Here is a 62,523-nt window from a genome sequence, read left to right on the forward strand (position 1 = left end):
TAAATTGAATAATTAATTCAAATAAACTTTTCCAGTGCACTTGATGACACCAGCGATATCAAATTTGTAAATAACTTTACTTATTATACACAAAACGTCGCAATTTCTCTCAACATTATTTACCGGATTCTTCTCCTCCCTTTTCACAACAATCCCGTGAAAAGAGTGTTGTTTATCAAACTTGAACTTATTTTATATCAATCCAACATTTACAAATAACTCTAAATTAACTTAGAACTAATTTACAAACTATAAATCAATGAAAAAGCCTTTTCTACACAAAGCATCGTTTTTTTATCGCTTGTGCTTCGATTTTTTTTTTTTTTTTGTTCTCTTTCTTATCATTATACTGGTATAATTAGTCGTAGCAAAGTCCGAGTCGACTACCGACAAAAAAAAATTCTGTAGCAGTAACATTGTGAAATCGGACAAATCTATTTGATGTTTAACGATTTTAAACCGATTTTAAATGAAGCATCGATACCCCAGACTTTTATTTATCATTCGAATATTTTCTATTTGTGTATTTATAACGAGATATTTGTACTTGACCAATATAATAATTAACAAATTATACTCGACTTACGACTATCTCGTAATAAAATTATTAAAAAGCATGAATTTTTGTTCGTCCAAGCCGTAAACTTTATACGATTGTTACAATGATGTATTAAATATTATGTGACCCGATTTCCCGTGAATATTTTTAGACTCTACAGCTGGGTAAACAAATAAATCGCATTTAAACTTATTTGGGAAAGAATCGAGTCGGTGTGTACAGCGATAAGTGTGAGTGGACAGTCTCCATTCCTATCCCGACGAACTCGGCAGCCATATACTGAATTGCACACTTCATTTCAAGTGAATATTTATACGCTCGCTTAACGGTCGGTTGTAAACTCGTCCGAAAGTTTATGCATCGTATCCCTCCGCAGTAGTATTACTGCAATTTTATTGCGTTACTTAAAGTGATCTAGCTTTCTACTAGATCAGATCGTTGATGCAGCTTCCGTGTTTCGCTGGGAATTACGACAAAGATAGATGCGATGCACAGACGCAGTTTGGCTTATGGAAGGAAATCACTTCTCACTGAATTAAATCAAACACAGTTTGCCTTTTATCAATCTCATCTGATTTTGTACAATTATTTGAAACACGGATGGGCATATTTTTACTTTTCAAGTCCAACGTACAGAAGTAAAAAATTACTTAGTACTGATCAGATTATCAATTTCCAAGTACAGATGGATTTTGTATTGAGAAATGCAACAAGTATCAAATACCGGTGTATTTTTTATTTATAATTCTAGTCGTTTCTAAGTACTACGGTATTGAGGTGATTGGAACTTGTCAATGCTGTAGTTGCAAAATACATAAATCGAAAAGTAGGCCGAGTTGCCAAATGCATTTATCTCTTTTGAACATCGTTATACGTGATCTCGTAATTTTAAATTTACGCGGTTGTATCGGTCATGTCAAAAATTGTTTTATCGATGTATATAAAATTTGAAATTATATTTCCAACATTTACCATGTTTGCCGAAGAAACTTTAAACTTTTTCATCGTTATTGTTACAATTTTTTTCCTCATTCTTGCTTTTACTGCTATATATTTCAGAAGATGAACAAATTGTTCCTCAAAAATTTAGGTTGCAACTATTCTTGCACTATTTTGAATTCACACGTGATAATTTTCTCATTCAAAATATTCTGGAGATATTTAAGAACGTCATAAAATCCTGAATTAGTAAGTAAGTCTTTACATTAACAGTACAATTTTAATTATTATTTCCTATTTCACAAAGTACAAATACATTCGTGCTTGGTATTTCAACTTGTAATTAGTATCTCCTATCTCAAAAAATATGAAATACATTCGTGCTTGGTATTTCAACTTGTAATTAGTATCTCCTATCTCAAAAAATACGAAATACATTCGTACTTGGTATTTCCTATTTCACAAAGTAAAAATCAAAATTGCACTTGGTATTTTCTGTTTAAAAAAATACGAAACAAATTTTTACTTAGTATTTTTTATTTCACAAAGTGCGAAGTACATCAGGACTCGATATTTAGTCAATATCAAATACAGAAGTATCATGTACTTGGTAATTACCGGGGCTATTTTAAGTACAAATTTACTCAAGGGCTGTGCACTCCTCATATGAAATCTAGAATATAGTTTAAGATAAAGAAAAAGAAAAGAAAAATTCAAAATAATCAGATTTTTCAGACGGATTAAGTAACGAGAAATTCATCTTAAATAACGATTTTGAGTGGTCATCTTTGCGGTATAAATGCCTGAAAGAAATTTCAACACCGTTGAACGAGGAAAGTTCGAAACACATAACTCGGCATTAAGAGCAAAAGCTCCTCGAAAGGAATAAAATTCATTTTGAAATGGTATATAATGCAACGAGGAGAAGGATCAGCGAAGTTTTTCTTTGAAACGAAACTCGGTCAACGATACCGCGAATTGTACTTAGCAACGGTGTTCCGGATCTAAATGCGGATATCATCATCTATCAGTTACCGCGGAACGAAGGGTAAAATCTCGAGGGAGGCCGGGGTCGAGGCATTTCTAAAAACGCAGATTGCAATATCGCAGGGACGACGGCGGAATCCCCGTAATGGATTCAGGAAACATCTATCATCTACCCGCCATCAGCGTCAAAATCCCGCAGACCGGCAACTACAGCGGGCAGCGAGCTTTTCCCCACACATATGTACGTGCCAGTGCAAGCATGGATGTAACAGGGACGCCGAATACCGAAGAGTAAATATAAGAGCTGGTGAATAGCTGATCACAGTGACTGGCATCTCCGTCGGCGAATTTTCACAGCCCCATCCCGATTTCTCCAAGACCAGACTCGCTGGTTATTTGCGATGAGATTTCACGGAAGTGTTTTTTAAGCCCTGATTTGAACCCCCCGCGATCCGCGGGGAGAAAGAAGAAAAGAAGCCGAGGGTTTTTCATGAATTTTAGAGATTCCCAAGATTATTACCGAACAACAATCAACCTCACCGAAAGTTTTCCAATCGTCCCGTCTAGTATATAAGACGTTATTGTACACGTTGATACAAAATTATGTTTTTTTACTAATTTCTTCTACTTTATGTACGTGTTTCAATTTGTATACGAACACCGTCATGTAATTTATTCTCGAGGCAATAAATTCACCTCGTGTAGTTCCGTTGAATTTAAAACTCCTTGACGTCTCGGAAATTGAAATATTTCCACTCTTGGGAATTAAATTTTTGTTACCCCGTTATAAGGTTAAAGAAGTTCTTATAATGGAAATAAAAAATTCATTCGCAAAACAAATCGTGAATTCGTCGTCAGCAATCACCGGGACATAAGCAAACTTTTATATCTACTCAGAGCAAAACCTTCGATTTGGTTCTCCTAATCGGAAAATCGATTGAAAAAACGTTTGAAAAGTCTACAATGGAAACCGTGCTGCAAACTCATGAGAATAATTAGCATACCGTAATCTTTTTCAGAGCTTGATGCAAATATTCGGGAGATGTTGACGAGATTTAGGAAAATTGTTTTTTTTTTTTTGCTCGTATTTTACGATGTCACATGCTTCCATAAAAGAAAAAAAGTTTTCACACACACACACGAAATTCATTTTCAGCTTACTCATAATTGTTTATTCAGAAATAAATTTTTGTCAACCTATCGAAATGTAATTTTCAAATACCTGCGTCAGTCGAACAAATCAGAGTTCTAAAAAAAAAAATGTATTTCGAGGGGTGTACACAGATTACTGTAATCTCTTGTATTCATTGTAATAATGTATATTCTCTGTTATCTTTATGCAATCCATGTGTAACCTTTTCTAATAAGTTGCAATGCTGCTGTAATATTTACAATATTTCTGCAATCTTTGCAATCCTTCTATAATCCCTGCAATCATTGTAATAAATTTGTGATATTTTTAATTGCAATCGGTATATGCCGTGTTCGCATAGTGTGTTATTTCGCTTTTCTAAATATTACGTTAAAATACAGAAATGCAACAATCAACAAGAAAGATCCAGGAAAGTTTGCGTCAGCTTGGCCAATGAAAGAATTCCCGTGCATCTAACAGTTAAAACTTTGTCAAGAAGTTAAGGTGGTGTGAGCAGCTGGTCTTTGTAGCGCGATAGCTTTATCCGTCGAGAAAGTTAATTTCAGGTTGTACCACTGCCGAGCCCTCAAGTGTTTATAATCTAAGAAACCGTATCTTATAAAGCTGAACAGCTTAATTTGCAATCGCCGGCCAGGTTGAAGATAATAAGAATAATGCCTTGTGATTATGGGCTGGGTAGTCTTATCAGGGTATTGTTGTGCTCTCCCCGCCTGCACCCTCGAACATGAAAACGCTTCAAGGTTTTTTAACCTCTCAAGTTTTCGCCTTATCCCAAAGCTTAAGCCAAAGCTGTTCAAATTCGAGAGATTCTCATTGTACGACGACCTTTATTGTCATACCATTGTTTACGGAATCCCGTGACGCGAAACTGCTCAAATCACACCGCGAGAAGGTAATGAAATAAGAGTAACGGTAACGATCGTGTTAATCTACAGATGTTGAAACGGTACCTTTTGAATGGAAATTCGCGTCGCGAAATCTCGCTGCTACTTTCACTTTAAGGGTGGGCGGGGTTTTATATACGACGTCAATTCAAGAGAGCATGCAATATCGATGCCAATCCACGCTTATCAGCACACCGGGGGTAAGTGAAGTAACCCAAAGTCGATGGGATCCCGGCTCTCCTCGAAGGAAGCCAGGGAGACACTTTTGGGTTCCTTTTTCGCAGGGGAAAAGGCAATTCTTTTAATGGGTTGCGTGATGGCCCGATCAGTACGTATCCGGAACACGCAAGCCGAGGGAAAACCCAACTCGCCATCCCGTGCTCGGAACTCCGGCGTCTCTATGGCGGCAGGTTCGGCTGACCGTTGGCCGACGTCGACGTCGAGGGTGGGTATCGTCGGATAACGCGGACGGCGACGATGAGATAACCGAATCAGTCGAACGTGCCCATAACACGTTAAATTGGAAAATTATCTACGATTTGTTTGCGCTGTCTTAGCGACGACGAAGAATTCGTCCCGCGTCGAACCCAAGCGATCTGGTGATGAGATACGAGGCTGACTGGTTTAAAAAAAGTTGGTACAAGCTAAAGGAACCGTTTAAAGAACCTCTTGTTTTTATTTTCCTAGCATTTGATTTAGGGGGCCGGATCCGTTCATTCGTAAAAAGGAATAAGATTTTCCCTGTGCATGGAAATAGTGTTTTTGTTCAGAAAAACATCGTGCCGTGAAAATATGGTGTTTACAGTTTTTCGTTGTATGGATTATGTAGTGCCTGGGGGGTGGGGGTAGGAAATCAGTAGAACCGAAAATCAGAACGGACAGAATTCCGAATTTAGTAAACTCTAATGACAAACGTAAGAGAAGAGATACTGTCAGAAATTTTAAGTCCCTGATGGTGCCCAATAAAAAGCTGCAGTTTACCTAAAATGTATTTGGTAGAGGGCTCTATTATCCGAACCCATTTACTTCAGAAAACGTTAATCCAAGAATTCAGAGATGCAGAATTTAATAATGTATAGAGTCAATATTCCAGTGAACGAATTCGTAGAAAGTTTCATATTCTCAAATGTCCAAATATTATAAAAATAAAAGTTAGAACTTGACCGTCTAGAAATATATTTACGTTCGGAATTCTGACCATTCTGATTTGTTACCCGCACCAGTGCCTGGGTACAGACCTTGAATTTGTATTCCCAAAGCAAAGTTTGGAATGAAACACCGAAGAAAGAATAGTACATTTTCGATGAAGGCAACAATATTATACTGTAATAAATAGCTAAATCATTGACCGATGGTCAAATTTCCCACTGGAATAATTTTCTTCGCTTACAGAACAACATTCAACCTCCGAGTAACGTAAACTATCTTCTGTAATCTACAACAGTCGTATATTATTCATACCAAGTACTTGGAGCAGACCGACCGCAACCGTACGAAACTACAGAACCGTCATTCGACTCAGCTAATTGCAAGACCATACTATCCACCGATGATCAGAGGTTGAAGTTTAGATTAAAACCATCCGAAGAAAGTTGCGAGGGCTTTGCGTCGAATCTGTGTTGACCTTTAGGAAGTTTCACAAACTGACCACAGAAGCAGAAACAGAGCTTCACTGCCAGTTTCTCGATACTACAGGCTGTCTGTCCTATCCTGAAACTAAAGGTTACTTAAACACGAATTGCAATCAGTCTCCAAAGTACGTATCGAGGTATGAAATCGACCAGATGTCAACGAATTTAGATTAAGATGCGTAGGAAAAATGCGACCAATTCTCATCTCCAAAGACTCCGAGTGCTCGCAATAATGGCAACTCTTGATTTTCTTTTCAGTGTGCCGGCACTCTGCTCTTGCAGAATTCCAATTGAATTCCGCCTCGGGATGAGAAATATCGAATAAGACATTTTACCACACAGCTAAATACGTAGCGAACCCTTGATTCGACCACTTTGTCTTTTTTGTTCGTTCTCTAGGCTTGAATCCGACCAAGCAATCAATATCTATCCACCATTATTCGAACTAAAATGCAGAGTAAGTTCACTTATTACTGATCGACTGTTTCAAAGCCCACGTAACTTTATCACTGGCCTGTTTAACCGTATTCCAGATGAACGTCTTAGATGTTCGCCATTCTTTATTTTCCTTCGCCAAAATTCACCTATTAAAGCAATCACGAAACAAGATTTCAGTGATTTATAACGATATGCTGAATATAATTAACTAGAATCATGAATATTGTGTCAGTTTCTTCAAATCAGTTCCAAAAGATTTTCGTAGTTTCAATATTCATTAATTTCAGGTGAAATGGAAATATTTCGTTAGTATGGGTATATCTGTTTAAAATGAAGCCACTTGTTATGTTTCTAAAATGAGAAACGAAGTAGACAATACTTTTTGAAAACATTATCAAATAAGCAGCACAGTCTTGTCAGAGCCAATTGTAACGGATCGAAACTTTTCAAGTATGACATACAATGGGAACGTTATAAAAATGCGAGCATTCCGTTACCCGTGAAACTGTTGGATCGAGGGTGAAGCGCCTCGGGTATGGAACACAATCATGTTGATGATTTGCTCAAATGAACTAACGAATAAGCTGGTACAGCATTGTTAAAACTTTATCGTCAAACTTCTCACTTTGGCACTACGAACTGCAAGATGCAGCGGCTCGAAAGTTACCAGCAGCAGTTAAAATTCATACCATCCGAGGAATATCTAGAACAGAACCAAATAAAATGATTCACCATTCTCATTGAAGACCCTTAAAAGTTTAATACAGAAATTACAGAACGGAATGAGGAGTTGTTACCGCTTGAGAATTATCTACAGACAGTATCTAGGACGGGTTAAAACATCGCAGTAACATCGCGGATGCGTGAAATAATTTAAGTACACAGTGTGCGGTGGGAACTGGGTTACTAATTAACCCTAATCGATCACGTTTCTTTCATAGTTTTTTTGCTCAAAATCGATTCTGTAAAAATAAAAATAATTTACAATATTAAAACAATCAATTTTCGTTAGGAAAACTGTTAGAGTTTTTTCTGCGATCCTTAACCAATTACCAGATATTTGTCTAAGATTTTTAGAACTCATTATTGAAGCAAGGTATAATTTTTTTGGAGCTGGGGTCAATTTCACCCCGTGTGGCCGTTATGCGATTCTACTGACAATGAGGTATGAACTATTAGGGTCAATATCTCAGCTAATCGAATTCCAACAACTTCTGATAACATCACCTTCACTATACTGCCATTGTTTTTCATTTCTTGTCCCATTATCATACAACGACATCAGTTTGTTAAACTGATGGGTACTTACGATCACCGACGAACAGAATTATACTAATCCTTCGCCAGTTGTAAAGTAGGTAATTTCCATTCGGCAAAATGAGATGAAATAAGTATTGAGGCATAACAATGTCCATGATCGAGGTAGAACATGCCCTGTTTCCGCCTCACTGACCACCGCCCATTTCTAATTGTGACCCCCATTTGTCATGGGCTACAAGCTGCTTTCGTGTTGATCCTATCCCGTTGCCCGTTATTACCCAGTTTATACACACCTATTCAAATATCATCTACGGCTGTACTACGAGATCAATATTTGCTAATTAATACCCGTCAACCAAAAATAGGAACACTAGCAACAGTATCGGGTTACTTGTACCGTTGGTTATGAAAGCCGGATAACACCGTGCAGTATAATTATTTACTGGTATTATTACATGACTATAACAACGTTGTTACACTCTCGCTCATTAGTAGGTCTAATTATTCAATTTGAACCTTGCTGACCATCTTGAATTAGAGTATTTACTGATCCTTTGTTTGGTTTTCAAGTGTTGATATCTACACTTTCGAAACAAGCTGTTACATGAACTAGGATAACGAGTAACATAACCTCCAAAACCGATGCATATGCGACGGCCTCTGATAAGAGTTTTTATCGCTACCCAGCTGAAAAAAAAACATCTTTTTTCACTTCGTGCGAGTCGTTGTACCTTCATCAAGAGCACAAAAAATAATTAATTAAGCGACTTCAGCGGCATTCTCACTTTAGCTGAAACATAAAAAGATTGCAATGTCGGATATGCTTTTCGTCTTAAGCCGTCATGTGTACATTAGAGTGGTCCTTACTTAGGGTGTTGACGAATTTCTGGAGTAAAGAAATAAAGTATAAAGTGATCACAAAATCCAATTTTATTCGTATGTCGAAGCAAAAACCTCTTGGAACCAGCGTAAGAAGTTGGCGTTAAACAATAATCAGTGGATAATAAAGCGTGTCCATTGAATTGTATTTGAGGTACGTGGTGGCGCTGCCGTATACTTGTATCTATTTAGTCAAGTTAGCCTTCTTGAGACGGCTGTTAATTATGTTACAGTGACGATAAAGAACTTCCAAATGATGTGTGATATTAATTAGAATCCCACCAGATCTGTTCAGTTGGGATAAAGATTTGAACTCAATTTAGGTTGCACGGCGCGAGAAAAATTCAACACCCCAAATAAAGAATTATTCGGGAGGTTATGTTGCCCGCTTCACTGGTTCATAGAGTGTGTTGGGAGCGTAGATGTTGACAGTAGACAATCAAAAGAGGATCGGTATTAAAGCTGTGTTCTAATTAAACAAGTTATTCAAAGTCGGAGGAGAAAGCATGAAATTAGATTTCTCGCGCACTAAGTATTCGGCTTTGAAAGGAGAAGGGATTCGGTCGGACTCGAAGTCTGTATAGTTTTCAATTGTTCTTTTCTCACGAGACGTATATAATGCTGTCTGTTCATTGTATACGAAATGATTTCGACTCCAAGCGTGGATCGTTCCGTAGTAGGTGACAGACCAGAGTAGAAATTGAGACGTTTTTTCATATCTCAAAAACGCGGAACGTTTAGGCAGCTGGTTTTGGGTAGGCGAAAAGGTCGGTGTGTACAAGGTATAAAAAATAATAGTAACCCCTGCAGATGCTATAAATTTCTTTGGACGACGGGAGATGAAACCGACTGTAAGCTCGGCGGGATACGAAAGAGCGGATATAAGGTAGTACGAAAATGATAAATTTCTTGTGAAGGATGGTAAATTGATGTTTGCAAAAGACAAGCGAGAGGAAGTCTACGGGTGACGATGTAGGGGGGGGTGAAAAAGTTGAGGAATCCCGGGGTTTCGATGCCGCTGTGTCACTCGGGCATTTTTGAAGGATTCGATTAAGGCTCTACCTCCGACCGAGATGGACCAGAAGTTCCGGGAGGGGATGGGAAATAACCAGCGAACGCCCTTCGGCGGCATATCGCTTCTGGGGAATTGAATACCGCGGGCTTTTCCCCATCCTCTATTTTTATCCTTTATCTTTCTGTCCCGCCTCGCCCCTCCGCGAAAATTACATTCCGCAAGTACGAAACGAAGATTTCGATCTTTGATATTTGTTTATGCTTCACGCCTCGCCCCTCATCTCATAACTTAAAAACGCCTCGGTGCCGCTGCCGCATAGGAAATCATATTTTCCACGGAACGAACGATGATATAACGTAAAAGTTATCGATACGTTAGTATACTGGACTACTCAAGCGTTCGGCACCGGTTTATATTTCGGAAGAAATTATATCGGATGCAGGTGAAAATTCAGATTTATATGAACTATAATCATGCCTGTACAAGCTTGTCATTCCAGTGGGTCAAAACTTGAAAATATTCACATAAATTACGATTAATTATCGCAAAATTCTAATCAATAGAAATTTAAATTCTTAGACTAATGAGATTCGACACCTTGTGGCCAATCTCAATTTTTGTCCACCTGGATTTTGACCCGTGTTAAAAATATGAAAATATGGTAACGATATACTTTTTGCAAACAAAATAATTTTGGTATCATATTTTCAATCTCCCATTAGTCATATTGACTAGTTCTAGTGACTAATGCAGGCTTGAGACAACACTATTAATAAATGACGGTGATGTTATCGGAAATATTATCCCATTTGGTTAATAAGTATAAATAATATCCCGGTTCAAGTCAGTTGAACAAAATCGTAGACAAAAGTTGGCTGTTTCCAGACGAACACGAAATAACAGAATCGATTTGAAAATAAAAAATACCTCAGCCTAATGGAAATCAACTTACCTGTTTTTTAATAATTGTATTCCAAAATCGAAGAATGGCCATTATTAAAAACATTTTCGTAGAATTATGTTATCGCGGTCGCATTTTATATATTGCTAGGCGTAGTGCGACACGAAATACTGAATCATATGAAAGCCCTTGGGCAATTAACGAGCTTATCTGACGAATTTTTAGTGACACGGCAGACTTAAATTCTTTGAAAGCGTAAGTCAACAAACTATGGTGATGAATTCTTTATTTCAGTACGATTTAACGTCACGATTGTTGATAGTGTGAAATTATTCCGCAAATTTTTACAAACTTTCCAAACGTTACCCTTACAATTAGTACTTTAAGATAAAAAGATAATTTTTTGTTTGAACAAATAGTTTATAAATCAAAAATACTTTAATATTAAGAAGGTATTTTTTACCCAAAACCTTGAAATCGAGTTTTATGTCAAACTGTAATATTAGTGTGTGTAAAGATAGTTTATACAATCTATGTATAGTTTCATTATTCCTATATGTGCAGAAAATCGCAATGTGTGTTAAAACAATGTTGAGGGGCCGTTCAAGTATTAGCTAACGCTAAAACGTGTGGGCCATTTAGAGAAACGTTATCAAATGTTACCCTACAGTAATAGGCATTCCAAGCAAGTGTTAGCTAGCGTAGGAAATTCAAAGTGCGTGCTGAAAGCCGGCACGCTGCCTGCTCGAGAATGATAAAAAAACTTCTCTAAAAGGATGTGTTAATAATCCATGAATTGCTCAATAATAGTATCTTAGCAAATATATTGTTTATTGTATGCATTTAAGAAGAAAGACAATATATAATCAAATGTCAAATTTCGAAGTCCACGCATCTCAAACGCGAAAAAGAGCTCTGCAGTCTCGTTATATACGCAACTCTAAACAAAAACACTCTAATACGTTTTCATTTAACGCAAAAATAAAAAGATGACACGGATTCTACGAAATTGCAATGGCAAGTTAGTAGATCTCGTGCCATTTCTCTATTTCTATGTCCAATCCGGCAATGTCGAAATCGACTAGGACACCCTTTTAATACTCAATGAATAATAAATTGACGTTTTATCAAACATGTCAATGTATATTATTAAGTATTAATAATTAATATTTAATAAAGTAGGAATAAATTGATCAGGATGTGACCGTAACTGGCATTTCTGCCATTCCCAGGTAATAAATCGATTTTCAAATAAACTTTTCAAAACGTGTTAGCTAACGTTAAAAAACAGTTCTGGGCAAAATAAGGACACGTTGCCAATCGTTATCACTAGGAATGGGATGCAAAAATTTGCAAAACATGCGTTAGGTCATACACCGAGAAAAATTTTTAGTTCCGGTTACCGTTCAGTCCTTAACTATTTTCATTTTTTACCTCAATCGAAAAATATACTTCTAGGTAGAAAATGAAAATTAGTCTTTTAGCTGTTACCGGAAAGTCTAGTATCCGTTACTATTATTTCTCATCACGATCACTATTTGCTATACTTTCTTGTAAGTGTTGCGAAAATTTAATGCTTGAGCAACAATAAATTGACGTTAATGCCTTGTTTAGCTAAAAAAATAGACTAAACATCACAAACTGATTTTGCGTTGCAACTACCAAAAAAAGGATCGGGAATAGCGCAAAATGGTTAGGCGTACCTCGTTTTTCGTAATTTCAACGATATTCAAACAGTTTTTCTAACGATACCTGTTTTATTGAATTTTTCTCAGTGTACTTCAATGGCTCTTGAATAAAATTTCCCTCGTAAATAACACGATGAAAACCGATCGATTTGAAAAACTGTTTCGTAGAAAGAATCCAGCGTTTCGAAACTTGTAAGCGCGTGTAAGATTTAAACAAACGCGTCTGAGCTCCGCCTGACTAGTCGTTATTTCTACGTGGGATAAACCATGTAAATATTTGCGTCAACGTACAAGCGGAAGAAGTTGTGCACTCGTACATAATGTACACGTGTACATGTACCTCTATGTTTGCCATTGAGGAGCGGGAAGAAGATGAGGAGAATACACCGCAATGCAACATCCTTGGCAATTTGGTTTTACCGCACCGCCGAGGCTTATCTTCCGCTGCTCCTCGCGTCCTCTTTTCCTCACACTCTGGCCCGCATCGGCATCCGCATTCGCAATTCAGGCTGAATTCAGATATGCGGGTGGCAACGGGGTAGCGAAGTGACGAGTGCCAGGCTGTGATTTCCCGTCTATATAAGAAGCAACGTTATTTGCACCTGTAGTTCGAAGGTAAGATATGCTGAAATTGAAGGTAGCGGAATATCCATTGGCGTGTAAATCAGATCTCGAAAAATACTGGTATAAGACTGACATCGCTTGACGCCGCGACTCGTCGTGATATAAAGGAATAAAGATAAGAAGGGACGAGAAAAGACCGAAATCGGCAATCGGTGGAGAGCAACGGAAAAAGAAATTTAGTTTCCGCACTTGAGCCGGTAGCCTTTGATTACAAAGTTAAATTCAGTTTATGGTAATTCGACGACTAGATATACCTGCAATCGCCGACTGAAAGCAGTGTCGTCACTTTGCGAAGAGTCTTTGTGTTATATACAGGCCGGATCTTTCAATAAATAAAGAAAACGCTCAGAGTAAGCTCGGATGGGAATAGATACTTCAAACGTTGTCGTTTCAAATGAATTATTCCCAGTAGAGTCGAAATTGAAGGTGGCATAGTATTTGAAAAAGGGATTATTTAACCTTCACCGGATTCTGCTCGGTGACCAAATAGGTCGATATTTATTAAACATTTACGATCGATTCAAAGCAACGAAATTCAAGTATTGTAAAACTTACTTGAGTCTATAATCAGTGTCAGCTGAACATCGAATTCGCTTTATCGTCATTAATGAATAATATTCTGCATGGTTTATTTCTATACGGTTAAAAAATACCGATTGAATTGAAGAAGAAGTGAAAACAGAAAATTATGAAATAACGGCCAAAGGTTTAACTAATTGTGAAATTGATTGTGCTCAATTCAATTAAACAGCGTATCCTCTGATTACAAAAGAAAGAAATCGTTAAATCGTGTACTGCAAATAATATGGCAATGGAATGAAACTAATTGTGAACCAGGATTAATTTCCACAATTTTGGAGACTTCCAGCTTTCATCCTCAATCTGCCAGAACGCCCCCAGATGCCAACGGAAGTCGCCTTCTTGACTCTGCTGCAAGCCTACTGAGCGTCAAAATTGATCTCTTAGAAATAGCGACCCAACGGATTACATCCACGGATGCAACTGACGATAAAACTTATAAAGGAATAGCTGAAAACCTACCGGTTATTGCATTTCTAAGAACACTACCACAAGCATTAATGAAAATTAATAAAACACATCAGTCGTATCAGGATTTTTCACATCTCAGGTATGTTACCTGAAGATTGTGAATCCGTCGACTCATGTATCGAAATTTGGCGGTCTACATAGAACTCATCAGTTTTCAGTGAAAATTTACAGGTCAGAGTTATTTAGAATTTAGATGAAATAGAATTTTGAAAAGTTGACGTATTTGCATGGATATATTTCTAAAAGTACGCCTTCCATACAGTTTAACAGAAATTGGAGCAAAACAATAATTGCCACGATCATTTTGGAATTCTCCGTGATATAACGGTTTATCAAGTTTTAGATCTGCTTAATTTCGACTGTATTATGTACTACGTATTCCGATCGGTATCCTTAGCGTCTCTTCATTTAGGTGATCGGGAAATAAAAAAAAGATCAATCATCACTGTCGGTACGCCGCTTGACTCTGTCGGTATGTCACTGGATTTTGCCGGTACTGCAGATACCAATCAATCACGAATTCTACCAACTATCGGTGCGTTACCATCAAATTTCAACACAACAAGTTGAGCATCTGCTTTACCAACTGATAGTTATCAGCTGTTAAGAAGTAGTAACAGTATTAGTAGGTCTTTTAAAACTAGCTCACGAGTAGTTACTAACCAATTAGAAAAAATAGTTGGAGTAAAAAAACACTGTTCAAACATCAAAATTTGTTCCATCATTCACCCGACGTGCAAATGAATAAAAGTATATCATGGCTGAACGAGCCATGAACACCGGTAAACGTTTAATTAGCCCATTTATTTCAACTATCCACTGTCTTAACCTCAATGAGTTTATTTTGTTGAGAGATCGTTGTAAAAACTTGAGACCAGGCGACTCTAAGCATATTAGAGACGCAGCTTAAGAACATCCTCGAACATAATAGTATCTTCATGTTGCTTCCAGGAAATTTCTCTCACATGTTTGGGCCACTCAATTTTCCCACCTGCAATTCTTCAAAATGTAAATCGCAGTTTATTGAATTGGACGATAGACCTCAAGATACTAGATGCCTGCTGTGCGAAGAGACGTATTTGCTTCCTAACAATCAACAAGAAATGTTGACGCATATTTTCACACAGCATCGGCTTGTCATCGGGGATGTTGAGAAAATTGCGTCCCTCAAAAGGTGGCTAGAAAGATGGAAAATTGTTTACCAATCATCTGTTATTTTGCTCTCCTATTTATTTCATGCGCGTGTATCTTTATTGGATTATATTGAGCGATTCTAGAAATTTATATGTAATAAATAAGCCGTTGTCGTTCCTAATTGCAATTTCACTTTCTTAAAATGGGTAGCTACATTCATTACTGGAGGGTGAAACTAAGCGAAGCTCCATTGACACAATTCTGCACTTCCTTACTGATGGATTGCACCCCCGATGGAAAGCCAAGTAAAAACGAACCGTACTTCTTGCTATCTGACTGCGTTGCAGAGGACAAAACTGTACGATTCGAGATACAACAGGCCAAACTGGTAAAAACAATCAGTCTAAAGAATCTTGTGCTCGTAACAAGAAAATAATACCATATGTGCACAATTTGTAGTGTACGTTTTTACAGTAATAACTGAATTCCATTAATGAATGATTTTAGTTCTTACCTTGTCCTTTTTTTATCTCACGTCTCAGAAAATTGGGTTTGTTTTCAGTCATGCCCATTCTGCAAACATGTGAAAGATTCTATTTTTATGAATAGGAATGGGTCCTGGCGCAGCAAGATAAGGAGAGAGCCGACACAAGCTTCAAGCGTGGCTGTATGTTCTGTCGAACCGAGTTCTCAGGCTCGCGTAACTCTTACTTACAGCATCTCTCCCGAAAGCATAATCTACAACTCGGAAGACCTGAGAATTTAGTTTTCGTCGACGAGTTATTGGACATGCTGCAAAATAACGTTGAGAAGTATGCTAGTATGGTGAAAAACTTGGGATTCAAAAACTCCTAGCTACGATTCAATGTATTCTTTCCACCTTTCAGACTGATATGTTTTTACTGCGAAGGTGTGTTCAAGGATCGTAATACACTGAAAGAACACATGCGGAAGAAACTTCATAAAACACTTAATCCAGCGGACAAAAAGTATGACAAATTTTATGTCATCAATTATCTGGAACCCGACAGAAATTCACAACAGAAGCAGGTTTGTATTTCATAGTTCTACATCTTAACTGGATTAACAGAAGTTAATGTTGTAGATAATGTTTGATGAATTCTAATATTGCAATGCTGGATTATAAAATCCCATTTCAAATTGTATTTGCCAGTTGTTTTGACAAAAAAAAATCTGTCAAATCTATTTCAGTGTCAATTAAACTGTTCTATAAAATCACAGTAAAGATTGCAGAGTGTTGAAAAATTTGTAGAATATCTTTGAAATGTAGGTAAAATCTGCAAAATTTGGTATTCTTATGTTACTGTTGTGATAAAGGGCAAGATCATTTTATTTCCGTTTTAGAATTGTGTTGACGATTCTGAGGATCCAACTGGCTTCACCAGCGGCAGTGAAGATGGTGAAAATGCATGGTCTGATTGGGATGAAGAAAGCGTCGATGTAGTCTGTCTATTTTGTCCTTACAACAATCGCGACTTCGCTAACATCCTCAGTCACATGATCAGCAAGCATCAATTCAATTTTGAGGAAGTAACCAAAGACTGCGATTTTTATCAGAGGGTACGAAAAATAATATAAAAATTTGAATATTCTTCGAAAACATAACGAATTAATTTCTATTACTTTCCTAGAGTGTATAATAATAACTTTTTTTTTAAATTGATTTTATTCAATATCTTCTCGAAATGTTGGTGGGGTATGAAAAAAAAATCTGACTCTTTGAGAAAGTCACTCTACTTTTTTTTGCTATTCTCATTCATTTCATTCAACAGGTGAAGATAGTAAATTTTGTACGAAGACAAATTCACATACAAAAAAAGTGCGTATTTTGCGATGAGGCCGCAAATGATCTTGGTGAACACATGAGTCAATTACGCCATTGTAAACTACCTGCTCGTCGTGTTTGGGATCAGCCAGAGTAAGTATTTTAACGCAACATCGCCCAATCCGGGTCAACACAAATCTGAAAATTCCACTCATTTATTCAGGACAGTAAAAATTGCTTTATCGTTTTCTCATGATTTGGAATCAGTTTCACTCACAATCAAAGAAGCAATATTGATTTTAGTATTTCAATAAATCGATTTTGTCAAAAACATAGTTAGTCGGTAAATTTCTGTACGCTAAACATTTTCAACAATTCTTTAATTACTCCGTACTTTTTTCATGTGATAAATCAGAGATTAAGTATATCATTTTTTGAAACACCAGTAGAGAATTTGCTGTCTTTTAAAATTTTTTATTTTTTGATATTCCAGATACTATTTTCCAACGTATGAAAACGATTCCTTTCTGTATAATCTCGAAGTAAGTGGTGGCGACAACCAAGATTCTGATACGGATAACCTTTCTGCAGAAATGTAAGGGTAGAAAACTGATAATCATAATTATTGACAATGAGCTTTTCAACTACTTACCTCGCAATTAGCTTTGACTAACTGAATTAAAAAAATTCTTTTTTTCCAGGAGCAACCTGTGAATAAAACTGTGACTCAACCGACTAAAAATCGAACTGTAAAATGTATATACATATAATTGAGTGTGAGGTTATTTGTAAAAAAAAAGTAAGAAATGATTATTTGTACAAAAGTATGTTTAGTTAAATTATGATTGCCCGTAATAATTTATTAAAATGTTAAAAGTTTGTGTAAAAAAAGAAAAAAAAAATATATATATTTCGCGTTACTATAATTATGTTGTTGGTAAGTATATCAAGTATTTCATTGTGAGTCAGCAATTACGATATTTCAAAAAATAAACGGGACTATCAAGAATTTGATTTCTTTACCTCAACATGTTAGAAATGAAACATAATTCCATATCCTGTTATTGGTGTGTAGAAGGTTTATACAAATGTAATATTGGTTTCTTTTTCTTTTTTTTTTTTTATGACAAGAAATCAGGTTCGTTATATTTTTGCGACGAAAATAAAGCGCATTTACACATGTCTGTGATCGATTATACCATAATTTAAGTAATATACAAACTCACGTTTCAGAGCATTCAATAACAAGCCTTCGCTTTTATTCATCAGTATACAGTTATTCTCAAAATATAAATAGATATATTAAAATAAGCTATTCGTACAACAAACCCGTTGCTGTACTGATTATATCACTGAACAAACGCGATATATCTCTATTAATAATCTCTATTGCAAGGCCACTGCAATTCACAAATATATTTTCTCTTACAACAATTTTTTTAATTTATAGCTAAAATCGAAAAAACGAGGTATTATTTTTGTAATTTGATTACCCAACAGTGAAACAGGCACATTTAAGTGAAAAATTGTTCTTGGTCTTTTTCCAGGCTAATTTCATCAAGATTTTACACTCCAGTCATGTCTCAGGAACGTTAATTTACTTTTATTCGTCAATCGCAATTACGGTTACCCTAAAATAGTGAAAATCTATCCTAACTATGGAAAATCGTAAAAGCATTCATTTCAGATATACATACAATCCTTGTGCGAGATTCAATAGTAAAGTAAATTGAGTCGAGTTATATGTATGTACATCTGCTTATACGACTATCAATACTCGTCATGTAGGAATGAGATAATCAGAAAGGTTCTGCAATAACAATCGGAATCTTCTGAACACTCCAGTCAAACCGGATCCATTGAATGTCCAATTTTTCTTGAGTGATATAACACTGTAGTAAATTTTCGACGTGTTCGAGACTAGTTAAAAGCTATGAACTTGTCTGCGAAAGCGCAATAAACTCAATCTTTGGCCATGCTCAGTGCAACGACTCTTTAAACCCCTTTTTTGCAAATATTAAATCATTTGCAAGATTGTTCTTGTGCGTTACCAAGCCGATAACATCGTACCCTCGTTTTGCCATCATTGACGACATAAGCTCAAGACTATTGTCGCCGTGAATGTATTCGACGGAAAGAGTCTGAAGAGAGAAACAAACATTTATTGATTGCGGTTCTTGCACGAGTTGCAAAGTCAGTGATAATTATAACTGTAAGAGCTCGGCCCTGAAAATCAATTTGTCTCATTATGCGGTTGTTTTGTTCTCACCTTTATATCTATCTTGTCAAAAGGAATCGTTTCCAGAACTTCTAACTCTTGTCCCTCGATATCCAAACTGAAGTAATCTACTCGTTTGAAGTCGAGCGCTGCGACGTAAGATGCCAATGGTAAGCACTGTATTTTGATATGCTCGCCGTGATGGGCCACGTCTGGAGTGTTTTCCAAGCCTTCTTCATCAGTACCGTGTTCCGTATGTAACCGACCGATGTTATCAGCCATCAGAAAAGTTCCCTGAAGGAAAATTTATTGTTGGCCATAAATAATTGCAAGATATAATGATAAGATAAGTGAAATGGTAAGATCACTTCCTACGGTATCGATGTTAATTTGAGAGTATGCTGTATTAAGTCTTTACTGGTGGTGTTGAATGTGACTTAATGTCAAAGCATGTAGATATCACAGTCAGCGTAATTCTACATGCAACGTGGAATATAATTACCCCAAAAAAGTTTTGTTTTACGCAATAATGCCGAGAAATATATGCCTGCGATTAAGTTACCACTTGTTTCAGGAATACAGTTCCTGCCATTATTTTCTCATTAAATGTAACATTTTTTTGGACAGATTTGTTTGAAATTTCATGCAGAATTGTACTGACTACAGCATTTTCACAATAATTCTGTATAGAGTTCAATAATAGTCAAAATGAGCGACATTTTACTTGATTGGTAAAGACTGACCAGAGCATCTCCGTGAAAGTTAAAATGTTGTTAAAAACTTTATGAGGAAAAAAGCAACTTACCAGCATAGGATATTTTTTAGTACTAAGACAAGTGTTGGATAAGTATGCCTTTCTATTTTTCTGCTGCAGTTTATGGTAGTTGATGGGATCAGCCTCGATGAGAATACCAGTCCAGTTCAAGTATCTTTCGAAGAACAAAGTGTTGCTTCTGGTCTCACCGTCGTAAGCACCGCATTCTATAAAAAACCCATTTGTCTGAAAATAGATAAGAAACAAGACTTGGATTACCAGCTAGAGGAAAGTCTGAGAGTAAAGAAAATCGAAAGGTACGTTACATTGATATTGTGTAAATCATAAAAATCGACTTGCCATGTTTTTGAAAACTTCATTGATTTTCGCTGCTTGTCCCATCGATGGGTCGATCACTTCTGGGTTATCGAGATTGTAAGGCAACGATGCGTTGTATCTATTTACTATCCACTTTTTCCGCATCTCCTCTAAAAGTCCAGGATCAAACATGGAAATGCTCTTGTTGTTGTAGTTGCTTTTTTCGACTGAACAGAAAATTAATATTCATATAAGATCCGTGCTGATTTTATTTCAATCTAATACAATATCTTCATAATAAAAATTATTTCAGAGATTTTCAGAAACTTTAAGAATATCCCATACTATTTGCTCAAAAAAATGTTGCAATAACTTTCCCAGAATTTAAGCTGGTAAGTTTTTACCGACTGAGTAAAATTTTGTTCATGCGCGCGGTTATGTTATATTAGTGCTAGACGTTGATGCCAAAAACTTGCAGCCAAACAAGAATATCAAAAAAAAAAATGCTCATACTAAGCAACAATAATGACATCAAAAGTACTTCGTCTAATTTAAAATCACGACTAAATTGCAAGGATACATATTTGGATTATCTGATATTATTCTCACAATGTGTAGAAAAATATTTGAACAATTGTATTTTCGACATAGCCGGTAGAATTACGCTATTTGATGATAGTCAAACCAAGTGACATTTTACTCAGTCGGTAAAACATAACTACGGCATCCTCTTAAGATTTTCATAACAGTTGATGCTGCTCATCGCCATGAACATTAATTCAGAGGTTTTCAGAAAGTCTCTGAATTACCCAAACTATTCACTTGATTAGTTGAATAATTTGATAAAAAATTTCGCTAAATCAGAGTTTTTGAGCCTAAAGTAAGGTTAGCTTTCACGGTCAAATTAACCAAATCAATTAAAAAAGTTTTAACGCAATACAGTGACACTTAATCAACAATACAGGCATTCTTCAATCTCTCACGAATAAAACGACTTTTTGTGTCGATTCTAGATTATTCTAAGCTAGATGCGTGACCGCGTTATGCAAAAAAAAAAGTGTAACTTCATCCTATAATAAAAATAGAAATTCTACTCATGTTGCACATCAATATAAGTAGTGAAGGCCAGCTAATTGTCATACTTTTCAGTTTTCACGCGTAAGGATGGAGATTCAATAAATCTTGGCTGTTTATTACGAATTTTCATTTCGTCAAACAGTCGCGAACAGAAATAATTTAGGCTGATTTGTATCCTTTGTTCACGTCTAACATTTATTCGATTCCCCTGAAAATAACCATTTCTACTATCAAATTTCTGCGCTAACAACAAAATACTTCAATGATTCTTGTGCGCAAAATAATTCCAATGATTGTTTCCTGAAATTCTTTGACGTTCTCCATCAGCGTATTTTTGTGTATTCATAAAAAGAACAAAAGAATTTCCATTCCACTTTAAGAGACAATTGAAAGATTCACTTAAAATGTATATCGTAGGTTCTAATACTGCTATACGCAACAGAGCATATAATGCTTCGCCATAATCTAAATTCATCCCACGTTAATACCGGCCTATTAACTATACAATACACCAACTATTCTATTGTATAGAATTCTGCAATATATTATTTATTCGCTGGTAAAATGTCTCTGCACTACTTAAAATGTGCAGAATGGCGTCGCAATTTTACTACATTAAATTTCCACTTTAGAATATATATCATGCACTAATGTAGCGCCTGATGCAGATGGTATTACGTCACCAAACTTGCTGCTAGTATATATATATATATATATTAGAGAGCTAGGTATAACATGGTAGCAAAGAATCGATACGTTTTAGTAATTATAATTACGAAGATAATCAGAATAATCTTACATCAGTTTCGCCAGTACAATCATTAATCATTCGTTCAACATGTTGAGTGATTAACTTACGTACACAAAATCCGGTAGAATTTTCCGTGGATTATGTGTGTCAACGAAGCTATGAAACTTGACGAATCAATTTGAGATAACCCTGTCACAGATAATTTACGCATCTGTCATCAGGCTTCATAAAAGTTTATAGAGAGAAAAACTTATATTTCTGGTGCTCAACCATTCGAACGGAAGTTATACAAGTAAGCGAAAAAATGTGTAAGAATGAAAATACGCGTCTCGGCAAAACTTAAAATTTTGACGAACGTCTGTTTCGTCAGAAAACTTATATTTTTGCAGGTATTCGGGAAAAACAACTTTTGTGTTTTGAAAAAATGTTTCAGAAGTCGTAAACATTGATTTAAAAATTTGACATTTTTTCGGAGCTTTTGGTAATGTTTTACCAAAGATTGAAAAATACAATTACAATCACGATTATGCCTCGAGTCAGTGTCCATATAAATTCTAAATAAATTCTGTTATTTATTCCTGAATAAATGTACTCGTCCAACAAATTGATTTATTTAAAATCTTTGAAAATTAACTGTATTTTTGCTAAAGACTCGTACTAACGAGAACTAGCCAAAAACATGTCCGCCGAATAGAAAGAATTCTTTGAGCTATGGCGATTTTCAGCGGATAGCGGTCTTAAAAAGAGACAGTGATTGGCACTGACCACCAAAAAAAGTCGACCAGTTTCCAGACCTGTGTGCTGAATTTGCAATTGTCACACTTTCATGCAGGTTACATACATCGTAACGAACTGTCGTTTGAATTTATGACGGTTGGTCGCCCTGGCAAACAGTCGCCCTCGGATTTCGATGCGTGCGCATTAAATTTTAGCAGACGACGAACCATGCAATCGTAAGAAGTCGTTCTGTATATGTACGTATAACGGAACAATCTCTTGAAACTTGAAAATCAACCGCGCATGCGCCAAGTAATTCAGTCTCATTGGTCGGCGAAATTTTCGCGCAGCGATATTTTTGTCCGCGATGCAGGCGTGCCAACGTACGCAAAATGTGTACGTTTTAATTTTCAAAGAGCATAAGCATTAAATTCCGACCGTTCTTTGAAGAATCAACTTTCCGATCCGATAACAAATGCTTCCCAAACCTTTTCGAGTCGCTAGCACAATTATTTGAGATTCTAACCTCGAAAATTCGTATCAACTACATCGCCGCCAGAAACAGTTTTACGGCTGAAAACTCGGGATGGCCAGCCTGCACAAACAGCCGATAAAACTGGCGCATGCGCAGTTCAGTTTCAAGTTTCAAGAGATTGTCCCGGTATATTTACCAATCATTTCGTTTCTCGTGTAATTTTTGAACTTTGTTACTGATCTCTGTGAGAAGAGTTTCAGCGAACACGAGTTCCTGAACTTTTTCTTGTATACCTTCTAGTTTTCGAGATATTTTCCTGGGGCGGATAAAAAATACTAATCTGTATACATATATATCGACGTACATTTGAACCTGAAAACTTGAATTTTGAATGCTGAGCTAATACGACGTTTATTTGTAGCTCTTGACTTACGTGAGAAAAAAAATTATTTATTCTCATACCGGAGTTATTTATTTTTTATACAGACGTTTGAAAAATGCATGCATGCCAATAAATTGTTGCATTTATTTTCGACAAAAAAATATATCGTCAGTATAATATATTTTAGCATTTCTCACTATGTGAAGAAAATTTATAGATCAGCAGTGTAGATAATACGAGCAAAAAGTGATATCTATTCCTTTCGATTTTCAGATTCTTGGGTATTGATGATATGGAATTGAGTTAGTAACGTTGATGTAACGAAACATTGAAGCAAAAATGACCATTCTGAACTTTCAAAATGACTTTAAAGAAGTCAGGTTTCCAAAATATCATTGTCTTCTGTTTTATGACGGCTTTTACTAAATTTCAAATATTCGACAGTCTCCGAAACAAGGATTTTTCCTAAAAATACATCGTTACATCGACGTTACGAATTTCAAGCCGTTATAATGGTAAGTATACTTATTTTTCTTTTTTTTTTTTTTTCATCTCCTAGCAACTACAACGAATGCTAATTTTTCTCAGTCTGAGTACTTTTTTTGCCACAGATACTACGGTATTTGGATATAGCTCAAGACTAGCGCTAAGTGTTTAAAATATGCAAAATGCCATATGGAAAGTCGTAACTCTGACAATATCTCTATCAGACAAAGCCTGCACGATACTTAACTCAGTTATTGGTCCGAATAATAATTGTAATTAATAAGCGGTGACCTATTCGCATGCACAGGTGTGTGTATAATTATATAAGTACCTACAGCTCGCTGGGCAAACATTGGAAAAGCGTCGGTAATTGAGAATGAAGGTTAGAAGTAAAGAGGAAAAATTCGAATTACAGGTTCATGACAATGTTGATTCTTAGAAATTCAAATATATTCAGCAGTTTGTCTGATTTTATATAATAGCTCGGACATTTTGGTTTTATATAACCGTATAAAAATGGTATACTTAAAGGCTGATGAAAAAGAAACGCTTCTAGGCTGTTTATTCAGAAGATATTAGGAACTAGAATCGAACCATTTGTTCCAAATAGTGATTGACATTTTAAATTCTACGGGTGGAGAAAATTGATACTCTCAAAACAGCGTTTATTACAATCAGAATTTGAAAAGTAAAAACTTTTCTGGTCAAATTGTAGATTGTTGTGAAATTGAAGTATTTGAAATTTAGATATCCGGGTGTTCTTCCTCCAAGTATTACATTTGTTACGCTTAGTAGTTTTTTATCCGAAAATCAAATTGTGATTTTCCATTTTCAAAAATCGAATCTTTGTGATTTTTTTTAACTCGGTATTTGTTTTTCACCCGATTTGTTGTTCCTCTCGAATTCTGGTAATATCGACAAACGGTCCAACTTCCTCCAGTTGCAATGTTTCAAACAGAATTTTGAATAGCGTATTGATTAAAAAATAGATTCTTATCCGCAACTTTTCGTTCTTGACAGAATCACGCTGAAAATTGTTAAAGCCAAAATGTAACCTCAAAATTAGTATGACTTCGAAGTCTATCCACAATCACGTCTTAAAATTGCTTGAAATTGTTTTTCTGTACATTCTTTTTGGTGTATAATAACAATCCTGACGTTTGTTTATCAAAAAGCATAAAATTTGGCGTTGCGAAATTTGATCAGCGTCTTTGTTCGATTACTTTTCATCATCCTAGACTGGAATTAACGAACAAGTTTCAATGTATTGAAGCTAGTTGTATTAGTTGATTAGGAGTTAGAGAATCTTAGCTGTTTAAACTGGTAATACATCATTTATTCCACGCTTTAACCGCAAAAATAGCATTAAAGTGGCTGTACTACATGTGAACTAGAATTGAAAAGCTAACTTTTGCCGGCATGAGGAAAAAACTGCCCGCGATGTATTTTTCCTTACGATTAGTCCAAACAATTCCTGAATTTGATTCTCCCTTACGAGACTAATTCACCAATCAGCAACCTCAATAATTTCAGATTAGACACTAAATTTGTTTCGATATTTACCGAGTTATCAGAGCTACGAAAATTGTATACAAGAATCTAAACACTTAAGTATCGAAGTAATTTTTCTTTTTAAATGGTGGTTCAGACACATATTACATGATCTACCGAGCTTCGAATTAAAGTACTAATTTTTCTGAAATATTCTACGGCTCGAATATCGTTCGCGAAGGCCAACTCATCCTTCATAAATCAATATGGAACGTTACGAGAGCGAAACAGATTCTATTTCCTTCCCAAGCTATAGAACCGTACAGAAAGTGTAATATCAGAAATCCCCTGTGACGAAAATTCTTCTCTAAAATTTTTTTGCCAATGCTGTGATGTCAAGTACTTCAGAAAATGAGGTTCTCTAAAATTTTTGCATTCATTCCGAAATAAAATATTCCATGAAATATTCGAATTTATCTTCGATAAATGTCAATCATAAAATAGACGGTCAAAGTCTTACGATGAAAAACGCTTGGACATTTACTCTTATTTGAAAAAAACTTTACTGAAAGGACCAAGAAATTTCCAACTGTAAACAAAAGTTTACCATAGAAAAAAGTTTGCCTTACATTCAGTATTTAATACTACAACGCAAAAAATTTTCCTGATAGTCGGATGGCAGAAAAGCTCCGAAAAGCTCCGACTTTTGGAACAGTTGTATTTCTTTTTGATGTTTATTCGGGATATTCTGAAACTCACACGTTTATTATTTAATGAAATATGTACCGAGTTTCAGAGTATTATTCACACCACAATGTTATGAGTTAAAATTCTCATTCGTCTATGGAACTCGCTGAATTTTTTGTGTAAAGTGTAACCGAGACCGGTTTTTAAGATGACTTGTTACGTGTCTTAAATCAAAACTAATATATCCACAGTAGTCGACCCAAAGAGTCATCCATTTTTTATAATTTTTAGTTTATTACTTCAGATCCGTCATCAGCGTTCTTAAAATTGCTTTAAAAATCCAATTTTCATCCCAATCGAATAACTGATTGCTTTTTAGTCAGCCATGCTGAATCCAAAATTTTGAATTTCCAATTTTTGAGTTCAGATTCGTAATCAGTGACGTCAAACTCACCGGTTTTTTAATTTGTAGCAACCGAAGGTATGCTTCAATTGGTCAAATACTCAAGTAGTCACTTTTGTTGCATCACATGCATTCGTCAATATGTGCGATAGAAAAATTTCACTTCCACTTTAGCACTCTCAATTTCATGCGCGACACCGCTACGGCTGTCATCCATGTATACCTATGATAACGATATCGCAAACATCAGGGCCGGCTTATCCACTATGCCGACTGGGCACCTTCCTATGGGCCCCAAAGCAATAGGGCCCAATTAATAATAATAAATAATTTCTGAATAAATAAGTTCTGTAAAATTGCAAAGAAAGCAACAAAATGGTAATATCGACAAATAGACTTGGAATAAGGAGCATATATGAGGTATTCCAAACGAATGTGAACAATGTTTAACCCCGATAGCCACCAATTAAGGAATCATCGATTTTTTCGCTGATTTTGCCGCACAAAATGGACATTTCCAAATCGTTCTAGATCTTTTGCATTATGAGCTGTTTAAGAGGACCCGCAAGTGAAATTCTAGCCATAAAATACATATATGCTCGAAGGCAGATTTTTTTTTGTGCATGGTTTTGGGTAAGAAATAATGTCCCACGTCGAAAAATAATTTCGTCAAAATCTTTACCGTGATCGAAATTTTTATTTTCTAATGAAAAAGAGTTTCGCTAAAATCATGCTTGAAGTTGTTCGAAACAGTCGACGGAAAATGTGAAAAAATCGGTCAATCTTGATAACAAGAGATACGTTTTAAAGTAAATAAAAACCACTAAAAGGCCGTTTTTGTACTAGCAAGCTTCTCAGTTTCGTGTTTTATAACTTCTACTGTCATATTTTCAACAATATTCATTCTTTAACAAAACCAAAAAATATCATTCTGGGTATAAAATGAAAATTGTATCCTGATTATATCTTTAATCAAAGAAAATGCACAGATAATTTGAGTTGAAACAAAAATGGAGCTTACGAAAAAAATTCAACTTCGTACATATGTCGGTGCAAACAACTTTGTACAATTCCAAATATTTTAGTATAATTGATTTTTTGATTTCGAGCAATTCAAAACAAAGTTTAATTTTTCCGTACTCCGACAAAAGTGTAAGGTTTTCATTTTACGAAGTAATCAGTTTGAGATACCTCGGTTTTAACAATTAGTGCAAAAATTCCTGTGAAACTAGATAATGTCTACTTGATGCGGTATAAGTATAAGGAAAGCAATTGGGTCGGAGTGAAAACTAATATTCTTTGCTGATAACGCCTAACGTAATCAAGGATTGTACGAAACAGGGCCCATAGTTATTATACATGCCCTGGTCGATTTCGACGTTGAGATATACAGTGAGGTACGTAACATGTACATGATATGTACGAATACGTTTGTCCTTGTTAAAACGGCAACTTGTCTATTAGTACAGGCAATAGGGAATTTTTTCCTGCGCTAAATTACAGGAGTTATTTTTTTTCATAAATAGGTTCAGTATGACGTACCGAATGTAAATTCACAAAATCCTTACAAATTTTAAGGGCGGAAGTGCCGCCATTTTGAGGAAAACCGTTTCGGCCTATATCTCCGTAACCGTGCACTCTAGGTCAAAAATGATAATGACCTTTATTGTAGACAATGATATTTTCTATCTTTTTTCTTGAATAATTTTTTTTGTATCACTAACTATTTGTAAGTTGTTACTTATACGACTGCCAAAATTCATTTATTTACTTTTTGATCAATATCTCCCCGAATAATTGTTTAAACAACGAAATGTTAATAATCTAACTTTCAGATCCACAAGCTTCCTACAACTTTTACTTGAAACTTTTTGTCCTCAAATAAATATTTACGAAGTTATAACGCTTTCTATGTTGCACTATCGGGTGGAAGGTTAATAAAAACGCGGGATGCATAGAATAATGATGAAAATTCTTCAAACATGTGCAAAAAATATTGATGAGGTGACAAATGGCAATAAATAATTTGCTTTCTTGACTGCAAAAAAAAAAACAGCAACTACCTGATGGAATTTTTTTCAAATTTATATTATATTTTGGCAGTCGTATAAGTTGTTAATAGTTAGTGATACAAAAAAAGTTATCCAACAAAAAAGATAGGAAATATCATTATCTACAATAAAGGTCATTATCATTTTGGGCCTAGAGTGCACGGTTACGGGTATACAGGCCGAAACGATTTTTCTCAAAATGACGGCACTTCCGCCCTTAAATTTTGTAAGGATTGTATGGACGTACATTCAGTACGTCATACTGAACCTATTAATGAAAAAAAAATAACTCCTGTAATTTAGTGCATTATGGACAAGAGTAACGGGTCCCCTATTGCCTGTACTATATGCAACATAGGATAACAAGTCCGATTCTATATGCTCGTTTACGTTAGTCTACAGATATGAAATAAAACAGCACGAGTTTGAATAAATAAACTAATTAAAGAAATTATTCCTTATCTCATTTAAATATATCCACTGTACGAATACTTTTGTCCCTCACTGTACACGACACTACGTATCTCAAATTGCGAAAAAGGGCTTAAAAGCCCGATTATACATGCAATTCTAAACAAAAACCCTGCATACATTTTCATTTAACGTAGAAATAAAGTAGAATTCGTGCCATTTCTTTTTTATTTTTGTTTTTTTATCAGAATTGCGTATAGAATGGGGCTGTTAACCCCTATTTCGCGTTTCACACGCGTGGACTTTGATCACTTTGATATTTCGAGATGAATACGTCATCGTCGAAATCGACCAGGACACTCCCTTAATTAGTATCAGTCAAGTTTAAGAGAATGCTGTGATCCGTCTTTACCGACCGCATTAAGTGTTACTTATTTTCACTGTTATCAGAGACTACCCACCACTAATGAGAAAATACCGCAGTCAGCGAAATTCCGTATACAATGCGAAATACAAATACTCAAAAAAAACTTGTGTTTTACACAACAATAATGCCGAAAAGGATATTTCTGTAATCGAATTGCCACTTATTGCAGGAATCCATTTAATGACGTTATTTTCGCGTGGAACCAACAAGTTTTTGAATAATTTTTGTACGGCGTTACGTGTAGAATTTCGCTTACCGCACGATTTTTGCATCAGTACTCTTTAGGGTTTCATGATAGTCAAAATATACGACATTTTACTCGGTCGGTAAAGGCTGACTACAGCATCGTCGTGAAGGTGGTTGGAAACAAGCCGGTAACCCACTGCAGCGTAAAAATGATAGCCCGCCTTTCCTTTTGTTGTTATTACGATATTATTTGGTACGACACGTGACGTAATTGGGGCCCGTTCACGCATGTCGATCAGCGAATCAAACTCGCTTTCAAACTTGTTCCCTGACAAAATATTGACGAAAAGAGATTGTTTTGCCAGCCATAGACAATTTACAGTATTTGTTAACGTCGATAGTAAGTTTCGGATGCGCAAATTATTTTGTAAAAATAATTACGCCGGTTGTTTTGTCTCAGATTAGTCTTACCGCGAAACGTCGTCGACGCATTCGTGCTCGATAACACATTTTCTTGCAAAATATATTGCCTGTCACATTGTAAGTTATTTTCCTAATTTTCAAGGATTGTTCAGCAAATCAAGAACTGAGTCAAGCATCTTCACTCCGCAAATCACGTATAATTAAGATCGCGCGTTGATGCAATCTCGTTAAATGATATAAATCAACGTTAACGGAACAAGATTGACCAACAAGTGGAAAAATGGCGCTTATGAATGAAATTCTGGCAAACTCGGTGCGTCTCAAGACCCATACAATATCTAGATAAGTTAACCGCGGCAGGTATTGATTTAATTACTTTATCGCTCGTAATATTATGTACTTCGCCGAGAATTCGATCTACATCTGTAACCCGTAAATCCCTCGATTTCAATTTATGTCGCACATGTGCAACAATGGAGTTATTGATACATCGGATAAAAGTTGCCATGGTCATCCGACACATATATCGTATAACTAACAATATCACTTTCTAGAGATGAAACAGCTGTGCAATTTAAATCTTTAACCCTGCGCTGACCATCTGTAACGATATCGTTAAAACATCATGCTGGTGTAACGGATCGAAAAATAGCTGATTGTTCCAAATTTTTTTTTTTTTTTGATGGTTAAAATACGCTAATGAAACGTTTACTTTCATTTTTTTACATTTTTTACAAAACGGTGTACACTCTCAAAGGAAGAGTTTTCAAGTTATCAGTCTTACATTTGGACACAACATTCTTCATACCATTCTTATTATTGCTATGGAAACTTTTATTTTGAAATCTTCATCTTTTTTTTTTAACGAATAACTGTGAAAAAAATTGGCCAAGTTTGATAGTTTTTATTCAAACCACCGCCGTTTCGTCAATTATGATAAAGAAAGTCTCTTTGGCAAGATAACGGCTTTCACACTGATTAATAATCTTTTTACTAATATTGTTTTAGTTAACATTTACGGCCACAATCGTTTACACCGTGAGGAATCTTTTTTTTTTTTTCGAAGTCATTTTCAACCTTATAAAACAAATGTAAAGAAAATAGAAATGAACGTTTAAAAATTTATATTCTGTTCTTAATGAGTGCTTTAATTTGGCATTGAAAACATCAGACTGATCAGCGTATTTTAACCATCAACAAAAAAATCGCGAAAATCAGCTACTTTTCGACGTCAAGTCCATTTCTATTTGTTAAACAACTAAAAATGTTGTGATGTAAACTGTTGAATCATCAAGTAGAAATGTTAAACTGATTTTTAAAATTTTTTTCAGACTTTCCGGACGCTCCTAAGCGGGTTAAAAATGGCCAAAAACGATATCGTCATAGATGGTCGGCGCAGGATCAACGAAACAAGTGATCTTTTATTCAGACCCTTACTTATAACTTGCTGTTAAGTGAACAACAATTGTGACGTTTACAAACCAGACGAAATGAATTTTCGTTAAAATTTGTTAAACTTCTGCGACATTCGCACATTTTTTATATTTCATGTCATTCTTAGATTTCAGAAGGTTGGATTATTCTTCATCGTTAACAGCGACCAAAATTATTGAGGATAAAAAATACGTGCAAAATTTATATCTGCCCTGTTTCCGAGAATATGATGAATCTGTAAACTTGCCGTTGCGCACAAATTCGACGCGTAGATTTGTCGCGCTATGACGTCACTATCGGTAGAAGTGAGTCGCCAACATTACATCAAATTTCAATCTATCGGACCAAGTCTCAATTTTTTACAAAATTTTTATATCACGAAATCTTAACAAAGTTATCGCTGCATTTTTCCATACTTCCGTACAAAAATTTTACTCTCTGATTTTGAGTCATCGTTGTCACCACGTGACCAAACTTTGACTCGTAACCGGCACGTGTTTATTCTTCCGATGGATAACACGTTTTTCTCCAACGTGTGACTTGCTGACGTAATTTTATTTAACCTTGCATCTACTTATTGAAGCATTCATTCATTCATTCATTCATTCATTCATTCATTCATTCATTCATTATGGCGAAACGTACCTTGCTGGCCAATAGTCGCGATGAAGAAGTCATCCGCATAATTGGGTAACGGTTCTGTGACCGAAGTTTTCGACACAATGACGTAGAGACCGATGAGAAACAGAATGGTTGCAATAATGACGTATTTTTGGCGCCAAGCTAGATGTACAAGACCAGTTCCAATTTGCTTTAAGCGCTGCAAACGTTTTTAATTACCATATTAAAAAACATTTGTCCAATAATCGTGTATAGGTACTGTTAAACACCCTCTTCAATCAATTAATTATGTAAGCTATTTTTGTCAATTGTCATATGTACGTCACAAGGTAATGTTCAATCATCGCAATGGAATACGCTAACGATAAGATCACAGATCAAAAAGAAAGCAAGTGTCACGTGATTTGAAAGTATGAGGATAGTGATTTTCGTGCTGTTCCAACATCGCCACAATAAGTGACGTCTTTCATCAATTAAAACATTTACCACAACGTAGGACTTTCTAACCCGGTATAATAAGGACGGGATAGTAAATTGAGAGAGAAAAGAGGCATGTACAGCAAGCTGAAAGCGATTTCCGACCCTTATGTCACAAGTGCGCTGAACGCCGCTGGGCTGTGATACCTTTGCACTTTAGTGTTGAAATGAAATAAATCTAACTAACAACCAGTTTTTCCATAGAGACTAGAATCGCATATCGCCACTCGCGCACAATCGAATTGCCAAAGAATCACGTGGCGATGTTGACACATTCAAGCTTCACCTCACATCAACGACTCTAGACGTATAAATAAAGATCACGGATGATATGAACGACAAAAGATACCAGGCAACAGCTGCGAACAAACATCAGCTTCCAATAGCATCGTGGCAAAGTGCACGCGAATACTCATTGTTACGAGAATAGAAGTTAGCAAATTCGAGTCAATATTAGATTCAGGCACGTGTTAGCTTCACTTATTAATAACAGAGGATTTCTAACTGCACCCAATGATTCAGCTGCTATCAACCGTTACTTATACGGTTCAAAGGTTTCGAACATTCCGGAATCGTACTGGCTAGTCTCGTTACCTCCATTCTAATTCAAAAATCGAACACTCGGTACGGAACTCCGATCCGCCTTGCTTCCGCATCCGACTTCAGGGCGTCGCGTCGATGGTTCACGGTACACTAACGCTGGTTTAGTTTCGGAGTCATTCGGAGCCGGTGTCGACATTCGGTGATGCTCGGTGTGTTCCTCTCAAAGCAACGACGATCTTAGTCCTGCGGTGAGGGGAGGGGCGGGGGAGGGGGGGGGAGGGACGAGGAGGGGGAGAAAGAGCAAACAAGTTACACTGTCGGAGGCATTCGCGTAGAGCGGATTCTAGACATAAGTGTGGACACCTTTTGGTGAGCGCTGCTGGTGCGACGTGAAGCTTGCATAAGGGTACCAGAGTATACCAAAGTACGGTTCACGTCAAGCATGCTGCTGTTTCGGTATACTTTGAGAGTTTCTAGGCGAGCCAACTACTTATTGTTAGCTGAACACGGTGATCTCGAAAAGATTTCTCTGTTTGAAGTTTGAGGCCCGCCGAACGGCCATCAGGACCAAGACACGCGTATCACGTGCGATATGTGATGTGGATTTAGGCTCCGCGTGTAATTTCGCGAGTCACCCAAGATTTTAGCAACAGTATTTGTTCGAGATTCGAGATTGAGGTGTCAACGTTTTTGACGATCGTTTCAACGGCGCCGAGAGTGTTCACTCTGATACTGATCGCGACGTTTCTGCGACCCGCTGCTGCGCCCACGCGGTGACTGAAGATTTACAAAGATAGCCAGCCTTGTGTATCGTTGTAAAGCAAGTGAAAGGGTGCGGAGGTGACGGCAGTTTTCTACATCTACCGACTCACCTACGGGATTATCAACGGGGATTATGTTGTTGATTCGGTTGGTAACGATGAAAGTTTCGAGTTTCTCGCCTCGTCCCTCGTATAGCTTTAAGGGGTCCCATTTGGCTGGCCGTGTTTAGAGATCTTTGATCAATGGCTGAACGTACGTAAATACAATCACATGCATCTACGTTAAGTCCGTGATCCACGTACACGAATCTTATTGAGTTCTCAAGATGTGGTCTTAAGTGAGCGATGCGCATGCGCAGTGAGGAATTTTGTCATCCATCTATGAGCACGGATTTGGAGTTGTAGATTGGAGAGAACAACGGAACTCAAGATTGCCTACGCTTTAGTCTGCGGGAACACTTTAAGTGGGAATATTTCTTCGATTAAGCCCTTGACTGTCAGTGACACACATATGGGCAGAAAAAAGTCGGGCCATTTTTGTAGCACGATACATATATGGGCATTTGAAAAAAAAACATGTTTTACTACATCTATTTCACTGTAATTTAGCGAATCATCGTTTTTAAGGTCGCTGAATTGTAGGATAAATCTATGAAATTTTTACTCCAACAAATCTCATTTTCGCCTGACTGCTAACGGGCTAGAGAGTCTGTGAATCGCAAGCTTAGTTAAATGTCTAGATACTCGTCGCACAAGTTTACTTCTTTAATTACCCAGTTGCTTACACTGCAGCCTTTTACGCTGATGAATAACGGGTAGCATTACAGAAAACTGTTGCGATTTGCCAACTGTTGGCATATTGGTGACAGTCATGTAAGCTGGATTTCATTATCAGCTACTGTCAGTTACCAAGTTTCGTGTCTCCGTTTGTTTGCTGGATTCTTGACAAATAGTATCGAATTTTCGGCTTGTGATGCGATACACTGGAAACAAACATGTGTTCAACAGAAATTGAAAGTTGGCGTTAACCTATCGCCAGAATGCACTAGGTCTCCAAATATTTTGTACGGATTGATCGGTACTTCCTAGTTGACAGCAAACAAGTTGCAATCAGTTCATCTTGTTTAGAAAGTTACAGCTCAACTCATTTACCAGCCGAATCAATCTACGGAAATATCTTTTTCGAGCTCAAATTCCCGGTCTGACTTCTTCTTTATCGACAGAAGAGAAGTGCCACCAATATTCTATTCAATGGTACCATGGGAACTGTTGATCGGATCCGTTTAATTAATGCTCCAAGGGCTCCAAGTAACTGGAATGAAAGAAATTACACTATTTAGGGTTAAAAATAATTCCCGAGTTAGTGTCTTTCAACCTCAAGAATTATATGATATTCCACAGCAATATATGTTCGTACACGCAAGTGCAAAAGATTAATTGATAAAACTGATTAATGCTAACAATCTTTTCAGATGACGCCACGCGAATCGAAAGTTACGCAAGCGGTAACTCCAACGGCACATTGAACATAAACGAGGCTGAACATGAATCAGATCTTTGCGCTTCGTCTTCATATTTGTCTTGCATCATTTTCATTTCACGCTGATATTTTGATCGTACGATAAGTTCCGCTGATACCTGATACCGCGATGTAATTCCTGATCAAAACGACAATCTGTTACCTGTAAACGGTAGTTTAAGATTCTGCCAAGGCTGACGGTACGATATTCTCTCGGTCAAATTATTGACCGTTTCACTGACGTTGCGTTGGTCAGCATGCTGAGAAACTTACCATCACAGCTGCTAATGTACGCACAGCTGGGAGAAGTCAGCTGGTACCGTTCGTGTCAGTTGATCATGTGACACGCTGATAATAACCTGCTGTATCCAATATGGCGGCGCTGAAGTGCGAGTCGACGGATGCCCTCAGTGCGGATTTGTCAAAATCGCCGATATTCTCGGACCACACCGTTGAGACAATAAAGGAACATGAGACTTCCGGAATACCGCTTCAAACCGCCTGGACATTCTGGCTGGACAAGTGAGTTAATCATAAGGAAACGGGAAGTATCCAAATTCCCCGGATACGTGTTGTATATGTCTATAGTTTATGCCCACGAATGACATTGTCAATTTCAATCAAGCTCCAGTACCTGTAACTTGATGAATAAAAATTCCACTTTCACCACGTTTTTGTTTCTCAAGTTTTTCACTTTCTCACGTTTTCTTCGTTGCCATCACTGACGATGTATTACAACAAGTAATCGAACGTTAAAACGTTTCGTAATTATAATATGCATTTTCAGCATTAGAAATTGTGTAAACAATTGTTACACAATTATCATGGTTGCGAGAGATAAGTATGTGATATTCCCATTGCCAGCTGATGCAGGCTATCCAATACAATGTTTACACGCTGTTAGTAATACTTGTTTGTTTCTTTGTTGCTTACAACGCGTGTACTCCTATCATTATACGTATCAATTACTACTTGTCTAGATTACGTATACTCGCAATGTTTACATCCAGATAGTTACACGTAAGACGAATCATTCGGATCTTACATTATATTTAAATCTTACAAGGTTTTTCTGATTCTACTTTTTCATGTTGATAAGATTTTATCGAGTTGTTTGTGGTACACTTTTTTCAATAAATCGTAACTGTGTCGACATTGATTATCTTCTTTATTCTTTTTCGGACGATAAACGTCAATGTTTTAGTGAAAAAATACCACTTATCGTCATCATTTTTCCAACAGTACTATAAATATTTCCATACTTACAATAACTAAATATATATAATTGTTGTTGTAAAGTAATGTCCGGCAAATATTACAGTTATAAGATTCTATAACCAAACCAGAAAATAATAAATGTACTTTAAGTTCACTAACTTTCAAATCTTCATCCGTATAAACGACATATTTGTATCTTAAAAAGTCGTAGTAACTTATGTGAGAAAACAAATTATTGATCCAGTCGACCGGAATGCTCGTCAAATAAAGCTTGAGAAGTTTTCGTTGGCAAAATTTTTACATCTATTGTTTAAAAACGAGCAGTAATTCGCCATTCTTTATCGTTATGCCAGAAAATATAAATATGAAACTTTCGTTGAACGAATTCGTGAAAACTGCACGGAGTCAAAACACTCACTCTGTTACACAATTTAAAACAGACTTGCAAAACAGCATATTTTAACGTCTTTCAGAATATCGTGCCTTTCGTTTGTTTTCCGTATATTTTCTTTCTTTACTCTGCGCTAAATAACAAAACTTGCATGCTTAATTAACGTTCGAAGTTTCATCAAATTCGTTAATTAATATCCGAACGCTTTCATTTACGAATTTTGTGCCTCAGAGTATTTTTGTAGAGCGTTAAACTCTTTACAAAAATACGTATTTTCCATTAGTTTCGGTACATGCGTCAACGACTTGAAAAATTTCAAAGAGAAAAGTTTTTTTTTGTTCCATATTGTTTTCATGAGAAACTTCGATCGCAAAGCGGATTATGTTAGAATTGATGTAGAGAGCTCAAATTTTCAGGAAATTTTTTAAAATTCATTTGAAAGCGTTTAAGCCCCTGGGGGCATAAAAATTCATAAACAACCTTGTTAAAAACCACTCGAGGCAGCATAATCGCTATAGAAGTATCTTCCTCAATTATTCATACTTTGCTATCCGGAACCATTGGAAATGAATACAAATTATTCTTGTCCGTACTTCAAACCATCTGTGATCACTTGAGATTCCTGCCAATCGATCTTTACTTCAAATAATTATATTACGGTGTGTTGAGCGCAGTGTCACGTGACCGATTTAAGAGTTTTTATGAGAACGCAACTTCGACCTTAGAATGAATTTGGAAATTTTTGTTCTCTTGTCAGCTGCAGCTGAATAAATTTACAGATTTTTCTTGAGAATCGGGAGTCGATTCTCATCGATTTTTAGTCGATTTCAGCAAAGATCGGCCGGTGGAGTTTCGATACAAATGATCGATTTTCAGGAACCAAAAGATAGATTCTCGAAGAGATTAGATCTTAAACCCATCACTACTGAAAATCGTAATTTCATATTATTTCAAACAAGCAAATTTCGTCAAGAGAATTCAATATTCTCCGTGAGAATCAGCACATCATGACATTTTCTTTATCCCTTGTTCCAGTACATTTTAAATGATCGAATAACAAAGTATAATTGATAGATCGCTACGCAAGAAAGTCTCGTCTATAGTATCAGCTTAATCTTTCATATCACTGAACGACTTTCAATCAGTTCACTTGAATTCACCACTCAAGCATCGTATCTTGCCCTGAAATCAATACTTGCATAACATGAGTCAGATTTGTATCGAGTAATCGCATAATTTTGTAGTAAATTACACAGAACCAAACCACTCAATTAGATTTAAAGATAGAAAACAGATTTTTCTAATAATTAGTATCGGATTTATAGCGTAACGAAGAATTGTACTTATCGATTAGAATGTCAAGAAACTTCATTTACATAGGAATGGAAAACAGAAAACTTCAATCTAATTTGCCAAATACCATTCAATCGCGATTTTAATTACCATCATACGAAGTTTCCAAACCTAAGATTTTGAAATTTGATTAAGACGAGGATCAAGATAAAAGTTTGTATATAATTTTGAAACAACGCTTACACCGACATTTCAGGTTGGTTATAAACTTGAAGCATTTAAATTTTCAATTCCGATGCATATATTATTATTTATACGCCTTCCATATGATATTCATGAGGTGGGGAGAAATTCGATTTCCGTTCTGAAAAATCTGTCAAAATTGTTGAAAAATAACAACGCAAACTGTATTTTTGTTTTTACAGAGCTATTTCAGGAACAACGGCAGAAGAATACAAGGCAAATTTGAAAAAAATTTATACCGTCAACACGGTACAAAGTTTTTGGGCGGTCTTCAACCACATACCAAATGCTGGTGATATTCAGGTCAGTTTTTATCCTTTTTTTTTTTTTGTGAAAATGTATATCATAGGTACACATATACGTCATTATTGTGCGACGATATAATCAAAAAAAAAATTTTTTTATAAAAACATAAAGAATTCAGATTTGCCATCGCAAGATATCGAAACCAAATACATTTTTTGTCCGGTGAATATACCGTTTGAAAAATTTCATTCGAATTCTAGGATAAAAAAATGTCGCATTTCAAAATGTTCCACAATTCTCGAAAAAAACAAGGTTAGCGAGCATCTGTTCGAATTCCTCCCATCTCTGAAAAAATTCCCAAGATAAATCTACGGTTAATCGTGATTGTGAGGGTCTCTTGTAATAACGAAAAGTACCTTGACCCCAAAATCAGGCATCCATAGGCATAGGAAAGTACGTTTTCATGTTTGACTCACTCATCATCTCGCAAAATATGAATAATCTGGAATTATTTGCGTACTGCAAAACAATTCGTTTCTCACACCACAAAAAAAAACCGCTGTTGAAGCAAATTTTACTTAGGTGACTTGAAAATTTAGATTATTGAAGATCGCGGCTGATGAAAAAAAAAAAAAACAAAAAACAAAAAACAAAATAAAAATTGTAAGTAAATTGTAAAACAGATTTTTATATTTTTCAAACTCACGGATTATCGTTTCTTTTGCAACAGGTAAGGTACAGCTATCATCTGATGAGGGATGAGAGATACCCGTTATGGGAAGAACCCGTTAACCAACACGGTGGAACATGGAGACTCAAATGTCACAAGTACGATACGGTAAGTGGACATCGGGTTCCTAATTCGGTTACCAGCACACTGACACAATTTACCGAAATTTCCATTCGCTGGAGGAATTTTCTTGCGAAACGACTTGCGAATCAAGTTACGAAGGTGTATTGGAAGTATCGATAACAGTAAAGACACTAACGAAAGCTTTTATTTAATTATCCATGCTTTATTTCAAATCACTCCGAACGATTGAAAATCCATCAGCTTTGTTTGAGAAGATTTTACTCAACGATTGTTCGTTTTTTGCAAAAGGTTATTTTCCACGCGTGCATTTTTTGAATAAAATCAGCGATCGTTAAGTAAGATTGAACGAATCTATTAAAATATTTTTCATCATTTAGAATCGATTCGGAACGAAGCATCGAAATCTGAGCCTTTGTTCGAGATTCCAATGTTTTTCGTTTTTGCATTTTTCGAGAGTTTCGCAACTTGTGAAAAGACCAAATTCATAACTTGCCAAAATTAACGAAGAGTATCGATTTTTGGCAAATAAACCTAAATTAAATTTGATAATGTTACACAGGCCGATGTATGGAAGGAAATCGTTTTGGCAGCGATTGGAGAACAGTTTTCCGACAGTGTCGCTGAGGGTGACGAAATCTGCGGTGTCACAGTCTCGATCAGGGACAGAGATGATCTTATACAGGTACGCTTGTATTTAAACATAATTATTACAAAGTTACGATTTGGCAAATTCCTTACAGGACAATAACTGAATCACTTTTCAATACCAGGCTTGAGAATTATGGAATTCAGTCTGCATCACCACGTGGTCAAAAATCTTTATGTAATAAGGCTGCTAGCGGACAACGGGTTGATGACTTATGTTCGTACAATCGTTACATAACAACTTGTATTTTCGCGTATCATTATTTATTCATTTATTCAAAGACAGTTGTCGTTTCGCCGTCCTTGAAAAACTGTTTTTATTAACGCGGATAATAAATTACAACACGTAGAAATCGATGAAAAATTCTTGACCCAGAAAATTGACGAAGAGTGGAATGAGGTTGACATTTTTCTTGTACGATTGACGCGACGCACGTACCGAGTGAAAATATAAATAAATCTCGACTGAATTAAATGGCGGAATCGTTTTTAAATCTTTTCACACGAATACGCAGATTTGGGGAAAATATTAACTATACAAATATACATATTTTCTTCAGATATGGAATGCTAACGCCGCTCTGGCGCCTTCGGCCACCGTGCTGAAAAAAGTTCATCAACTATTGCCGGAAGTCAAGTTCCCTGCCGAATTCTACAAACGTAAGTGTTTCCGGATAATTTAATCACGAATATTACGACTGTTTTGATGATATCCTCGGTATGAGGTGATTACAGATCGTTACATGCGTTACGCACGAATACTTTTGTTAGTACGTATTTCGCAAATGTTATTCGATTGCATAATCGACGACGTGAAATAATGACAGTGATATTTTTAGCCCATCAATCCAATCACGCTTACGGCCGTCGCTGAAGACCAATTTACAAATATGTCGAAGTCGAAGTGGCAATGGATGAAAAATTGATACCCAGTACGTAAAATGTGCGTTCCGACGAATATGCGATCAGTCCTGCAATGTTAGTAACGTTATATAATTTTATGGATTTTTTGTACATGCCGACGAATGTGGCCAAAGAATTATGGCAGGCAACAGCTGATCTGAAAAACGCATCCTACCATAATGTTATACATGATATAGAGAAAAGCTGTGATCATCGTGGAATGATTAATTAAGAGGAGTAAGAAAGCAAAACTGTCGTTTTTCTTTGATCAAATGAATTTCAAAGCTTTTTGTATAATCCGTTGGTATTAATGATATTTTAATATTTTATTGCAACTTTGTGATATCGAATTTGATTGTTTCTTTACATATTATACAATTATTGGTGTTTTTTGAAATGTTGAATATATATTTTTTTACACTCAATTTTTCTTCAAATTACTTTTCACATTGTGTACGATAATTTTAAGGTAGAAAAAAAATCAACCAAAATATGAAGATTTTTTTATACTATTTTTACGACATCTAGAATTTTAATGCGGTCAATATTTATCTTTATTTATTTATAAGTATCTTATAGCCCTGGAATTTGACGAACGTATTTCTATTCAATATCACCGAATGTCTCCAGAGATTTTTATGAAGATTTAGGTGAAACTCTGAAAATTAAAAAAATTCCGATTTAGATTCGTCCACAGAACAAAAAAGAACGAACACAGCACAGAACAGTTTCTTTTTCAAATTTCGCCGTTGCAAATTTATAAATCTGTCGATGGTATTGATTATTACACCGAGACAATATTTCGCGCAGAAATTACAATCCATTTTCTGAAATCCCTTGCCAAATTCTTAGAGTTTCATCGAATCGAAAGCATAATCGGAGTTATATCCAGAGATCGAGGATTTTGCAGAGAAAATCATTGTATAACGATTGTTCAGAGATTTATTTTTATTCGAACATACCGTTTCTCTATTATTCCGAAAGAAAAAGTAGCTGAAAAATGTTCATCGGTCGAATTCGAGTATTTTCTTTACTTATTCATGCAATTTACCAGGTATACCAACTTTTCAGTGAAAACCTGACAATTTATCGACGAGCAGCTTACGATTAGCCATTTTGCAAGTTAATTTTCACCTGTAATCAGTTATTTCTCACGTATAAGTAAGTATAACCAGGCTTCACGATAACTGGAATTGAAATTGAAATTTGTATTTTTCTTCTCAGAATCAGTAAGGAATTGGATTGCTTTGGAAAAACAATCATTTCATTGGGCTTCGATACCTATAATAAAAAACAGTTTCAAAAGTTTGACCTCGCAAAGTTTTCATATTCTAATAACACCGGGAAAACGTCATTTAATTTTTTCGTAATTTTTTCCCACTCGAGCGCAATCGATGACTTGAACTTGATCGCGAAAATGTTCAAAAACGCAATCAAATTCCGGGCAAAAGTCTCCGCTGACTGAAACTCGCGGGTCAAACAGTTGAAAGTTTAAAAATTAAACTTATTTTTCACGTTTTTTAAAACTAAATCATAGACTATACGATAAAAATTCAAACTAAATTTCAATAAAAAATTAAATTATTTACATATTGCATCCAGGATCAAGTGGTAACAGTTAGAGAAAAAAAAAAAAAAAGAATACCGTCTTCCCCGCGTCATTTGAACAAGGAAAAATTCGAGTTCCGATAGCGACCTTTTAAAATTAAATATAAGAAGTATCCTTCAGCGAGGATTACTTTTGCCACGTACAGAACAAGTTTTTCGAGTGATATCGTAAAAAATGTCGCCTTTACAAGTTTATAACAAGTGTCCTAAAAATTTCGATTTGCGTCGTAATTTGCTTGTCGAGACGACTCTCGCGACTTTGAAAAAAAAGAAAAAGAAAACAAAACGTTTCCAAACGTTTTTCACTACGCTCGAGTCGCGGGTTTTCAATAAATTTACACCACGAATATACTTTATCGCCCATTTCGCTGTACACAAAGCTATTACAAGCTGATCAAAGCTGCCGTACAATATCGCATAATGAAAGCGTTTTCGAGAATCCTCGAGTTCTGCGGTTATAGATTATTGTTCGCTCTTGCAAAAACGGATATATGTTAATAAGTCAATCAGTCACACCCGACTGCAGCGTGCTTGTAACCGGCCAGATACGAGGATATCATTCGTTCGGGGGGGGGGTGGGTGGGGAGAAAACCAGTCTCGCGAGTTTAGAAGGCTGTTGAGAAAAATTTTATCATCATTATTAAATTATCTGTGATTAATCGAGTGAGTTTTTGTGAATACCTAAAATTCCTAGTTGGCCGTTCCCTAGCCGATCATCACACCGTCTGCCTTTTAAGATTATGTTTGTTGTCGCGCCGTCTCGGCGCCAGGCTTTACACGGTTCAACATCGCGATTCGACGCGGTATTCAAATTACATCCAAGCGCTAGTTATATTCCCGCGTCGTACAAATCCCCATTTCCGTTTTCGATATGCCGGCATATGACGCGTTATTTCGAGCAAGGAATCAATAACGGGGAAACGGTTTTCAACAATTTTCTCCGTAATCGCGAGTTCTACGTCATCGATTTACTACATTTACACGTATTTAATTACAATACGTTCGACGCCATATCGGTGTCTGTATAAATTCGTTTTTTCAACTACCGGTCGGCTGGTTTTTTATTCCCATGATTTAATTGCGATTATGCGTGTGTGTGTGTGTATGTGTGTGCGTGTTTAAAACAAAGCAAAAAAAAAAAAACGAAAACATGAAAACAAGTCATATCGGACGATGCAGCTGGGGGGAAAATTATGGACCGTTCGTAAATTACGTCATCGGTTTTAGACTATTTGGAAGGGGGGTGGGGGGGGGGTCGTCACGTTATGACTTCGTATGCAAAAAAAACAAAAATTTTTTTATCGGCGCATTCTCGCTGTTGAACTGAACTATCGTGGCTCCGATCGCAGGTAACGGACAAAGTTTCCGCAATGCGTACCACTGTCTTTAATTAGTCGCTGGTTTAGAAAAAAATTCGAGCCGAGAAATTCCATTTTCGCACCTAAGTAGGATTGTTAAAGGGGGGGGGCGTAAAACCCTCAAAATTCGATGACGTAATTTACGGAGACTCTCTTAATGTCGGTCAAAAGCGCTATTAAAATTTGAAACATAAATGTGAAACCTGTGCGTATTGTATATTGTTGTTATAAACAACTTCTAACATGGGCGCGAGATCCTGGTTTTACTTTATTTTTTTTTTATTCTTTTGAAACCGAAAAAAAAAAAATCACCACATCGATATAAATGCGCGCCAACTGTGTTTCGCGAAAATTTCGCGAAAAAGATTTTATTCAGGAATCCGGTAATCGATAGATATAATATTGTATCCTTAAATTATACTATATCGTAAATCAGGAGATACTGCAATCAAACATTCAACCGATCGAAGCGATAATATTAACGTCGTTATAATATTCACTTATTATAGTTACTCCGCAAATCCGTACATATTTGTACATGACGAAAAATTTGTTACTTACATTTAGGAAAATTCAACACTTTTGAAGGCACTTTTTATCGCCCGCCTCGGTATTGAGAATGAATCGACGAGTTCTTTGTTATTATTTTTTTTTTTACAATCAACGTCTATAAATGTGTTCTACTTTAACATACGTTCCACTTCAAATGGGTTCGATATAAAAATACAAAAAACGGGTTTTTCCCTTGGTTAATGTGTAATAAACTAAACGCTAATTGGTTAAATTTTTCGTCAATCTCATTCCAGGCAAACAATTCTTGGATTCCAACGCACCCCGTTAACATTTTCAAATTATCGAGTGGTCAAATTTCTTTGGTATACTTTTATTGATTTCCACAATTAATTCTCGTTTCCACCGTTCTTCGAACTGTGGTGAGAATTCGATTGAATTTGAACTAATTTAGGTGATTAAAACCATTAACGAACCTGACGTTTTAATATCTTGAAATTCCGACCGTCATTTTTCTGCTTCTTTTTTTTTTTTTTCTTTGTATGTATCTCAACTTTCAGACAGAAAGCAGTTGAAGAAATTAAATTTTTTCGCGAGTTTACACTCGCATGAATAAATACCCAAGTTCACAATGTTTTCAATTTCATAGACATTCGCGAATTTTCTATTTCATTGAATCTTACAAGCGAGTTTCATACTTTTGTAAGTATCGCACGTACGCATATGGTTTCTAATATATGCACAATTAATTACTTTCTTGTGCCTCCGCGTTGTTCAAGTTCGACGCAACGAGTCGAGAAACATCGAGAATTAACGATAAATATTAAAAGTCGTCCAGAAAAGAAGCAGTAAAATTTTGCTGCGCGTCTGCCGATTCCTTTATTTTCCATTACACTGATTGTTTTTTAAAATAAAATAAAATAAAAATAAATAAACAAATAAATAAATAAAAAAGAAATCCCCACAACCGAATGAATGTTATACATATTTTACCCCGTATTATTACAATCGGTTAGATAAATCTTGACATCTTTTAGCTACGATCACGGATGTTCCAAGCATCTGCAATTAGATCTGTCAGTTATACACCCGAAAACACAGAGAATACATTAAACGTATCCAATTTTACGGTATAATGTCAAGTGTATGCTAATGTGTGAATCTTTTTTCTTTTTTTTTCTTTTTTGTTTCCATGCCGTATTATAACACGAAACCGGTGCGAATTAACATTACGTTATTTCAACCGTGCGTACACGTCTATAAATTTTTGCGCACGTGTGTGGGTGTGCATTATGCATACATTTGGTATAACGCAAACTGTGTACGAATGTATGTATATGTACCTATAATGTAACCCAAAGTCCGGCAGGTGCCGGAGAAGGGAGTAGGCGACCTTGCCAAGGAGACCAATAATTTAACTCCATTCCTCGTTGAATTTCTCGTAAGTTATAACGTGGAAATTTTATTTATTTATTTATTTATTTTTTTTTTAAATTTAAAAATTTTATTTTTTTTTTTTTGTCTCTTCCATTTTCCCTTCTTACTCGAGTATTTTTCCCATGGAATTATTACCGGAGGTGGAAAATTTTTCAAACTTCTTTTCGCCCGTGTTTCGTCGAAGATCGTCAGTAAAATTTTTCAACGATTTTTCGGACTTGCGGTCGTAACGTAAAAAATTTCGACACGAAAACATTGTCAAAAGAAAGTTTGAAAGCTGCAGACAGGAAAGTGGATCCAGCTTAGTTGCATTAAAACTGTGTTTTCTTAACTTGTCGGTAGAGAAACGATTAAAAATTAACGAATCTCGTTTGAAAATTAGAAAATTTTAGTACGACGGATATCGTTATAATTTTAATTATTAGTAGTAAATTTTCTGGTTATGATTCACGTATCTGTTGCCGGTTTACTAGATTTTTTCATTCAAGTAAGGCCTCGACATCAATTTATCGGTTCACCAACTTCAAACAGTCTCAATAGTTACGATATAATCAAAAGCTTGTAGTAAGAAAAACTTATGACAATACATTTTCCGAATGCGATCGCAATATTCATTTGTAACTATAACTTTCGGTGATGATAATGAATAAAATTGATAATTAGTTTCGGGTACTTGGTGAAGAATATATTGACAAAGTCGGACAAAAATTCCGGTTTTAGCATTTAAAAAAAAACCGAAACGATTACAGGTAGCGATATTTTTTCAAATTTATTAACAACCAAACTTTCCTTACGATTACCTACAAAATGAAAATTATAATGCTTGCTCAATAATAAATTGATGTTAGAGCCTTATTTAACTAAAAAAAAAAAAAAACAGTTTTTTTTTCAACGATACCTGTTTTACTGAATTTTTCCAGTTACTATAACAAATGAAATTTTTTGCCCAGCCTACGATTAAAATTTTTTCACCTCGTTGAAAAGAGGTTCTTCTAATAAAATTCAATCAAATTGACTTGGTCAGTTTTTCACTTTTTGAAGCTTGCGTGCCGTGATTAATTTCCTTGTTTATCAAGTTCTTTCTTCCTCCTCCAAACGCGACGAAAATTTCAAGTCGAAAGAGACGCTGCATCTAATCGTTTGTCACGCGTATTTGACGTCCTCGGGTTAACGGCTGAATACATGAGTTGATAATTATCGGTCTCTCGTGATCGTGCAAGTTGACGGATGACATCACGAGACGATGCGAGCCGCACGTCAACAGTGATTACAATAGGGTCAATGCTATCGGCGATTTATACATAGGCATTAGCATCAGCTTGGTAAAAACGAGATTCTTACGTATAATTTACGTCGCATGATACGTGGCACAAATTAGTTTACATGCTTAGGGGCAATAATCATGATATATGCGCTGTTAAAAATGCTTGTAATTGTACTAAATTTATGCTAAAAAAAAGTCAAGCAGAAGTAGAATTTTTGCGTAGCAAAATCGAAGAAAGTCGTTGGAAATTTTTTGGAAACTTGATAAGAATGTCGGAGTTTTATTTTAAATAATTGTTGCAAAAATACGGAACTGCTTTTTAAATTTACCAAGCTTGTGGTATGAATAGAAATTGTTCTGAATTTTCTGTACATTTTTGTAAATTCACCGAACTTAGGTATAAGAAAATTAACTAACGGGAATAATCATTTTAAAAACATGATTTAAAAATGGAATTTCTTCATATTTCATTTGACTTTTCTTCAAATCCTTTTAAACCAAATCAAAATATTCTTCTTGATTGTTCTTAATTTGACTCATTATTTCTACCCAAGTCGTTTGTTTTATTTACAATTTTATTGGAACAGAAAAGAAACGCATATAATTTAAGTCATCCTCAATTTCAGTTTACCATTTTCAGTAAAATTAACACGAAATTAGTAAAACATTGATTCGATGTGATTGAACAAACGTTTCTCGAATTTACTACGCCGTAACAGCCAGAAAATTAATTTTCATTTTGTACCTAGAACAATATTTTTCGATTGTGGTAAAAAATGAAAATAGTTAAGGACCGAGCGGTAACCGGAACTAAAAATTTCTCTCAGTGTAGACATATGTTTAATTAATACACATGTATGTTGTAATCCATGAGATATAATATTGTCCCCGATAGTTTGTGCAGCGATGGATAATAATCGACGATTGATTTTACCATTAGCTTCTCCGTTTGAGAGAGCTGAATTGCGATTTATCGAGGTACAACGGCCTGCAACTGCGCGTTCCTATTTCAATAATTATTATCCGTTACAAATCGGTGATCTCATGCTCGGCGTATGTTCATGTGAAATCAATAAAAAAATTTCACAAAACGTTTGTAACGTACCTACATATTTCTTTAATGCCATTAACGCTTTGCACGCGATCAGAATTATTTCTCAGTATATATTAAGGCACACACATTTTTGCCTCGCTAATTTGCGTCTCATGTTCGTTTGAAATATTTAAGGACGAATCCGGGGAACCTCTTAATCAAAGGTTAAGAAACGAGTGAAAATCGTTCAAACAAATCTCCGGCAGTGTTGTTAATAGCGGCAATGATGGTGAACACAAATGAAAAAAATATCTGTATCAATTGATTGTTGAAATGAATCCGAGTAAATTTTAATAAAAAGAGCTGAGATGTCGACGACAATTTGAGAAAAGGTTTTCTAATTCGAACGATCGAAACTTGGATTTTTCATCCGATACCAATTTATTTAGGCTTATTTTCTCCGCCATTGAGATCTCCAAAGATTGTTTTGTGACTGTACTTATTTATATATATTGTATATTATCTATAACGTAAGATTTCCTGAACGTTTTTCAAACAATTTATGACGATCTATTCGCCGAGCAAGACAAGCCCAAAGACAATCGTATTAGATTAAAAACACTAGAGTTTCATTTTGAACGTTCCATTTATAAACCTTCACCAATTTGTTGATATTATAACTTCTGTTATTCAAATTTATTCGGGTTCATTTCTATCGCACGTTAAAGATGGTGTTCATCATTATCATCGGCGCTACTGACATTGCTGGCGATTTTTCAAACAGTTTTTTCGCTTTCCTTAACCTTCGATTTATAGACAGCCTGGCCGATACATCCTTATAGTTGTTGAAAGTCTGTTAGATATGAAAATATTCGATCATAACATGTTTGTTCCCTTGAAAATATTGCGAGATATTTTAGTAAGATTTCGGAACAATTTATAGCCTACGTAAGTATTTCATTAAAACATGGTTATATGTACCTAATTATTGAGAACGATCAGAAATACTTTGAAGTTCATCAGCTATATTTTACGGTTTATTTTTTAGAGCATAAATTCTGTTTGCAGATGGAAAAAGGTTTTATAGTTGCCTGATCTTCAGTTTCTGGAACGCTTCTTAATTGTCCCCGGAGACGTTTAAATCATTTCAGAATTCTTCGGAACGATTATTGCTCTCTGAATTGGTCGAATAACGAGAACCTGGCTATTTCACGGTTTTTCACAAAGACTCGCAGCTCTCAACTTCGAGGAAATTAATTCAACGTATATTGCAATTAGAAATGATTTTCCGGGTGAGATCACGGAAAATTCAGTGCACTTTAAAGTCTTCAACCGTTTTGTCTAACTAAATCTGTATTCTTATATTCATGTCTGCATTTATGTTATAAAAAGAACAAATGACTCCGCATGAATTCGAATTATTTTCTGCTCCGTCATTGTGTTCGGTGTTGAATGCTGAAATATATCTAAAACGACCCGCAGGTATAAAATATTTATAAAATTCTGTGAAAACCCGTCAGACATATGGTTTATGAGAACCCTCGAGGCAAGTTCGAAGCAATAAAGTTTCTGAAAAATGATCATGTTTTCAAATTCGGACAAATATGTTTTTTTGTATATTCCAAGTCACGATTCCATTGTCAGGGTTAAATGAAAGTCAAACTCACGAATAAAATCAACGGTCCCAAAATTACACGCAAATTCTATAAGAGGAAATAAAGGATATGAGATAATACATATTATCGTACACACCTCGCAACTCGCACGAAACAGGATGCAGATTTTGCCGTCCGGCAATTAGCGCGACCTTGTCGATTGGTGACCTGCAGTGAAACTAATTGTCTCGGGAATTCCCCGTAAAACGATGACGCATTAACTCGGTATTAACTCAGACGAACCTAACCTAATATGACCTGAGATTCGTATCGTCGGTCGCTTTACGCCTGGATTCAGGCAACGCGCGTACGGTATGACAGGCATATTGCCTGCCGCCAGGCGCTGCCTGGGGAATCCCCGGCGTGCTTTTAGCGTCTATCTATGATTGTCACGGTTATTTTACAGACCTGCTCACGTGGCCCGGCAGCGTACATACATCGGTGAACTCGTGTTTATATCCCACATTATAAACCGCGTTAGGATTATCGCCTGGCGATATATAACGGTAGTGATAAGTAGTTGTTTACCGTGAAATAAACCGAGGATTTCGATATATAGGTTATGATTGGACAAAGTTTGCTTACTACGGTACCGGTAAGTGTCTATTTTGGTGTAATGATCTTATGCAAATCAGGTGAATCTTCCGACCGGATGCTTGACGATCGCCCCGCTTATATTGTTTGACAATCATCGTTCTTCGAATTTAAAGCGGGCTTAGGTAGTCGGAATAAATGACCGATTTGTTGTAAAAATAGACAGTGACTAGAACCGATCGGCGAGGCTGGTGTTCACACATGTTTACACGATACACGCCTCGCGTGGCTGGCTGCGTGCGTATGATGTTTGGAATCTGTTCGATCCACTGGATCGTCGAGACGTTCGTCAACTGTCGTAAGCGTGAAATTCCACATAGACACGTGCAGGAGGTCACTTAATTTCTGAATAACCTGACGGGTGTAATTGCTTCGCTTGGCAAATTAAATTAGGGCCTCGTTAGCCGGCGTGACGGTTAATCGCAGCTGGTGTCATTTCACTGTCAACTTCGACTTTGTGCGATATTGTTAAGTGTGTTACAGGAGTCTCGCCTCCGGCATTTACTTTTCATCGTGAAAAAGTATGACCTCACGGTTGTCGCGTATAAGACAAATTTTAGTCACTGGGTGACGATGGTCACGATGATTTGCATCCCAGTTTGTGGAAATACACCTGACGATGTTTACGGATAAAAAGATAACACCGTAAATGAGCTAAAGTTTAACTCATAAGGTACACATCATTATACCATTATACTTATACCATAATTTTCCCTCTAGACAGATGCAAAATGTGACTAATTGCTATCTATCGCCTGCAGAGTAAACTCAGGCGAATAACTCAAGTTTACATTTGTCGGTACACGTGACGGCAAATTTCACGGACTAGGTTATCCGTTTTTGGGAATTTGGCGAAGCTGAAATCATACCTAGGTTATTCTACTGTCGTTTCATGTGATACAATCTTACACCTGAGAAGAAATCGCATGCGCGTAATTTCAATACAACCGCCATTGACACACTTGCAATCTTATTTCGACTGTAAAATTATTCCCAGCTCTCGTCAAATGTTAAATACCGTTTCACACCGAATAAAATTGCAGCATGATTAGTTGAGCGTAACTTTTCCTTAACCAAGCCTTTAACATAAATTCACGATTTGGTGCAATTCACGCGCGGATGCGTCTTCTGCAATTGTAAGAATCGTTGAAGGGAAAATGTAGTCGCCCATCTAACGAATGTACAGTGGTCATGGTTTCAGAACTCAGATATTCATTTTGGTAATGCGTCTATCAGGAAATTTCCCAGGAAAAGTATCAATTTCGAGTGTTATTATAAAACAATTTTTTAGTATACGACACAAGCCATTTGTCAATCGATAATTGACAAACCAATTTTTGATAAATTGAGTTCGAAAATTTTCTTACAAATAGTAGATTTAAAATTACCAATGCACGGTTCTAGAGAAAAATGTTTGTCGTTTCTTCCGCTCTTTCGTAACCACATGTTCGAACGGTACACAAGAGTTCAGAAGACCGCACGGTATTACAAGAGAAAATAATGAATATTCCATAGAATTCCATTCTCGGGATTCATCATGCTATTTGGAGAAAGGAGCGTTGCATTCCGGTTAGAACTGTGAATACCTTTATAATGGTAGAGCGAACGCGTGGGCAAGTGCGTTAATCTGTCCTGCATTGACGTGACGCAATTGATGTTTGTCACCAGATATCGCCAAGGAATTCTTGAAATGACTTTATGACCATGTAAATTTGGAACGGCGCAAGTGGGTGTGGCGAAATCGTCTATAGCCGTCAAGTTTTTACTAAACTATTTCCATTTCAACAATTCGGCTGGGTCACGGTCAACCAAACTGCATTTATGTACACGTGTAACATTGAAGTCAAAGATTGAAACTCATTTGGAGAGCTTTTTTCATCGCCTAAAAATTATTGATTGCTGCGTGCGTTTTCAAATTTGCAAGATTCGTTGAACCACGTTTTCTAATTTGCAAATTTCAAATCCGGTTCACATGTTTGGGAACTTTTTTATAATTCTACTTCTCTCTGTTTTATGGGATATTAATTGAAATTCAAGTGTCGCATCGATGATTTCTGGCACCAATCGTAAATGAGTTGAGTATTTTGATTGGCTGGGATAAGAATGTTCGGGAAGCTGTTTTCGTAGTTTTATGATTATTCAATGGTACCTGAATACTGTAATTTCTCGTAAAAATTCTTGAACGTGTTCGGAGTGTCATCTACATTGTTTTTATAGACGCCGGCTTGAAGACGCCATCGTAATGTCTATCTCGTAAAACGGTAGTGAATGTATTCGAGATTGTTGTTATTTTTTTTTTTTTCTTCTTCTTATCGATTTCTTTTTTTACACATACACGTATCGAAGTTTGCTAAAGCTAACGAGAAACCTGTGTAATACAACTTGAAGATTGTGAACTGATAGTGAGCTCGATAATAGCTCATATATAAACCGGATTTTATCCAATATCTGAAAAACAAATTTCTGCGCGCCGACAGAGGCGCCACAATTCAAATGAATCTCGTCTGCGTATGAGATTAGAAATTGAGTAAATAGATTAACAGGAATCGTTGATATTAATGTTGTTTTGTTATATGGGAACACCATAAATTATCGACGAGATATACGATTATATTACATTATCGTTAGAAACTAGCAAATCAAATTTTGAATAACACGCGCGGCAAATTCCACAAGTTCAAAATTACAATATTTTAATACTTTATCATCTTTTGTTTTCTCTCTTGTCTGTTCCTGTTGTTAAGTTTCTTCTTCCTATCGCTAGGTAGGGATATTATAATGCCAGCCAGCGCCAACGATCGAATCTACAAATTACACGGAAGAACGCAGGATCGTTCCTACCTGACGATATATGTTAGAGAAACAATAAATTAACCCGCGTACATAATCAAGTCATCATATCTCTTCGGAGAATAATACCGTCATCCAATTCGATATGACAAGACAATCCTTAATTTCAAATAACCGTGTCGCAATTTTTCATTATTCATCATTATTCTTAGTGTTTATTTTTTTATTTTATTTACACCATATATGTAATTACCTTCACGTTTATCTATCCTATAAAATTCACATTATAGGTGGGTGTAATTTCGGGTGATTCAAATTGATGAATGCTCACCATTTATCAACGGGTCAGATTTTGGTTCTTCTTTAATGTACATAAATTTTCACGCATACATTCTCTATAATTCAATAATATATGGCTTACAGTCTAGTCTTTTTAACCTTTCTGTTATTATATACGCCCATAATATCATTAGATTCGTAAAATATTTTTATCCGCATTCTTTATCATAACAAAGATGAATATATTCATCCGAATGATTACCTTGCGGCACCATATTTCGATTTAAATTATACGAATAGTATTCGCACTATTTTTTGCTAATGTATCATCATTTGCCTCATCACTGTTCTGCAGAAGATGGAAAGCATTCGTCTCATTATTGTTCTTCTCTCTGTTACATACATACTTTCTATGGTATAATTTGACAAACACATGGCAATTTGTTTCTCACGACTATTATCACATACATATATTTTTTATACTTAATAAATCAAGGTTAAAATAAGAATCCCTCTCTTCAACAATCAACGCCAATTGAAAAGCCGGATGAAATTTTGATAACGTTCCAAATTCAAATTTACGCCGAACGAAGAAGCTCGTGCGTCGATTCTAATGGTTGAGAACGAAGCAAGCAGCCTGTGTAACTGGAAACAGGTATAACAGTTGGACGGCACGTGCTGAGATGTTTAGACACGGCTTAAGCCTTCCGCGTGAATTTATAACTCGTGAAATTCTTTCGGATTGTCAAACATGCTCAAACCGCGTTCAAATGAACCGCGAAAGTTGAATATTCGAAGAAATTACGAGAATCTCGCTGGCGAGTGAATCGCTTTTGAATTTCCCGACGATTGTCGAACGCCAAAAAAATTTCTCGGCTCGTTTTTTAAACCATTGTAGACAACTGATTTCCGCGGGTTGTTTACGTTTATTTCAACGTGAGCGCGGCTTAAGAGTTCGACGGAAGCCCGACGTCCTTGTCATGGCCGCGGGGCGTCGCTAAGCGGCAAATTATGACGCGTCGCGAGGCCTCAAAGGCGAAACTTGTCCTCGACAATTGGTAGATTTCCGTTTTTAATCTTCATCTTGTACGTAATATTGCCGGCATGGATGCGTATTATACGTACACAAACACACGCGTAGAAAATACAGCCGGCTACAGATGTACGTATGTTAGGTTATGTATAGGTTATGTATATGCCTATGTACTTCGCAATTCCGAAGATTCTTCAAGAATTTTGGCAACACGCATTAATGTCACGACTTAAAGGTCGTTACACGGATGGAAATGTTCCTTTCATCCGTGCATATATCTGTTGCTTAATGCCCAATTATTAGACATCACCGTTATGCAACTAGCTTTGTGTTAATCTTGCAATTCAATTGTCTTGGGACTTGCGTGTTACAAGCGTGTAACTTTTATGCGCGTGGTCGGGGAATCGCAACTACGCGATTGCACTCGATGCATTGATTGTGAGAGAAATTGGATTGGCAATTTAGTTACCAGAAAATTATCGTGAAATCGACGGAATGCTTTTGGTGCTTTCCATTTACTGACTCAAATCGACTTGTGTCGTTATTTCTGGTGTAACCGGCCAATCTGGGCAAAGGAATACACCAGAAATAGCGACACGAGTCGACTTGAGTCAGTAAATGGAAAGCACCCTTTATTGTTGCTACAGAACACTTATTTGAGACACCTTATTGCAGAACGTTACCACCTGAGTCGAGCTGAGTGATGAAGTAACTAACCAAAGGTTTTTGTAGAACTTTTGAGTTTTCCCCCAAGTTTGTTGGTAACGCCACTTTTTCGTAGCGCACTCTCGAGTCAGAAAAGCAAACAAATTTTCATTATTTGTTATTATTATAATCAATGCTATCACTCTTACTAGTCAATTTCCATTTCAGCATTTATTTTTGTAGTTGTGGTAATAGAATGTCATAAATTCTCAAATAAGAAAGTAGAAAGGAAAACTTGTGTCATCACGCTGTTGACCATGTAAATATTGTTTGAACTACAAAAAAATGTTACACAACTATCCATCTATCGTGATTATAATTTTTAATACTAAATTTCCCGGTGACTGCAACATCAAATCTGTTTGTTAAATTAACTGAATTTTTTAAAATTATGGCAATAGTTACAGGAATATCAGGACAATTTTTATTTATTTATTTTTTTTTTTTTTTTGATTTTTTTATGGTAAAAAATGAAAATGCTGAAGGACTTTATACAGAATGATTTCCTAACGACTGCGCGTTTCGTCGTCTGCTAAAATTCAATGCGAACACGCTACAGTCCGAGGGCGGTGGTTTGCCAGGGTGAGCAACCGTCATAAATTTAAACGACAGTTCGCCGCGTTATACGTAACCTCAAAAATTTTGACAGTTGTCGGTGGGAGTTTTACTCATTGCACAACTGTCAAAATTTTTAAGGTTAGAACAGGTTAAAGACCCTAGGAAACAGCTGCTCTGGGATTGTAGCGCGTGCGCGTTAAATTTTAGCAGACGACGGGCCATGCAGTCGTTAGGAATTCACTCTGTATGTTATTCAAACTGGAAATTCCTCTCAATATGATGAGGATGAATCGCTTGTCTTGTTTTTTTTTTTTTTGTCTCACAAATCATTACAGTAGTTGCCATTTTCTCCCACGTAACAAATTAAACGTTTTTTTAACGTTTCAAAGAATCGGTTATCGCATAACTACATATAATTGGTATATTTTTTACGACCGTTTCTTTGTCCGAGAATACCGCAGACGGCAACTTAAATTAGAACTTGATAAGCGAATATTTGAATCCAAGATTAATGACGCTTGTGATTTAAGTGTGGTTTGTTTTACGACATTTTGACTTACTAAAAGTGTGTTTCTTTTTTTTTTTTTCTTCGCTACATCCGGTTCAAGAAAGACTTCGAATAAATTTATAGCGTACAGGAAATGTGAAGGCTTCTAAATCTCAATTGTATTTGTAACATAGCCTCGAACTACAAATTTTCACTGTAACATTGTTCATCCGATTTATCTGATTAGAATTTTAGTATTTCAAATTTGAACCGATGGATGGATCCAGTAAGTAATTCTTTGTGAAAAATATTTTTCATTTGGAACAAAGACGACAGCATCTATAGTCCAGAAATTTTAAACTTCACCTTTGAATATAAACAACATACCTTATACTGCTTGTAGGTTTAAAATTGAAACAACTATTTGTATAGTTTTTAGTAGGCTGCAGTGTAATGGATGCAGTGTCACTGATCTTAATGTTTACACGCGGTAACGTAACATACACATAATAAATACTTATACTCTTGTTATTACGAAAGAATTACATAAATCGAACGTCAAACGTCGAACGCGTTTAACTGATTTCTCGGCCAAATCCTGTTGTGACGCTATATTCATGCGATTTGAAATTCCGCATTTTACGAACTTTTTCACTCCATTCGGATGATAAACATTTAAATTTTCGCACCTGGGTGTGTACCTATGCACATTAAGTATACGGATATCAAAACGAAAGAAAAAAAAAATAGGAAACATAAAAAGAGACTCATTGCGAATTAATGATAATTAATATCAATTTAACATCGTAGGTTTAGTTTACTCATTTCCTTTTTTTTTTTTTTTTTTTCTCTTGTCCCACTTTATTCGTAATATATTACAATAATATACCTTTACTCCTCATTTCATTTCACACCGTTGACGGACACATGGTTGTAAATTTTCATACATACAAATCACATGGAAAATTACGTGTAGGCCACGATCGTGGCTGTTGTTATTATAGATTTTTTTTTTCTATGTGTTTTTGCTTTTTTTTTCTACTACTTTTTTTTATTTCGTCGCATATTTGGAAATCCTAAAATTCCACTGAGGCTACCGCGGTTTTAATGTTTCCAAGTTTGCGTGTGTGTGTGTGTGTGTATTACGTAGGTATATTATGTACATAATATATCCGTGTAATTGAGTTGCGGAATGACTTTCTGACCGGGGAATCCTCGATCGTTTGAACGAGCTGATCGTGAGCCGAGTTCCTGTTCCACATGGTTTTAATCGAATGCATGAAATATAATGTCTGACTCACAATAACGCAGAGTCGAATAATATTTGAATAACGATAAAAAAATGTTTAATATTAATTCAAAATCCATCCGGATTTCCCAACAGTTTAATCATTATCAATCGACAAAAGAATAGACAAAAAAAAAAAAAAAACAGCACGTACTAATTTGAATTTTATACTCAGAATAACGATGGCGAAAGAATTGTATTATTTAAAGCTGAAACAATATTGTCCGCCTTGTTCACATGTTTTCACACAGTTTCGCATAATAATTATCTTGCTTTGATATTTCAGCTTGTCGAATTAATTGCCGTGCGTTACTCCGAATGCAACAATGCAACGAATTCCTCTGTTATGCAAATCTCATGCCGTGTAAAAAGTACAAAAGAGAAAAAACGCCGTTTATCAATTGCCCAAATTAGGTGATGTGACCGAATTTCGCCAACATTAATTTTTCATCCCTCACGAATTACGCGTCCAGCCGAAACGTGTTTTCAACTACGCGCAAATCTGCAGGCTGCTCCAACGTATGCCGGAGGCCTTGTTTTCGTTTTCATCGTCATGACTTAAGACTCAAACAACTTACTGAAAACACCGAACCGTATTTCGAGTATAAATCATATCGTTGGAATTTAACATTCCGTAACATGTAAGAAATAAGCGTCGCTGAAGGAATTTCAAACGCAAACAGCCAGTCCAAAGTTTAGTTGAACTAAATTACCGACTTTTGTCTTCATATATTTTTTCAATTTCAAAATATATATATATATATTTGTGTAACTGTGTCGTGACACTCGCGGAAAAGTATAAAAGTTTTTATTGGTCGGCAGTTACAACAGCACTATAATTGTGTCTTTTCCAGAAGCAAGATAGATAGAAAAAAACAAACCAAGAATTAAATACCGAAAAATAAAATAATTAGGTTTCCTCTATCTTTTTCATCAGAAAAAGGTAATCACTAATTTTATAAGCAATTGAATTTCACTAACTTTGTGATGTATATGTAGATATAACTTAGCATGGGTGACATCATATTGTTATCGTTTCAAGACTTGTCTTACTTTCGTCAATTTTCGTCTGACCGAAAAGAGAAGAAATACAACCATATCATTTTTTCTCCGTGTCTTACTCCTAGAATATTTTATAGTTTATCACTTGATAGTCCGTGTTTTTTTTTTTTTTTTTTTTGATTTTTTTCCTTTCTTTTACGAACAATGTAAGTTGTTGTAAATTGCCATGTATGGCCATTGTTCGGTGTATTTTTGTTTTTATTTATTCTTTCGTTTTTTTTTTTTTTTTGTTTGTTTGTCAACCAATAGTGGTCATAAATCTGTTAATATCAGGGTCAAGGTGAATGTTTGTTGGAGAATTTTTTGTGGGATACAAGTATTGAATAGTGAGGCTGAACTTAACGTTCAGCTCGTACTCATGCATTATCCCATTATTACGTTTGTGATGTAACTATGTCGTGGTTGAATGCCCTCTTCGTGTGACTATATTCACGCTAGTCGTACTTATAGTTTCCGAGAACTTATTACACGATTGTTCGATTCCTTCAATGAGTCGATAAAGCAAACAATAATTACCGTATCATTTATAAATTAATGTAAATGAACAAATTGACACTGTTTGAGCTGAAGCAATTCTATATACTCACGAACTGATGAATGACGTGTTCATTGAATTTTTATAAACGAATCAATATTTTATCTTGCTCCTTCTTGTGAAAATTTTCCCAGGTCGACGCTGATACTTCCATCTAGTTAATTGCAGACGAAAATTAAAAAGGGCTGTAGTGGCATTTTTTTTTTATTTTTATTCTTTAAATTTATTTGTAAAGTGTTAATTCTCCTCTGCAATTGATGCGAGGTGAAAAATAAAAATATCGTCGCACGTGGCAAGCCGGTTACGTTGAATTTAATAGAGAACGAAGATGAACAGAGGATTCATATCATTTGTTTACGTCTCGCGAGTAAACATTATTAAAAATCTTGGGTTGGTTTAACTTGTTACGTACAAAACTGGTGATAAATTTTGAATTCTAACTAATTGTTCGACATCCGCCGACGACGTGTCTACGAGACCTCTACAATTTTATTGTACAAACAATCTCACAATAAATTTTATACAACGATATCAATTTTGCCGTGAAAATAAAATTAGGTATTTTACTCGAGTTGTAATAATACAAAAATGAAAAATAGAAAACACAAAGCAAAGCAACTTTGCAAGAGTGACTTTAATCAATAAATCTTAAACAATTCTACAGCGATTGTTTTTTTTTTTTTTTGGGGGGGGGGGGGGGATTACGCGACGTACAAAAAAGGTATAATTGAAAAGAGTAAGCCCGTTGAATTTGTACCGAAATAAAACTAGACAATTCGCCGTGTATTGCGTGTTTTGTATTATACGTATGTAACGAGAGCCCAGGAGCGATTAATGCCAGTGGAATTTTCCAATTAATATCGTGTCACGAACAGGATTAGGAATTTTTGGCACATGTATAGGTTTTGGATAAGTAAGAGATACGCATAGAGAGAGGTGGGGAGAAAAAAAGTTGGAACAGAGAAGAAGAGAAAAAAAAAAAATAAAAAAAAATAAAAAAAAAAAAAGAAGAGGAAGAAGAAGAAACGAAACGAAACGAAACATTCGACATTCCTGTGGTAAAATTGATGTCTGTACGATAAATACATGATGATCTTTGGCGCCAGTGGCATTCGGCAAACCGCTAACATAGAAAATCACCTCCCAGCCACTGTATCTTACATACTTACGCGCCTGATTTAAACACGTTTTAAAGTTCGACACCGTCCCGACATTGTGCTCGATTAAAAATTACACAAATCTCACTGGCTGCTCTATGGCCCTTAAAAGGAGCTCGTGCGTCAACCGTCACAATGTGGGACGAGTCTAATAGTTTTCTGTGGGCTAGATGGATTCGCTTCACTCGCAACGGACAGGAGAAAAAAGAGAGAAAAAAAAAAAATTAAATTAAATCAATTTAAATAAAAAACAATAGACAAAAACAGCAACGAAAAATAAAACGAATAAAAGAAAGCGTCAACGGTTCGGCAAACGTCGATAGCCGCGAGTTTGTAAAAGAGTTCAATCAACTGCAATTGTATAACCTACTCCACTTGAATATACCGACTTTATAGCAGTAGATACTCATGCATCCGGATATTGGAAAGATATTTACACGTATGTATAACGAAAATGCACGAATATAACACAACCATCGAAATATCGAAGGCTGATATACGCAGTAAATTGCATTATTAGATTCGTTCTAACGTGATCGACGTTATGCAATTTCTCTGTCCTTCCTCTTTCTCTATCTTATCAATTAGTTCATTTCTTACCTATTGTTGCCCAATACGGATCGACTTCGTTATATTCCAGTAAATATAATTTTTTTTATCAACTTGTTTTTATCTTTTTTATTTTATTTTATTTAGCATCAATCGCAACTACTATTATGTTAATTAGTGAAAGAAGGGTTATACTTGCTAAGTATTTATTTTTCTCCAAAGTGCTCCAAGGCATGAAATACAAGATCTTTCCGTCTGTTTGTCTGTCCGTCTCTCTCTCTCTCTCTCTTTCTCTCTTTTTCTCTTTCTCCGGATTTCAATTATACGAGCGTAAAACCCCACCACTAAATTTATTAATACTACTCTAAACCAGTAACTGTTTAATGAGCTGGTCGATAATTTTGCCCCCTTGCCTGCTCGACAAGTAGCCGCGAGGTATAATCATTAAATACGTGTGACGCGGAGACTTGAATGCATGATCAAACAATGACGCATGGCGGCTTATAACTAGGTATATGTAATGTATTACAAATGTACAAGTGTTTTTATCGCGTCGTCAGAGATATGACGTTATTTCGTCTATATTCTTGACCCTGTCAATTATTATTATCGTAACGAAATCCTGTGGCGGATGACGATCTGTGATATTCGAAGGTATCGCCTGTAGGAGGATAAGATAATAATATCCCTAACAGATTACGTCACGTCTAACTGGCCACTTGATAAACGGTTGAACGTTCTTCGGCAGGCAGGTTTCATAATGCGAGTACGCACAATGATTTACAGAATTTTACGTTGCCGGATAATTTGGGACAATGAAACGGATAAACGTTGAATTTTCGAATTCGAACACGTTCGAATTGCGTGCAGACTACGTACATACATTGTGTGTTTGACGATATCTCGTCTGTTTTTCTTTACTCAATCCTTCGATCAAACGCCAATCTTTTTCACGCGACGTTTTGACGAAACGAGCCAACGAACCCGTAACAACAATAATAAACTGGCTTCACGCCAAATGGCTACACATACTACACGAAGAAGGATCTTGACAAGACCAAACAAGGTTCTCACAGTCGGGATGCCTCTCATCCTTATAATTATCACCCCGGCAATTTCTACACATACACTTTATAACCCAAGCGTGATTCGTCTGGGGTAAAACCCAGGAATGCTGTTTCTATCTGGTCGCCTTTTTTATCGATACGCTACAACGTAGAAGACCCGGATCGTTTAGTCCTCATCCAGTTGAGCCAGTCTAGAATACTATACCAATCGTGGTATAAACCGGTGATCGTTATTAAGTCTTAACTACTTCCAACAGTTAT

General features: G+C 36.0%; 3 protein-coding genes across 5 annotated transcripts; 2 read left to right on the forward strand and 1 right to left on the reverse strand.

Annotated features, from left to right (window-relative positions):
* Window positions 1–14,622: 14,622 nt before the first annotated feature.
* LOC107226281 (zinc finger protein 277) lies at window positions 14,623–17,854 on the forward strand. Of its 2 annotated transcripts, none has more exons than XM_046733705.1 (9): window positions 14,623–14,790; window positions 14,960–15,182; window positions 15,353–15,530; window positions 15,752–15,954; window positions 16,030–16,192; window positions 16,508–16,723; window positions 16,936–17,081; window positions 17,422–17,529; window positions 17,631–17,854. In XM_046733705.1, exons 1-8 carry the CDS (start codon window positions 14,766–14,768, stop codon window positions 17,525–17,527), a joined length of 1,260 nt encoding a protein of 419 aa, XP_046589661.1. In that variant the 5' UTR covers window positions 14,623–14,765; the 3' UTR covers window positions 17,528–17,529; window positions 17,631–17,854. The 2 variants fall into 2 exon arrangements, with proteins under 2 accessions (XP_046589661.1, XP_015522528.1); XM_015667042.2 differs by having other exon boundaries at window positions 17,422–17,523; window positions 17,630–17,854.
* A 235-nt stretch (window positions 17,855–18,089) lies between these two features.
* Window positions 18,090–34,023, reverse strand: LOC107226285. Of its 2 annotated transcripts, none has more exons than XM_046733706.1 (6): window positions 33,624–34,023; window positions 32,265–32,439; window positions 20,261–20,445; window positions 19,952–20,146; window positions 19,198–19,440; window positions 18,090–19,069 (listed from the first exon to the last, which is right to left on the reverse strand). In XM_046733706.1, the coding sequence occupies exons 1-6, from the start codon at window positions 33,702–33,704 to the stop codon at window positions 18,908–18,910; spliced, it is 1,041 nt and encodes a 346-aa protein (XP_046589662.1). In that variant the 5' UTR covers window positions 33,705–34,023; the 3' UTR covers window positions 18,090–18,907. The 2 variants fall into 2 exon arrangements, with proteins under 2 accessions (XP_046589662.1, XP_015522533.1); XM_015667047.2 differs by lacking the exon at window positions 33,624–34,023 and adding an exon at window positions 33,312–33,606 and having other exon boundaries at window positions 18,093–19,069.
* Window positions 34,024–35,871: 1,848 nt separating this feature from the next.
* LOC107226286 (eukaryotic translation initiation factor 4E type 3) lies at window positions 35,872–41,718 on the forward strand. Its single transcript, XM_015667048.2, has 6 exons — window positions 35,872–36,062; window positions 38,868–38,988; window positions 39,662–39,769; window positions 40,305–40,427; window positions 40,951–41,050; window positions 41,230–41,718. Exons 1-6 carry the CDS (start codon window positions 35,914–35,916, stop codon window positions 41,262–41,264), a joined length of 636 nt encoding a protein of 211 aa, XP_015522534.1. The 5' UTR covers window positions 35,872–35,913; the 3' UTR covers window positions 41,265–41,718.
* The last annotated feature ends 20,805 nt before the right edge of the window (window positions 41,719–62,523 follow it).

The sequence above is a fragment of the Neodiprion lecontei genome, chromosome 3 (assembly GCF_021901455.1).
Source record: "Neodiprion lecontei isolate iyNeoLeco1 chromosome 3, iyNeoLeco1.1, whole genome shotgun sequence".
NCBI classification, from domain to species: domain Eukaryota; kingdom Metazoa; phylum Arthropoda; class Insecta; order Hymenoptera; family Diprionidae; genus Neodiprion; species Neodiprion lecontei.

Excerpts from the sequence above, each read along its gene's own strand:
- LOC107226281 (XM_015667042.2), top strand. The coding sequence starts at position 14,766 with ATGGCTGAACGAGCCATGAACACCG. Across the intron at positions 14,791-14,959 it reads TGAACGAGCCATGAACACCG|GAAATTTCTCTCACATGTTT; the intron begins GTAAACGTTTAA and ends TGTTGCTTCCAG. Across the intron at positions 16,193-16,507 it reads GAAATTCACAACAGAAGCAG|AATTGTGTTGACGATTCTGA; the intron begins GTTTGTATTTCA and ends TTTCCGTTTTAG.
- LOC107226285 (XM_046733706.1), bottom strand. The coding sequence starts at position 33,704 with ATGCTTGACGTGAACCGTACTTTGGTATACTCTGGTACCCTTATGCAA. Across the intron at positions 19,441-19,951 it reads CTAAAAAATATCCTATGCTG|GGAACTTTTCTGATGGCTGA; the intron begins GTAAGTTGCTTT and ends ATTTTCCTTCAG. Across the intron at positions 19,070-19,197 it reads TTGACAAGATAGATATAAAG|ACTCTTTCCGTCGAATACAT; the intron begins GTGAGAACAAAA and ends TTCTCTCTTCAG.
- LOC107226286 (XM_015667048.2), top strand. The coding sequence starts at position 35,914 with ATGGCGGCGCTGAAGTGCGAGTCGACGGATGCCCTCAGTGCGGATTTG. Across the intron at positions 40,428-40,950 it reads ACAGAGATGATCTTATACAG|ATATGGAATGCTAACGCCGC; the intron begins GTACGCTTGTAT and ends TATTTTCTTCAG. Across the intron at positions 41,051-41,229 it reads CCCTGCCGAATTCTACAAAC|CCCATCAATCCAATCACGCT; the intron begins GTAAGTGTTTCC and ends TGATATTTTTAG.